Below are 72089 nucleotides of genomic sequence, written 5' to 3' on the forward strand. Positions count from 1 at the left end.
TAACACCCAGAGCTCCGGCCTCAGGATGCACTTAAGTGGGTCAATGCTCTCTTCCATGTGGACCCTTATGGTTGCCACTGTGAAGTCCAAAGACTTCATAGATTGCATGACACAGTGAGAACTATCCTCCAAAGGGGCCTTGCCCATTGAGACAATGACTGTGGGAAGGAGGTCATGGAGGTCAACCCAACAATGAATCATGATATGCAAGAGATGTTCAGGGAAACAACTGTGTTTTATTCTTTGGGCAATGACTTATTTGATTATTTCAACAAGCTAGGAAATATACCTTCAAGTATAAATAATGTATTTGAATCTCTCTAATGTGCCTCATAGGACTGAAGAATTCCATGTGAAGCTGTTGACTTTGCATGTTGGATATCATACCCAGCACATGTAATGTGAATCAGGGGAACCTGGCTGGGTAGAGGGGTAGGTTGTTGCCTACCCTATTGTGGGGCTATAAGCAGTCATTTCTTCACAGAGGGCCATCACTGGTAGTTCTTAAAATGTGGACAGGTTTCACAGGCTTGGGACAATATAAGAGTGGAAAATCACATGAGACATTTGTCTACCCAAGAAAAGTAAGACATGACTGAATAGGATTGACGTTAGACTGTGGGCAGGCCATTTGGAGTGCAAACATAGCCGAAGGAGGGTGAGACAAACTGACTCACTCAGCCTTTCATCCTTCCCTGCAGGAAGACCCAGCATGTAGGACTCAGGGGGAAAAAGGAATCTTTTCTAATGTTCCACGGGCAGTAGGAGGTGTAGCTAGAGAACATAAAAATTGGAATCAGGGACTTGTGATCCTCAGTCCAGAAACAAGTAATGCTCAAAAAGCAGGAAGGAGCCGGGCGGTGGTGGCACACGCCTTTAATCCCAGCACTCAGGAGGCAGAGCCAGGCAGATCTTTGTGAGTTCGAGGCCAGCCTGGGCTACCAAGTGAGTTCCAGGAGAGGCGCAAAGCTACACAGAGAAACCCTGTCTCAAAAAACCAAAAAAAAAAAAAAAAAAAAAAAGCAGGAAGGAAGCTAACCAGAATCTTCTCAGCAGCAGCAGGAGAAAACTTCCATTCTGAGCTTTAAAGCAGGGAGCTGAGTTCTCATAGTGAGCCACCACCCCAAGCAATAATGCCTCTGCACATGGTCACTGTTTAGCTATGCTCACCATTTCCAGGCCTTCTCTGCAGTCTGCTCTTTTGCACACTTGGTCATTATATGTACCAACAGCCCAGCATCCTATCGCCCTCAGGTGTGGCTGAAGTTGCTAGTTGGGGCATCACTGGTGTTCAACACAGTCATGCCATTTTTCATTGTACATTGTTGTAAGTTCCAACCCATGCTACCTGATACTCAGGGTCACTGGATGTTAGGAAGTATGTTAGCAGAAGAGTATACTCCCCTAAAGGTAAAGCAGGAATCTGTTTTTATTAAGGTCAGAGTTCTCACTATATACATGTTTATCTGACAGACTCCTTTCCAGCCTATATTGAAAACCTGAATCCCCTCAATAAACCAATTATCTACTTGCTGCAGACAAAATATCTAGGGGGACTCGATATAACCAGGCTCTGTCATACATGGTAATTTCTTTGCCATTCAATATAGAAACCAAAACATTATTGTATCCCAAATGGCTTTATTACAAGAACCCATGTTTGACCATACAAGATACAAACTCCTGCTTTTTATACAAATCCAATGAATCATGAAATGTGTTCTAGGCACTTATTTTTAAAGACCGTCAAAGACAATTCACGTGAGGTATGAACTTCTGAACTATATTCTCCTATCTGTATCCACAATGGGTTCTAAGAGTTTCTATCAAAAAGCTATTTGTTCTCTAAAACCTAAAAAGTAACCATGTTTTTAGTTTGGAGATAGTCTATGTGATTTTTCCATTTTTTCTGCAGAATTTTCCTTCCAAAGTTTGATTAACACATGGCATTAACTTCGTCTGTTGCACTAAACACAATAAGTAACTTGACTTCCCCCTTACTGACTTGCTGGTTCACCCTCTGCAACACCCCACCCCTGGACTTGAGCTATCTTTCTGAGCCACAGATCCTAGTGGCATGGATCAGAAGACCAATCTTATTCCTTCCTGGGGAGAATTCTTGGATAGAGAAGAAAAAAGGTTAAAGAAACTAAGAAGTGCTGAAAAAGAATTGTCTGTCTCTTAAAGGTGCTGGTGTGGTCCAGTTACAGGCATTTTACACATCAACGTTTCACAGATTGAAATGTAGGTATGAGTGAAGGTCCAGAGCACAAAACTGCATGGACAGAGCCAAGCTGAGGCAGCCTGGGCTGAGGAGGCTTCCAGGAAGCTCTGTAAGGCTGTTTCTCATCTTAGCTGGTTCTAGAAACCACTGGGAAGTTTTTAAGGTACCTTAGTTCCACCCAGGGTATTCTAATTGTTTGAGGTGAGGCCTGGGAAATGGAATTTTTATAGACACTTCGATTAATCATAATTTATTTGGGATGGCAAATCACATTAATAAATCCTTAATATTTGCTGTTTCTAAGAAAATAATTTCTAACTCTGTTGTATAGTAAAGAAGTAGAAATTAAAATTCAGGTATCTCTCTATATATAAAAGGTCAAAAACCAGGTATGCGTAGGGGGCACCTGGATTTGAACCAGGGACCTCTTGATCTGCAGTCAAATGCTCTACCCCTGAGCTATACCCCCTGTTATTAATATACAGCTTAATTAATATCCTTCACTTCCAGAGTTACACCCACATCACTTGTACCCTATGCATCATCATTTGGGAACTTCTAGGCTGAAGACAGAGGAAAAACACATCACTCTCCTGAATAAAAAGCCTCAGGCTTCCTTCCTTAGAAAACCTATAGCCTCTGTTCTCCCGGCCTTCAGTCCCCAGGGTTAGACAGTCCTGGAGAGGGACTGACACTGACTAAAATGACCCTCAGAGTCAAGCTGGAGTCCATCATGGTGTGACCTACCAACAGAAATTCCACAGGACTGGAGTGTCAAATGTGATGACAAAGTCAGGCCCCGGCTTTCCTGGGCTAATGTTAGGTTCAGGGAACTTGCTGCCGAACTACAGGCTGGACTAAAAGATGATCACTTCTCACTCAGTTAATATAGACAGAAGACAATGAAGAATAAACTCCTCCAATAAACAGTTGAAGGTAGACTTTGGAATCCCCAAACCACTAATGGACCAACAGTCACTAGGACAAGGAAATATTACCAGACTAAAACATGTGACCCAGAAGTTGGTGGTGGACAAAGTCCTATTCCATGTAGAGAAAGTGTCTGTACATGGGGGTGTCTGTTGTACATGGCTTTTCTCCTCTGCTGGATCCTTAGCTTGTCCTCGCATGAGCTTATAGCCCCTTACTCACTGTACTTTAGAATAAATAAATCATGGTACATGGTACAGCTGGCTAGAATCTATTTTATAATCACATCATTTTCTTGTTAATCTGGAATATTAGTTTGGATTTCTCTACAAGGAGACCTTGAAACTAGAATTTGAAAGCAAGTAATTTTGCTTTGCAGAAAAGTCTAGGAAACACTGGTAGAGGATGGTTAACTTAGGCTGGGAAAGGAAGAAAGGCAATATAGGTGGGAGATGAAACATTCATCTATCATATGCATCCAGGGCTTTATACCAAGTCTGAACACATACAGGACACCTCAGGTCACCCACCTTCAAAGGGAGCTGGTATGTGTGACCAACACCTCCCAGCAGTATTTGTCGAGGCTGCTCATGGGACAGAGAGCTGCTTCCTTGATGTTTTTAGCACATTGCATGTTCTGCAACCTGAACATACTTCAGGCATAAAGTGCTAAAGTTGGCATTTGGCCTGCATGCCCAGAAACGTGCTGAGGGCCTGGCTGTTTGCATCAAAGTCACTTGCTATATACTATGAGCTAACACAGCATGAAGGCAGAGCATAAGGTGAGGGCAACTTGTACTCCTCAAATAGTTAGCTTGGTTATTACCTGTTACTCTTTTTTTAAAAAAAAATACAATGCTGAATTTGATTTATTAAAATTTTTATTTATGGTTTAGAAAAAAACTATGTTCAATAAGTGAGACTGGCCTGTTGTCATGTTTTTTTCTTATAATCTTTGATAACTGTCACAGCATCCTCTTCCCTACTCCCATGTTCTCTCATTTCTTTGTTAATAACCTGCCGAGTCCCATCAGTGCTGCCTGATGACTGATCTTGCTGACTTGATTTATACAGGTGCCAAAGCTGTAGTGAGTTCATGGTGCAACAGTCCTGTCCGCAGAAGACAGAGTCACAGCACTCCTCCCCATTCTCCAGCTCTTACCTTTCTTTGGCTCATCTTCTGAGGTGTTCCCTGAGCCTAGAAGAGAGGAGTTTATCAGAATCCAGATGTTCCCATGGCTTTGTCAGAGGCCCTATAAAAGGACAAAGGGGAGACTAGTTCTGTGTCCTTGTCTAGGGACAGACTTGGTGAGGTCTACTCTGGGGCTAGGGCCAGAGCCTGGAAGGAGTTAAGGTTTTGGCTCCTAGGAACCCGGATTTCCCCTTTTAAGGTCTGTAGTTATCAGTCCCAAGGCAGCTGTGTCTGAGGTATCCTGTGTTCTCTTTGCCAACATTGTTTATTTAGCTCCCTGCTGACCTTAGCTCAATTTCCCCCTGAAAACAGTATATAAGATGCTTTGCTTCCTAATAAACTTGCTTGGCACAAAACATAGCTTGTGTAAGACCTCCTGACCACACCTTTTCTGTCTTCTTTATCTTCTCATCTCCTGGTCTTCCACTTAGGATTCCATCACTGAAGAATGACCTGTTGGTTCGGGTCAGGAGTTGATGTAAATGTCCAGTTTAAGGTCTGAGTACTCATTACTCACATATACTCAGCACTTTGACCAGTTACGAGTCTCTGCATTAACTTCTGATCACTGCAGAGAGAAGCGTCTCTGGCCAAGGCTGAGGGCAGCATTAATCTAGCAGTATAAACATATTTAAAGGACAGTTTGACATGCCATTTAGCAAAACAACAGTAGTAGGCTCCTCCCTAGGACCTGTGACCTCCCAAGCCATGGGCTTTTGACCAGGTCTGCAGGAGCAGGCCAGAATTCCCTCCTGTGGAGCAGGCCTCAAAACGTATCCAAAAGCAGTTGTATGCAGCCTCAGACTTCATGCCAAGTGGGCATATCTTGCCTGGCAGGTCAGTGCTGTAGCATGCAGGGTTCATTGCAGGGATACCGTTGATGTCTGTTCTCCAGCAGCTTGTCTAGCACCTTCCAGAACTATGAAAACCAGCCAGCAGAGAGGACGTTTTCAGGTAAGTTCCAGCTTGTTTCTCCATGTCCTACCACAAAAGTGTATAGTGTCTTCAGCAATAGCGTCCTTACTCTAGTTCAGCATACTCTCATCTTTAAAACCCCACTAGCCCTCACCATGTCTTCCAGGCTGTGACTAAGTCCATTCCAATCAGCCCGGCTCTGTGCTGCTACTCTCTTTCCTATTACATCTAAGGGAATTTTGTGTTTCACATCATTCTCACTAGACCAAAGACCACTAAAATGGGACAAAGATGAAGTGTCATGACCATATTTCCTTAGTCTCTGTAGCCATCCAATCCCAGCCTAAGATACAGGAGGTTAACTGAGGGAGCTAAGCACTGACTCCTAGTAACTCCACAGCTCTCTAGGTTTTATTTCCGGTTACACTCAGGAGAGATGAGAGAGAGAGAGGTGTCAGGGCTTCAGCATCTGAGGGTATCAGGCAGGGGGGTCTTGAGGGTGAGGTAGAAGAAAGCATGCAACAGAAACAGAGATTGGTATCCAGCAGCCTACCAGGGTGGCTTGCACCCAACAAATCAGCCCTCCTTACTGAGGAAGGTGAAGTTACAGTGTGGTTTTTACACATAAAAGAAACTAATTAAAAAGAAGTACCATTTATTTGATGGCTGTCGTGGTAGGTAATAGCTTGGATCTAAGCATTAGATGTAGACTGAGAGTTCTCTGGTTAAACCCTCCACACCCTGGTACCACCTAGTCTAAAATTTCTTTATTAAAGTATAGTTCAATGTCATAATTTCTGTCCCTGGGGAAAGTGGGCGAATGGGGAGGGAGATTAGAAACTTTTTGGAACAAGTATGGGCTTCTGCCCTGGTTCTTGACTGTCGTGGGAGCCCATAATACCAGGCTGGCTTCTGACGTATCCTAATAATCTCTTTTTCTAGGTCTGGAGAGCTGTTCGAGTCTGGCTTTCCTGCCTTTCCACAGGAAAACACACTAAGGACGCAGGAGCCAGCTGGTTCTGAGCTTATCATTAATATTAAGGCTTCAGACCTTCTTATCAAATAGACTCCCAGATAGAAACTGGGTATTCAAAATGGACCTCATCTCTTAGTGGTCAACTGAAGCATAGAAAAGCTGATCCCTCTACATCAGAGCACAGGACAGAGGTGAGGAGTGGACTGGGGAGAGCAAACAGGGAGATGCATGCAAGGGGGGAAGACACTAACTACAGTGAGCAGCTGGTGTGCTCAGGTGAAGACTTGTAAGCCCTGTGGGCTCTGGGACCTTAGGTGACTGTAAGGGGTTAAGGAGCTCAACAAAACACACTCTGAATTATAAAGCCCAGAATGGAGGATCTGGGATTAGTTGAGATAACTCCCAACTAATAGAGACCTCCTAGCTTCACTGAGTTCCCCTGCAAGGTGAATGTGGCAAATTAACTACCAAAACATTCAAGCAAGGGGGCACCTGGATTTGAACCAGGGACCTCTTGATCTGCAGTCAAATGCTCTACCCCTGAGCTATACCCCCACCTGCTTTTTAATGTCTCACAGGCACTCAGAACCTGCATGGCCACTCCCTGGATGTTAACATCACAGGTACACATGTCAGTGCTCTGCCATCATCTGCTTCCTCCTATGAGAACCAGCCCTGAGCTGCCTCTGCACATGACTGCCATGTCCTCATGAATGACTAGCATCCTCCTGCCTTAGATCCTAGCTGAGGCAGGAGCATTAAATTCAGGAGGCCTGCTTCTACAGACTTCTTCAACTCAACCAAAGGAGCCATATGCAAATACACTGGCTGCTTAGCTGACCTTTGGAGGTGAGTGGGAGTGGGAAAAAGGAAAGTTCTCTGTCCACTGAGAACTTCTTGGTCAGACTCTCCGGGAGGGACCAAGGGTCTGATGTGTCTCAGCAAGCTCTCCAGGCAATTCTCACACACTATTGGGTGTAATTCCATCCCTGAGCTACACCCCCACTGGTACCAGTGTACCCAGTTAATAAATTTCACTATAAAGTTAAATTACAGATCCTGTCAGACCTACTTTCCAGAAGCAGCCAGACCTGACTGGTGAGATGCCTTCCTCAGCTCTGAAGCTTTCCAGGTCCACACTATTTCCTTTTAATTTTTATTTATTTTTTTCTCATACAATACATCCCAATCTCATCCTACCCTCCCTCCACTGTTCCCAGTAACCCACCCACCTTCCCTTTCCCTGAGAACCAGTGCTCCTAAATTTCACTTCAGAAATGAGCAGTGATATCAACTGAACACAGCATAGCAAGATTCAATGAGACTAGGCAAAAACCATCATATCAAGGCTGGATAAATTCCGCAATAGGAGGAAAAGGGTCCCAAGAGCATGGGAAAGAGTCAGAGACACCTGCACTCCCACTGTTAGGAGTCCCACAAAACCCCAACTAAACACCACATCATGTCTGCACAGGACCTAGCACAGTTCCATGCAGATTCCAGGATGCGGCTTCAGACTCTTTGAGCCCCATAAGTGCTGCTTAGATGACTCTGTGGGCCGTGTTCTCCCAGTGTACTCCACCCATCTGGCTCCTACAATCCACCCGACACCCTTCTCCTTCCCTGAAGACAGAATGGCTGCCTCTCAGAGCCTCTCACAGTGCCCTAGCCTGCCCTGTCAGCAGCAACACTACAGGATCCCTCTCTCCTGGTACAGCAGCTGAGCCAGGCTTTAGCCTTTGAGGATGAAGCAAGTGAGCAGTGGGCTCTGGAAGGGGAAGAAGCTCACGTGGGAAAGGTCCACACCACCCAGACAGCCTGCTTCTGGGATTTATCTACTTTGTTCTGACCACATGTTCACCATGCAGCCATGGAGGGAGATATTTTTTGTTCGGCTTTCCTTTCTGGTCCCTGGACACTGGATGTCTATATGGCTGATGTGCCTGGAAAAACCAGAAGAATTCTCCATCATACTCCTTACCTTCTCTTAAAGAACCCAACAGAACCAGAGAAAATAGATATGTACAGGAAGAATATAGACATTGAATAAAAGTAGGAGGGACATGGAGCTAGTAGGAAAAGATGGGAAGCAGCCATCCATCCACATGAATGGCTACCCTGTAGCTTCCAACTCTGCTGAGGACCATAAGTGTAATAAACAGAAGAAGCATAGGACTGAGTGTGTGATGACTCCATGAGTAAAAACATAAAGAAATAAACTTATGGTAGGGGGCACCTGGATTTGAACCAGGGACCTCTTGATCTGCAGTCAAATGCTCTACCCCTGAGCTATACCCCCTCCCTGCCAGACATGTTTAGTAAGTGCCTTTCACCTTCATAGTCACACTTATCATTCCTTCAATGTATACATTTTACTTGGTAAGACTAGCCCTGCTGCTCCCATAAACTCAGCCCATAGAGGTCCCTCTCCAGTCCCCAGTGTCTCCAACTCTGCCCCTTGTTGTCATGTCAGCACACACACACACACACACACACACACACACACACACACACACACACACACACAGGAACATCTCAGCCTGTGGGACAGCATAGCTCGAATCAGACAGACATAAGCTACTATAAAGGACTTCAGATTTACATGTCTGGTTTCTTCAGTTATACACAAGCCCTCAGTGTGAAGAGACTGCCTAACTTCTTTGGGGAACAGTGGGGTACCTGCATGTGAAAACATCTCTCCAGCCCATGGATGATGTGAGTGTTGCCCCTGAGGGTAGTTGCTGGGTAGATGGTGAAGACATCTCTTCAGGCCTGAGTGGGTCATCGAGGAGCTCTGACAGCAGAGCAGGAGGACACAGAGGGTCAGGAATTCTGAAGCTGTGGCCTCTACCCTGGCCTTCAGATCGATCACCACTCCACACACTCATTGTCATATGTTTATATCAACATATATGGCACAATTCAATTATTTGGAAAACTCAATAATATTGTGAAAGATTATTAAGAAAAAAACACAGTACTGCTCCGAATTCTTTTCTTATTGCTCCTGTCACCCAAAGGGGGCCATGCTTCAAGGGTTTCCCTGTCTCTTCTAGTCTTTCCTGTGCACTTATGTAAAAAGCATACAGCATGGCATGTCTGATTTAATCAAGTCTAGACAACAGTAACTAACTGACTTGTAGAAGAGGATTATAATTTTCATGTCTTCTTTCATTCTCACTTTCCCATTACATTCATGTCCCAACCTTTAGTTGGATGACCTTCTATGTTTTTATCATGATGACTTGTCAACACTGTGTATGGTGGATGTGCGTCATTCTAAACAGGACAAAGACATTGGGTAGAACTTCTGATTTTCCTGGAGTAAATGGTAGTCTTATGTTTAAACTGTTTCATTTTCTTTAAATATTTACATTTTCCACAAACCCTGAGTTCTCCATGAAATATTTTTCAGAATAATATTCCATGCATGGAAATATTTCTACTGTCTAATGAACATTTCAACTTTCTGTTTTCCAGGAGTGACCTGGGCTCCTTATCCTTGTGTTCTGGTTGTCCCCAAAGGCCTGCTGCATAATCAAATCCCTGTGACTTCCTTCACCATGACATTCTTCTTTTCTACCATCTCTTCTGTGTGGAAGTGTCTCATTCCCAGATTTTGAGTTCTTGGATGTTTCTTAACAAAATGACACTCCTTCTTTTGGGAGATGAATCCCTTCTGTGAGAGGTGAATGGATGTAAAATTTATAGCTTTTGTATGTCTGATAAGGCATATAATTCTTCCCACACACTATACCAATAATCTGTATATTTAATTTATATATTTTTCATAAAATTATGTGGGGGTTTGAATGAGAACAACCACCAGAAGTTCATATATGTGAATGTTTGGTCCCCATTTGGAAGACTATTTAGGAAGGATTAGGAGGTGTGGCCTTGTTGGAGGAGATGGGTCACTGGGAGGGGACTTTGTGGTTTCAAAATCCCATATCAGGTCAGTTACTCTCTGCCTCCTGCCTGTGGATCAGATGTAAACTGTCAGTTAGGGTTCCAGTGCCATGCCTGCCTACCTGCTACCATGCTTCCCATCATGATGATCTAACCCCATGCTATTGTAAGCAATCCCCCATTAAATGCATTCTTTTATAAGTTGTCTTGATTATTGTGTTCCTTCATAGCACTAGAACAGTGTAATAACTATATATGTAACACTATAGTAACAGAATAGTAAGTGAGAAATTGATATCAGGGCCTGAGATATGCTATGACAGACCTGACCATGCTGCTTGTTGGAGGAATATGGAAGATGTTGGGACTTTGGATTAGAAAAGCAGTTGAATAATGTAAATGGAGCTTAATGGGCCATGCTAATAGGAACTTAGAAAACAGTAGTGCTCAGAGCAATGTGGCTGTAGAGTTCCAACTCAAAAGATTGCAGAGGAGAAGGATATTAGCATTCTTATGATAGATTGACAAATAATGTGCCTGCTTTTTGCTCTTGACTAAAAATCTACCAGAGGATAAAGTGAAGACTTTTGGATGAATGTCATTGTCAGAGGTGATTCCAAGACAGCCTGGTGTTGACTGTGTCACGTGGTTCTTACTGATCCTCTTCTGCAGGTCTACAGTGACAAGGAGCAGGAGGGGTAAACAAAATACAAGTGGATGACACTGGTTCCTTGGGGTCATCCTCCACCTTTGGCTCTTAAAACTATTCCACCTCTTCTTCACTGTAGAATCCTGAGACTTGAATAGAGGGGGTTGATGAAGGCATCCCATTTAGGTCTGAGTGCTCCAATGTCTCTCACTTGCTGTCCATTATCCAGTGTGGGTCTCTGTGTTCATTTCCATCTACTGCAAGGAGAAGCTTCTCTGATGTGGACTGAGCAAAGCACTGATCTATGGGAATAGCAGAATGCCATTAGGAGTCATTTTATTGCTATGTTCCTTTAGCAAAAAAAAAAATAGTAGTGGGTTTTCTCCAAGGGCCCACGCCCCAGATAGTCTCAGGTCCATGGCCATTGTAGAAGTGTCAGATGTGGGTTCCATCTCATGGAGCGGGCCTTGAACCCAATTTTTAAAAAGTTGTGGTTGTCCTGGGTGGTGGTGGCACACACCTTTAGTCACAGCACTCTGGAGCAGAAGCAGGTGGATCTCTGAGTTCAAAGGCAGCCTGATCTAAAGAATGAGTTCCAGGATTGCCAGAACTACACAGAGAAACCCTGTCTCAAAAAACTAATAAAAGATAATAATAAATTCAAACTTGTGGTTACTCCCATAACACTCATTTTCAAAAAGAAGTTTTGAAAATTTCAGGAAAATGGATGGAGCTAGAAATAATCATCCTGAGTGAGGTCCAAATAACACAAAAGACAAATATTGAACGTTTTCTCTTACGTGGAGGTAAGCTTTTAAACATTTGATCTGTGAGTTACAACCCAAATAACCACAGAGGTTAGGTACCTATTAGCAAACCATGTGATGGGAGAGGATCTACCAAAGAAGGGAAATAGAATAAGTACTATGGAGAGATAAGGGTAAATTAGAAGATTTAATAGGGACAGGGATGGAAGAGAAGGGAAAGAGGACTGTGGGGAGGGACATCTAACACCGGTCTTTTGACAACTAACATGGACGTCTACTACAATAGAAGATTCCTAAAGTACATACCTATGTGAAATGAATTTAATGTCACCAAGTAGAACCTCCAGTGCCGGGAACGGGTTGTGTCTTATTGAACTGGTGGCCACACGGGTTCCATGAAGCCCCCAAACATCAACATCTATTCTCAAGTCTATTGGTTGTTCTCCACAACCTGATGGCAAGACACCATTGCTGAGGACAAACTGTATTTCTTTAAAAATATTTTCATTAATTTTGAGATTTTCTTATGATATATTTTGATCATATTCACTCTCAACTCCTTTACTTAATTCCTTGTCCCAGATCCATCCTACATCTACACCCCTAGGTTTATGTCCTCAAATGTGTGCTATCCATATGCTTCTGGGTGTGGGGTCATCCACTGGAATATCAGTGACTTACCAGGAGCCATACATTAGAGAAAACTATTTTCCCTCCCCCAGAAGCTATGAATTACTTAACACCCAACCCATGAGCCTGGCTTCTCCAGATGGGTGTGGAGGATGAGCTGAATGCAGACTTCCGGACATTTGTGCATCTGTCTCAGCTGTGAACTAGGACAGGAGGGTGCTGGTCATGAGGAGGAGGCACACAGGTGTGCAGTTGGCTCAGGACTGGGCCTCACAGGAGAAAGCAGATGACAGCAGAGTACTAGCAAGTACATGTGAGGGAGTGAACATATAGGCTCAGAGATGTATATCAGACATATGTAAAGCAGATGGGGGCATAGCTCAGGGGTAGAGCATTTGACTGCAGATCAAGAGGTCCCTGGTTCAAATCCAGGTGCCCCCTTCCTAGTTTCTCTTTTAGATACAAGAGACCAAATCTGAAGTATTGGTGAACACAGAGCTGAATAATGCACTGTGTTCCCTGTGCTCTGTATTCTACTCAGGCCTGGTCCCTGCTCTCTTCTCTGTGAGAAGCTAGTATAGGACTCAGTGTGAGAACCATCCAGGTCACACTCATGTTGTGACACACTCTGGCCTCCAAGGCTCTGTATGGCTCAGTCAATGCAGGAAGTCAGCATAATGGAGTCCTATGAAGATGAGAGCAGGATTCTCCCTCTGGCAACTTTCCATAGTCAATGCATCAGGAAGTCACTCCTGACCCCCAGAAGGGACACTCCTTACATGCTATTCCCCATATCCTGTGCTTTGACTCCTGCTACTTCTGGGGAAAGACTTGGATCCATGAATTTGTCTCCTATTTAGACTAAGAATCTGAGGAAAAGGAAACGGCTAACCTCACTTTGTGTCCTCAGCATGGCTGATAGTGACTAGAACATAGGAAGCTCCATGGGTGTTGGTTGAGTGAATGAATGATGGAGGGAAGTAAAGGTCACCCTCCTGATATCTTCGAGTACAGATAAAGTTCTCTTGGGCAAAAGGTTTGGACCATTGACAACCCAGAACCATCAGCTCTTGTCTTGGCCACTTAAGGAAAATTGAGTGTAAACTTAAGGAAAACACCACAGTCAAGTGTCCCTTTCAGGTCCAAAGGTGATGTCTTTAGCAAACTGAGAAAGGTGGCATTTAGATTGGGTAAGGTTGGAGAGGAGAAGAGTGGAGGGCAGACTTTAATAGAAAAACCTTACAAGGTCAAGATCATTAGGGGGAGCCAGTAGATGGTGAACATGTAGGAAGCTGGGTGTGGTGACAGGGTAGAGGAGGTGCTTACTCTGGGAATCTGCTGATTCCCATTCAGCAGAAGCTTGTATTGGGAATCATTTCTGGACTTTCACCCTGTGCTTCCCACCTTATAATTTTCTGGTCCTATCCTTTATTTGAAAGAAAATATCAAAATCAGGGATAATTTTGCCCCAAGCTTGTCTCAAACCAGCAGCTCAGCATCAGGAGGGACCAGGTACAGAGATTGGTCAGAGCTCAGCCCTCAGAATGCACTGATAGGGGTCAGGTATCTCTGCCATGTGTCCGCTTCCTCTGGAAGCATCACAATGAGGGTAAAAGACCACACAGATGATCAAGGATGTAAGAGAGGACCACAGCTAAAGGATGTAGTGTATGGAGAGAAAACCGGGCAGGGTATCAGGGAGGCTATAGCACAACTTTCGTGATTGGCATAAGATGATTGGGGCAATCACAGAATGCTTCTCCTCTGGAAAATATTCATTCCGATTTATCTAGTAAATATACTTCCAGTGTATATTTCATCCATAGAACAAGACTTTCCCAAAGGAATAAAATCATTACACCAAACCAGGCTCAGAAGCCTCATGGTGGATTCCTACAAATACATAAGCAAATAACACAGAGATTACCACTGCTCAACTCACTGTGAGTCAGCACAACCTTAGTATCCAGTCTTCTAGAATGTCTGTGTGTGTGTGTGTGTGTGTGTGTGTGTGTGTGTGTGTGTGTGTGTGTGTCCAAATGAGCTAACTATTTCTAAATAAGTGTTTTCACGTTATTATAAATAGAAGCATGCAGTTGGTATTTGGTGATTACTAACCATCAACACATCCCAGGGTTCACAAGAATGCTCCAGAAGATCCCTGATTCAGCATTGGATCTTCCTAAGCACTGTCACTTGTTACAGAAAGAAAAATATCCTAATAAAGGCTCATGTGAGACAAGGACTTGTCTTTCAAGTTTGGGGAGATCAACATCCTCCAAAACTCCACTGGAGTTTGTCACTGATGTGGTAATTCACAGGAGAGACAGAGACACTGTGACCCAGCACTGTGCTGATTTGATTCTGTGTTTGGTCTTATGGAATCCTAGTCTCACTGCAGAAAGTGCTGAGGCCATCAACACAGTGTGTATGAGGAGGCTTCAAGTTTCCCCTGTCTTCAAGAAAACAGCAGACAGAGGAGCTGTCCATGGTATTCACCGGAGATCCAGCCTGGTCAGGCTCTGCTTGGCCCTTCACACTGAGCTGTGCCAACAGCTGCCAAGGAAGATGGGATCTTTGGTGAGAAGTTTATTACAAGGAGTAACACTTAACACACGGACACATGGCTGCCAGAGCACAGATGCTAAGCCTTTAGAACAAATGCCAATCATGAACCACCGCTGGATGCAAACCAGACCCATGAGTACCTTGGGACCCCTGTGATCTATAGTGTAGATGTATCCAACCTTCTTATTAAATAAGAAACACAGAACCAATGCAAAGAAGAAAGCCAAGAGGTCAGAGCTAAGAGCTAAAACCTTACCCTTCCTCCTGCGGTGGTCCTACCTCTCCGAACCAGAGCTACCCCTGTGTTAAAGTCTTTATATAGAGTTCCTGTCCTGCCTTCTCATTGGTTGTAAACCCAACCACATGACCGCCTCCTCACAGCCTGTCTGTATAGGCCTCCAGGTTTTCCATGATTGGTATTGAGATTAAAGGCATGTGTATCCAATAATGGCTGTATCCCTGAACACACAGAGACTTACCCAGCTCTGCCTACCAAGTGCTGGAATTACAAGCGTACGCTACCACTGCCCTGCTTTCCTATGGCTTGCTAATAGCTCTGACCCCCGGGCAACTTTATTTATTAACATACAAATAACATTTTAATACAAATAAAATATCACCATACTATAGAATCCATATGATCTATGTCTCTGATGCATCACATCTGACAGCCTGAGCTTCCACACCCCCAGTCCTGATGAATCAACTGATTGTATCTAACTACAGTGGAATATCAGTCCAGTTTCCCGTACTCCATTTCTTTGGGGTCTTTTGCTTCCTGCCTACTGAATCAGTATGCTGACTTCCATACCCTGAGAACCACCAGTGGTTGAGGTTTAGAGAAGTCACTCTGTATTCTAAAAATGCTGAAAACTGAGCTCCCATCTTGCTCCGGACTTCCCTTTTGGAATACTGGCAGGTTCCCTGCTAGCCCCACCGGGAAGGATCCCCTTCTCCAAGACCCCTGGCAGACCCTGCAGTCTCCACGCCCTGCCCCCACGCCCATCCGCCTGAGCCCCAAGCCTCTTCCTGAGACTTCGAGGCCGGCCCCCAGCTCCCATCTTGCTCCGGACGTCCCTTTTGGAACACTCGTGAGTACCCTTCTTTGCCCCAGACCCCATCCCTGGGCACCAGCCACTCCAGGGAAGACCTGCCCAACTCGGCCCCAGGTTCTGGCCACCAGGCAGGTTCCCTGCTAGCCCCACCGGGAAGGATCCCCTTCTCCAAGACCCCTGGCAGACCCTGCAGTCTCCACGCCCTGCCCCCACGCCCATCCGCCTGATCCCCAAGCCTCTTCCTGAGACTCAGAGGCCGGCCCCCAGCTCCCATCTTGCTCCGGACTTCCCTTTTGGAACACTGACTTCCCTTTTGGAACACTGGTCTGTCTGAACCAAGTGTGCGGATAAGGCCAAGAACGAACCACAAGGAGATGGGCAGACGTCAAGGCAGAAATATATACAACAAAATGAATAGCAATACAGCATCACCTGGCCCTAGCCCTCCTCCAACACCTAGACCTGAACATCAGAAATTGGAAGAAGCAGAAGAAAACAGCCTTATGAATGACATCATGAAGAAGCTAGAGGCTTGCGTAGAGGAAAAGACAAAAAAATGTGAAGAACGCTGTAAACAACTAGAGGAAAGGGCAAACAAATTAGAAGAAATCAATAAAGTCCTGGAAGAAAACAATAAAATACTGAGAGAAAATCAAGAAAAATCAATGAAACAAATGAAGGAAACAGTCCAAGACCTGAAAAGGGAAATAGAAAAAATGAAGAAGACACAAACAGAGGGAATGCTGGAAATAGAAAATCTGAGAAAACGATTGGGAACTTCAGATGCAAGTATAATCAACAGAATGCAAGAGATGGAAGAGAGGATCTCTAGCGTTGAAGATACAGTAGAAGAAATACATTCATCAGTCAAAGAAAACACTAAAGCCAACAAAGTCATGAACCAAAATGTCCAAGAAATTTGGGACACCATGAAAAGACCAAACCTAAGAATAATAGGGGTCGAAGAAGGAGAAGAATACCAACTCAAGGGCACAGAAAATATATTCAACAAGATCATAGAAGAAAACTTTCCCAACTTAAAGAAGGAAATGCCTATGAAGATACAAGAAGCTTATAGAACACCAAACAGACTAGACCCCCAAAAAAAGTCCCCTCGCCACATAATAGTTAAACAACTAAACGTACAGAATAAAGAAAGAATATTAAGAGCAGCAACGGAAAAAGGCCAAGTGACATATAAAGGCAAACCCATCAGAATAACACCCGATTTCTCAATGGAGACTTTGAAAGCCAGAAGAACCTGGACAGATGTAATGCAGACACTAAGAGACCATGGATGTCAACCTAGACTAATATACCCAGCAAAACTTTCAATCACCATAGATGGAGTGAACAAGACATTCCATGACAAAGCCAGATTTAAACAATACTTATCCACAAACCCAGCCCTACAGAAAGCACTAGAAGGAAAATTCCAACCTAAGGAAGTCAGATACACCCTCGAAAACACAGGCAACAGATAAAGCCACAGCAGTAAACCCCAACGTATAGAAGTACAACACATCACCACCAAAAATTAACAGGAATGAACAATCACTGGTCATTAATTTCCCTCAATATCAATGGACTTAATTCACCTATAAAAAGACATAGGCTTACAGAATGGATACGAAAGCAGGACCCATCTTTCTGCTGCATACAAGAAACACATCTCAAATTCAAAGATAGACACTACCTAAAAATAAAAGGCTGGGAAAAGACTTTCCAATCAAACGGTCTTAAGAAATAAGCGGGTGTAGCCATCCTGATATCCAGCAAAATAGACTTCAAACTAAAATCAATCAAAAGAGATCAAGAAGGGCATTACATACTCATCACAGGAAAGATCCACCAAGATGAAGTCTCAATTCTGAATATTTATGCCCCAAACACAAGGGCACCCACATATGTAAAAGAAACATTACTAAAGCTTAAATCACATATAAAACCCCACACATTAATAGTGGGAGACCTCAACACCCCACTTTCACCACTGGACAGATCTCCCAAATTGAAACTTAACAGAGAAATAAAGGACTTAACTGATGTCATGACTCAAATGGACTTAATCGATATCTACAGAACATTCCATCCTAACAAAAAAGAATATACCTTCTTCTCAGCACCCCATGGAACCTTCTCTAAAATTGACCACATACTTGGCCACAAAACAAATCTAAACAGATACAAAACAATTGGAATAACCTCCTGTGTTCTATCAGACCACCATGGTCTAAAGTTGGATTTCAACAACAACAAAAACTACAGAAAACCTGCAATCTCATGGAAACTGAATAATACCCAACTGAATCACCAATGGGTTAAGGAAGAAATAAAGAAAGAAATTAAAGACTTCCTAGAGATCAATGAAAATGAAGACACCACATATCCAAATTTATGGGACACTATGAAAGCAGTACTAAGAGGGAAATTCATAGCACTAAATGCCCACATAAATAAGTTGGAGAAATCTCACACTAGAGACTTAACAGCATACCTGAAAGCTCTAGAACAAGAAGAAGCACAGTCTCCCAGGAAAAATAGACGCCAGGAAATTATCAAAGTGAGAGCTGAAATCAATAAAATAGAAACAAAGAGAACAATACAAAAAATTAATGAAACAAAGAGTTGGTTCTTTGAGAAAATCAACAAGATAGACAAGCCCTTATCCAAACTAACCAAAAGACAGAGAGAGAGCATCCAAATCAACAAAATCAGAAATGAAAAGGGGGACATAACAACAGACATTGAGGAAATCCAGAGAATTATCAGGTCATACTTCAAAAACCTCTATTTGACAAAACTGGAAAACCTAAAAGAAATGGATAACTTTCTGGATAGGTACCACATACCTAAGTTAAATCAAGACCAGATAAACTATTTAAATAGTCCAATAACCCCTAACGAAATAGAAACAGTCATTAAAAGTCTCCCAACCAAAAAAAGCCCAGGACCAGATGGTTTCAGCGCAGAATTCTACCAGATCTTCAAAGAAGAGTTAATACCAATACTCTCTAAATTGTTCCACACAATAGAAACAGAAGGAACATTACCAAACTCCTTCTACGAGGCTACAATTACCCTAATTCCTAAACCAAACAAGGATACAACAAAGAAAGAGAACTACAGACCGATCTCCCTCATGAACATTGATGCAAAAATACTCAATAAAATACTGGCAAACAGACTCCAAGAACACATCAAAACAATTATCCACCATGATCAAGTAGGATTCATTCCAGGGATGCAAGGGTGGTTCAACATACGAAAGTCCGTCAATGTAATACACCATATAAACAAACTCAAAGAAAAAAACCATATGATCATCTCACTGGATGCAGAAAAGGCATTTGACAAAATCCAACACCCCTTCATGATAAAGGTATTGGAGCGATCAGGAATACAGGGAACATACCTAAACATAATAAAGGCAATTTACAGCAAGCCAACAGCCAACATCAAATTAAATGGAGAGAAACTCAAAGCAATTCCACTAAAATCAGGAACGAGGCAAGGCTGTCCACTCTCCCCATACTTATTCAATATAGTACTTGAAGTTCTAGCCAGAGCAATAAGACAACATAAGGAGATTAAGGGGATACAAATTGGAAAGGAAGAAGTCAAGCTTTCCCTATTTGCAGATGACATGATAGTATACTTGAGCGACCCCAAAGATTCCACTAAGGAACTGATACAGCTTATAAACACCTTCAGCAACATAGCAGGATACAAGATCAACTCAAAAAAATCAGTAGCCCTCCTATATACAATGGACAAAGAAGCGGAGAAGGAAATCAGAGATACATCACCCTTTACTATAGCCACAAATGACATAAAATACCTTGGGGTAACACTAACCAAGCAAGTGAAGGACCTATATGACAAGAACTTTAAGTCTCTGAAAAAAGAAATTGAAGAAGATGTCAGAAAATGGAAAGATCTCCCATGCTCATGGATAGGCAGGACTAACATAGTAAAAATGGCAATCCTACCAAAAGCTATCTACAGATTCAATGCAATCCCCATCAAAATACCAACACAATTCTTCACAGACCTGGAAAAAATAATACTCAACTTCATATGGAAAAACAAAAAACCCAGGATAGCCAAAGGAATCCTGTACAATAACACAACTTCTGGAGGCATCACGATCCCTGACTTCAAGCTCTACTATAGAGCTACAGTAATAAAAACAGCTTGGTACTGGCATAAAAACCGACATGTGGACAAATGGAATCGAATTGAAGACCCTGACATTAATCCACACACCTATGAACATATAATTTTTGACAAAGAAGCCAAAAGTGCACAATGGAAAAAAGAAAGCATCTTCAACAAATGGTGCTGGCAAAACTGGATATCAACATGTAGAAGGCTGCAAATAGATCCATATCTATCACCGTGCACAAAACTTAAGTCCAAGTGGATCAAGGACCTCAACATAAATCCAGCTACTCTGAACCTGCTAGAAGAGAAAGTAGGAAGTAGTCTTGAACGCATTGGCATAGGAGACTACTTCCTAAATAGAACACCAGTAGCACAGACTCTGAGACAAACAATCAATCAATGGGACCTCTTGAAACTGAGAAGCTTTTGTAGAGCAAAGGATACGGTCAACAAGGCAAAGTGACAGCCTACAGAACTGGAAAAGATCTTCACCAACCCCACATCTGACAGAGGACTGATATCCAGAATATATAAGGAATTCAAGAAATTAGACATCAAAATGCCCAACAGTCCAATTAAGAAATGGGCTATAGAGCTAAACAGAGAATTCTCAACAGAGGAAACTCAAATGGCCGAAAGACATTTAAGGAACTGCTCAACATCCCTAATCATCAGGGAAATGCAAATCAAAACAACTCTGAGATACCACCTTACGCCTGTCAGAATGGCTAAGATCAAAAACACTGAAGACACCTTATGCTGGAGAGGATGTGGAGCTAGGGGAACTCTCCTCCACTGCTGGTGGGAATGCAAGCTTGTACAACCACTTTGGAAATCAATATGGCGCTTTCTTAGAAAATTGGGAATCAATCTCCCCCAAGATCCAGCTATACCACTCTTGGGCATATACCCAAGAAATGCTCAACCACACCATAAGAGCACTTGTTCAGTTATGTTCATATCAGCATTGTTTGTAATAGCCAGAACATGGAAACAACCCAGATGCCCTTCAACTGAAGAATGGATAAACAAAATGTGGTACATATACACAATGGAATACTACTCAGCAGAGAAAAACAATGGCATCATGAGGTTTACAGACAAATGGATGGATCTAGAAAAAATCATCCTGAGTGAGGTAACCCAGACTCAGAAAGACAAACATGGTATGTACTCACTCATAGCAAGATACTAGACATGAAACAAGGATGACTTGTCTGCTACTCACATCACCAGGGAGGCTACCTGGAAAACAGGACCCCAAGAAAGACACAGGGATCACCCAATGACAGAGAAATGGAATGAGATCTACATGAACAGCCTGGACATGAGTGGGGGTAATGAAAGGCGAGGGTTGAGGGAAAGAGAGCTTGGGGGAGCGGGAGATCCCAGCTGGATCAACAACAGAGAGGGAGAACAAGGAATAGGAGACCATGGTAAATAAAGACCACATGAGAATAGGAAGAAGCAAAGTGCTAGAGAGGCCCACAGAAATCCACAACGATACCCACACAACAGACTGCTGGCAGTGGTCGAGAGACAGCCCGAACTGACCTACTCTGGTGATGGGATGGCCAAACACCCTAATTGTCATGCTAGAAACCTCATCCAACTACTGAGGGATCTGGATGCAGAGATCCATGACTAGGCCCCGGGTGGATCTCTGGGAGTCCAATTAGCGAGAATGAGGAGGGTTTATATGAGCGAGAATTGTTGAGACCAAGGTTGGAGAAAGCACAGGGACAAATAGCCAAACGAATGGAAACACATGAACTATGAACCAATGGCTGAGGGGTCACCAACTGGATCAGGCCCTCTGAATGGGTGAGACAGTTGATTGACTTGATCTGTTTGGGAGGCATCCAGGCAGTGGGACCAGATCTTGTGCTCATTGCATGAGTTGGCTGTTTGAAACCTGGGGCCTATGCAGGATTGTTTGGCTCGGCCTGGGAGGAGGGGACTAGACCTACCTGGACTGAGTCTACCAGGTTGACCTCAGTCTGTGGGGAAGGCTTTGCCCTGGAGGAGATGGGAATGGGGGGGGGGGGGGTTGGGGGGAAGGTGAGGGGGACGGGAGGGGGGAGAACAAGGGAATCCGTGGCTGATATGTAGAACTGAATTGTATTGCAAAATAAATTAATAAAAAAAAAAAGAAAAAGAAAAAAAAATGCTGAAAACTTGATCACCTGAAAGACTTGACATCCAATGAATATACTTACACAGCGAGCTGTCACATTTTTACACAGGAGAGGGATCTGATTGGTGATGGCAGAGCTCTGCCCTCACTGGGTGAGGCCCAAGACATATGAGACAAAGAGAAAGTAGGTCTATACTGTGAATGTGGTCACTTAGTTTCCAAAAATCACATGGAAAGGGGGCACCTGGATTTGAACCAGGGACCTCTTGATCTGCAGTCAAATGCTCTACCCCTGAGCTATACCCCCACTGGTACCAATGTACCCAGTTAATTAATTTCATCTGTGTGGTGATAAAGTCTGACTATAAAGTTAAATTACAGATCCTCTCAGACCTACTTTCCAGAAGCAGCCAGACCTGACTGGTGAGATGCCTTCCTCAGCTCTGCAGCTTTCCAGGCCCATTCTTGATCAGCACCATCAGCCAAGGAAATGGAGAGGAGCGGGAGGAAATGCAGACCTGAGCCCATTTCACACTGCTGTCCTGGGTTAGCTCCTGAGCTGGCCAAGTGCCTTCCACCTGGGCCCCCAGACACTCCTCTCCTCCTACCCTGAAGACAGAATGGCTGCCTCTCAGAGCTTCTCACAGTGCCCTAACCTGCCCTGTCAGCAGCAACACTGCAGGATCCCTCTGTCCTGGTACAGCAGCTGAGCCAGGCTTTAGCCTTTGAGGATGAAGCAAGTGAGCAGTGGGCCCTGGAGGGGGAAGAAGCTCACGTGGGAAATGTTCACCCCACACAGACAGCCCAGTTCTGGGATTTGTCTACTTAGTTCTGACCACATGTTCACCATGCAGCCATGGAGGGAGATAATTTATTCCTTTCTGGTTCCTGGACACTGGTTGTCTTTAAGGCTGATGTGCCTGGAAACTTTTGAAGAACAGTCCTTGCCTTCTCTTTAAGAACCCAACAGAACCAGAGGTATTGATATATGTAGAAAGTGAGGAGACATAAGAATGTGCGGGACATGGAGCATATAGGAAGAGATGGGAGGTAGCCATCCATCCACATGATAGGCTGCTCTGTAGCTCCCAGCTCGGCTGAGGACCATAAGTGTAATAAACAGAAAAGACATAGAACTGAGTATGTGTGATAACTCCATAGGTAAAAACATAAAGAAATAAACTTATGGTAGGGGGCACCTGGATTTGAACCAGGGACCTCTTGATCTGCAGTCAAATGCTCTACCCCTGAGCTATACCCCCTCCCTGCCAGACATGTTTAATAAGTGCCTTTCACCTTCATAGTCACACTCATCATTCCTTCAATGTATACATTTTACTTGGTAAGACTAGCCCTGCTGCTCCCATAAACTCAGCCCATAGAGGTCCCTCTCCAGTCCCCAGTGTCTCCAACTCTGCCCCTTGTTGTCATGTCAGCACACACACACACACACACACACACACACACACACACACACACACACACACGAACATCTCAGCCTGTGGGAACAGCATAGCTGGAATCAGAGAGGCATAAGCTACTATAAAGGACTCAGATTTACATGTCTGGTTTCTTAAGTTATACACAAGTCCTCAGTGTGAAGAGACTCTGCCTAACTTCTTTGGGGAACAGTGGGGTACCTGCATGTGAAAACATCTCTCCAGCCCATGGATGATGTGAGTGTTGCCCCTGAGGGTAGCTGCTGGGTAGATGGTGAAGACATCTCTTCAGGACTGAGTGGGTCATCGAGGAGCTCTGACAGCAGAGCAGGAGGACACAGAGGGTCAGGAATTCTGAAGCTGTGGCCTCTACCCTGGCCTTCAGATCGATCACCACTCCACACACTCATTGTCATATGTTTATATCAACATGTATGGCACAATTCAATTATTTGGAAAACTCATTATTATTGGAAAAGATTATTAAGGAAAAAAAAACAGAGCACTGCTCCGAATTCTTTTCTTATTGCTCCTGTCACTCAAAGGGAGCCACTCTCCAAAGGTTTCCCTGTCTCTTCTAGTCTTTCCTGTGCACTTATGTAAAATGCATACAGCATGGCATGTCTGATTTAATCAGGTCTAGACAACAGTAACTAACTGACTTGTAGAAGAGGATTATAATTTTCATGCATCTTCCATTCTCACTTTCCCATTACATTCATGTCCCAACCTTTAGTTGGATGACCTTCTATGTTTTTATCATGATGACTTGTCAACACTGTGTATGGTGGATGTGCGTCATTCTAAACAGGACAAAGACATTGGGTAGAACTTCTGATTTTCCTGAAGTTAATGTTAGTCTTATGTTTAAACTGTGTCATATCCTTTAAATATTTACATTTTCCACAAACCTTGAGTTCTCCATGAAATATTTTTCAGAATAATATTCCATGCATGGAAATATTTCTACTGTCTAATGAACATTTCAACTTTCTGTTTTCCAGGAGTGACCTGGGCTCCTGATCCTTGTGTTCTGGTTGTCCCCAAAGGCCTGCTGCATGATCAAGTCTCTGTGACTTCCTTCACCATGACATTCTTCTTTTCTACCATCTCTTCTGTGTGGAAGTGTCTTTTTCCAAGATTTTGAGTTCTTGGATGTTTCTTAACAAAATGACACTCCTTCTTTTGGGAGATGAACCCCTCCTGTAAGAGCAGAATTTAAGTAAAATTTCTAGCCTTTGTATCCTTGATAAGGCATACCATTCTTCCCATTATACTGATAATCAGGACACTTAGAGATTTTTCATAAAATAAAGTGGTGGTTTGAATGAGAACAGCCCCCATAGTTTAACATATTTGAATGTAATCACCAGTTGGTGGACTGTTTAGGAAGGATTAGGAGGTGTGGCCTTGTTGGAGGAGATGTGTCACTGGGAGGGGACGTTGTAGTTTCAAAATCCCCTTATCAGGTCAGTCTTATTCTCTGCGTCCTGCTTGTGGATCAGATGTAAACTGTCAATTAGGGCTCTAGTGCCATGCTTGTCTTCCTGCACCATGCTTCCCACCACGGACTAACTCTGCAATACTGTAAGTAAGCTCCTAAATCAATGCTTTCTTTATAAGTTGCCTTGATCATAGTGTGTCTTCATGGCACAAGAATAGTATATTAACTATATATGTAACACTATAGTAACATAGTAACAGATACTAAATGAGAAGTTGATACCAGGGCCTGGATTATTGCTATGACCAACCTGACCATTCTGCTTGTTGGGGGAATATGGAAGATGTTGAGACTTTGGATTAGAAAGACAGTTGAATGCTGTAAGTATGACTTACTGGGTCTTACTAATAGGAGCTTGGAAAACAGTAATGTTCACAGCAATGTGGTTGTGTAGTTTCAGCTCAAATGAGGCAGTGTGGGAGATTTGTCCCCAACAGCATGGGCATGGGTGATCCGGCCCTAGCCCTTGCCTGAACAGAGCAGGAGAGCTGGCCCTTATCATGTGAGCACGAGAGAGCTGTCCCAGCTCCTCACTGATGCCACTTTTGGGAGAACTGGCCCTACCCCCTCAACAAACACTAGGTGGTATAGATTCAGGATAGCTGGTCCTGCTCTCACTTGGCGATAGTGAGAAAACTGGCCTAGGTGGTGAGGTGCAGGTGAGGCAGGGACATGGGAGAGCTGGCCCAGATGGCATTTGAGTAGGAGAGCTTGCCCTACCCCTTGTCTGGGGCAGCATGGGAGAACTGGCCCCACCCCTTGCCAGCTGATACATGCATGCAGGAGAGCTGGCTCCTCCACTCCCCTGGGCAGAGCGGAGGAGCCAGCCCAAAGGTATTGGAGCAAGAGGGCTGGCCCCAGCCTTCACCTGAGTAGAGTGGAAGAGCTGGCTCTGGTGGCATGGGAGTGGGAGAACCAGTCCCACCCCTCACCTGGAGCATGGCTGGTGTGGGAGAGCTGGCCGCACCCCTTGACCGGGCAGAGGAGGAGAGCTGACACTGGTGGCTTGGGTGCAGGGTGCAGGAGAGCTGACCCATGTAGGCAGAGTTATTCTGTCCTGACTGTATGCTCCCAAATAACTGCAGCCACTTCCCAAAATACTGACTCAGAGACTTAATATAAATTATAAATGCTTGCCCGATAGCTCAGGCTTGTTACTAGCTAACTCTTACATTTAAATTAACCCATATTTCTTATCTATGTTTTGCCACATGGCTCTTGGCTTGTTACCTCATTTTCTACATGTCCTGCTTCCTTGGTGGCTGGCTGGCATCTCCTCAGACTCTGACCGTCCTTTTCCCATTATTTTCCTAGTTTGATTGTCCAACCTATAATTCCTGCCTGGCTACTAGCCAATCAGCATTTCATACAACCAATTCCAGTGACAAATCTTTACACTGTACAGAAGGATTATTCTACAGCAGAGCCAGATTACATTGGTATGGGAAAGATGGTCCTATCTCTTGCCCAAGTGGTACAGGGGTGCTGGCCCCAGAGTCATGGGTTTGGGAGAGTGGGAGTGCTGGCAGGCTGACCAACTCAATTACCATCCAGGCCCAGATTCAAGGCTTTGAGTTGGCTGACAACAACATCTTCCCCATCTAGGAGCTGCCAGAGCACAGGAAGGAGCTGGCCCTGCAGATCCATAGCTTCAGGATCCCTACAACTCAGAGAAACAGCAGGTTATGTAAGAGTCTCTACAAGGGTCCAGTATTGACATTGTAGCAGAAGCCAGAGGGCTTGAACTAGCCTCATGACTTATTGCAATGAACTTTGCAAGTAAAGTGTTTAGGCTGTTTGGACAAAAGGGTAGACTGTGCAACATATTGCAACTTCCAATACCACTATGAAAAACGAATATGGAGATTCCAGAAAGACAGGGGAGCAGAATGGTACGCCCACAGAATGCTGTGCTTGATCAAGGAGCAGGTTGTTGACCAGAGGGATCCACTATATGGTTTGTTTGGTTTTTTGTTTTGGTTTCTCTTCCGTTTCTTTCATTTCTAATTTTTATTTATCTTTTACTTACTTTTGGGGTGGAGTCTACAAGGTTGGAAGGTGATTATGGAAGGAATGGAAAATGAGTGGGATTGGGGTACTTGGTGTGAAATACCAAAGATATATTTAAAATTGGTATAAAAATATTTTTATTAATTCTTTGGGAATTTCATACAATGTATTATGATCTAATTCACTTTCAACTCATTCTTTTAACTCCTACTCACAGATCTATCCCACCTTCACACCCCCAGCTTTGTGTTCTCCTATTTGTGCTATCCACAAACTTCTGGGTGTGGGGCCATCCACTGGAATATCACTGACATACCACGAGTCACACCTTTAGAGAAAACTATTTTCCCTCCCCAAAAGCTATGAATTGCTTAACATTCAACCCTTGAGTTTGGCTCTTATAGGAGGGTGTGGAGGATGAGCTGAATGCAGACTTCCAACATCAGTGCTTCTGTCTCAGCTGTGAACAAGGACAGGAGGGTGCTGGTCATGAGGAGGAGGCACACAGGTGTGCAGTTGGCTCAGGACTGGGCCTCACAGGAGAAAGCAGATGACAGCAGAGTACTAGCAAGTACATGTGAGGAAGTGAACATACAGGTTCAGAGCTGTATATCAGACATATGTAAAGCAGAAGGGGGCATAGCTCAGGGGTAGAGCATTTGACTGCAGATCAAGAGGTCCCTGGTTCAAATCCGGGTGCCCCCTTCCTAGTTTCTCTTTTAGATACAAGAGACCAAATCTGAAGTATTGGTGAACACAGAGCTGAATAATGCACTGTGTTCCCTGTGCTCTGTATTCTGCTCAGGCCTGGTCCCTGCTCTCTTCTCTGAGAGAAGCTAGTACAGGACTCAGTGTGAGAACCATCCAGGTCACACTCATGTTGTGACACACTCTGGCCTCCAAGGCTCTGTATGGCTCAGTCAGTGCAGGAAGTCAGCATAATGGAGTCCTATGAAGATGAGAGCAGGATTCTCCCTCTGGCACCTTTCCATAGACAATGCATCAGGAAGTCACTCCTGACCCCCAGAAGGGACACTCCTTACATGCGGTTTCCTATGCTTTGGCTCCTGCTACTTCTGAGGAAAGACTTGAATCCATGAATTTGTCTCCTATTTAGACTAAGACTCTGAGGAAAAGGGGAATGGCTGACCTCACTTTGTGTCCTCAGCATGGCTGATTGTGACCAGAACATAGGCAGCTCCGTGAGTGTTTGTTGAGTGAATGATGGAGGGAAGTAAAGGGCACCCTCCTGATATCTTTGAGTACAGATAAAGTTCTCTTGGGCAAAAGGTTTGGGCCACTGAAAACTCAGAATCATCAGAGAATTTACTAGGTAGCACCTTAACTAAATCAGTCTTAACAGGGGAATCCAAGCCACACAGGCAAGGGTGTATGAAACTAGAAGATAGAGTCTACAAGGTTGGAAGGTGAATATGGAAGGAATAGAAAATGAGTGGGATTGGGGTGCATGGTGTGAAATAGTTAAATACTCTTCCCTCTGAGAACTGATTTTCTCCTGAGTAGTCAAGCCCTTCTTATAGAATCAGTGGCAAAAGCAGCCTGTCACAAATCGCGCACACAGTCATCACTTTACTCTGAAATATCCTCCAGCTCTGTAAGTTCAACTATATGTTTTTATGCCTCTTGGGTCATCATGACAGCCATTCCACCCATGCTCAAGCATTCCCTCACCATCTTTCCAGCAGCGAGCACACTGCAGGGCCTGTGCTTTCGAATCAAACAAGAAAACCCAGTGGACATTTGGGTGACATCCTAATGCTGCCAGACTTACAAAAGGAAAAATTCACCTTCTTAATCAGACAGCACTCCTCTGCTGGCATCTCTTCAACACCTGACAGTAGTGAGTTAGTGACTAAAAAGTTCAGAAACCTCTGCTGATGTCCTGCACCTCCTAGAGTCTTTGCCCACAGGTAGTGTTTGTGCATGCTAGCACAGCCTCAGATTCTGACCCTCCCCCACCCCATCTCAGCCTGCCAGTAGAGTCTTGGAATGCAGAATGCAGTCCATCACTCAATGGGCAGCTTTGGACCACACTGAGACCAATACTCATTAGGAGGGGACACTGGAGGAAGGTATGTTCTAGCCTCATTTCTGCTGTTGTGATAAAATGCCCAGGCAAGAGGCAAGTGAGGGAAAGGGTTGGTGTTAGCTCTCAATTTCAGGACACAGTCCCTTATTTCAGGGAAGTCAAGGCAGCAGGGACTTAAAGCTGTTAGTCACATCACATCTACCATTAACAGCAGAGAAAAATAGGTGCACGCATGCTTGTTAGTGCTGAGCACACTTTCTACACTCACACAATCCAGGATCCCTGCCTAGGGAACAGTGCTGTGTCTTCATATGAATCCCATGACTTAATCATCAAGACAATCCCCAACATCAAGGAACACAGGCCAACCTGATCTTGACACTGTGTTCTTCATTGAGACTTTATTTCCATGTGATTATACATAGTGTCAAATTGACTATTAAAACTTACTGTCCCAGTGAGGTTGAAGGAAAGAATACAGATGGGGGAAAACAAGAAGGTAGAGAGGACTCAGCAAAGGTCAGAGGTCAGCTGTGTGCATAATACTAATGCAATTTGTGGGTTCCAGCATTTGGGCCAGTGGGTGATTATAGTGTCACTGAGAATGGAACCCACAGAAGTAAATGAGGATAGAAACATTGCTTCTAGAAACTTCAGCTAATGAAGACTTTCTACCTTCGTGAGTGGCCTCCCTAAGATGAACCTGGTAAGTCAGTAACCAGAATCCAGCATAAATAAGGGGGCACCTGGATTTGAACCAGGGACCTCTTGATCTGCAGTCAAATGCTCTACCCCTGAGCTATACCCCCACTGGTACCAATGTACCCAGTTAATTAATTTCATCTGTGTGGCAATATAGTTTGACTATAAAGGTAAATTACAGATCCTCTCTCAGACCTACTCTCCAGAAGCAGCCAGACCTGACTGGTGAGATGCCTTCCTCAGCTCTGCAGCTTTCCAGGCCCATCCTTGATCAGCACCATCAGTCAAAGAAAAGAGAAGAAAAGGAGGAAATGCAGACCCTGAGACCATTTCACATTGCTGTCCTGAGTTAGCTCCTGAGCTGGCCAAGTGCCTTCCACCTGGGCCCCCAGACACTCCTCTCCTCCTTCCCTAAAGACAGAATGGCTGCCTCTAAGAGCCTCTCACAGTGCCCTAGCCTGCCCTATCAGCAGCAACACTGCAGGATCCCTCTCTCCTGGTACAGCAGCTGAGCCAGGCTTTAGCCTTTGAGGATGAAGCAAGTGAGCAGTGGGCTCTGGAAGGGCAAGAAGATCATGTTGGAAATGTCCACCCTCCACAGACAGCCTGGTTCTGTGGTTTGTCTGTTAGGGGAGATTAGTTTGTGTTATATGATCTGAGACTGCCAATAGAATTAGAATTTGGTTGGAGGGCAGAGTCCACACTAAGTTGGCCAGAGTGGATCCTAGAGTTTTCTGGCTACAGTGAAGACACTCCTCCAACCAGACCACACCTTCTCCAACAAGGCCATACCTACTCATAGTGCCATTCCTTTTGGTGGCATTTTCTTTCAAACCACCACATTCCACTCTCTGCCCCCCCCCACAGACTTGTAGCAATATATTAATGCAAAAAATGCATTTAGTCCAATTTCCAAAGTCTCCACAGTCTATCACAGTTTCAACAATGTTTAAAAGTCCAAAGTTCAAAGTCTCTTCTGAGATTTATGCATTCTCCCAACTGTAATCCCTTATAAAATCAGAATAAAAAAAATCATGTACTTTCACAATGGCACAGGATATACATTACTGTTCCAAAACATAGGCAAAGGAAAATACCAAGGAAATACTGGACCAAAGCAAGACCCAAAACCAACTGGGTTAACTTCAAACTCTGTATCTCCATGTCTGATATCAAAATGCTCTTCAGATCTCCAACTCCTTTCAGCTTTGTTGACTGTAATACACTTCTTTTTCTTGGGCTGGTTCCACTCCCTGTTAGCAGCTTTCCTCAGAAGTAATGCCACAGCTCTGGCATCTCCAACTTCACAGGGTCTACAAGACAATCTAGGCTTCAACTTCACAGCTTCATGCAATGGCCTTTCTAGACTTGATTCAGGGACACCTCTGACACATGCCTGGCTTCAGTGGCTATGCTTAGTCATGGAGGAAGTTCCCATAAGGCTTTTCTTCTTTTTAAAAAATTTATTTATCTAATTAACATTCTTTTCATTTATTTTAGACACCGACCAGTTTTCCCTTCTTTGTCTCCTCCTGTTCCCTCTCCCCCACTCCCTTCTACCCTGCTCCCCATGCACTCCTCCTCCATCTCCATTCAGGAAGGTGCAGGGCTCCTATGGGCTTGAACAAAGCCTGACAAGTCAAGCTGAGGTAGGACTGAGCTCCTCCCCCTGCATAAAGACTGGGCGAGGTAATCCAGCATGGGGAACTGGTTCCCAAAGCCTGTTCCTAAAGCCAGAACCATGTGGAGGAAGCTGCCAAGTTCTGCTGCTTGCTGTGGATAGAACATGGCCCCCTCAGTCAGTTACCAGCTTTCTGTTTTCCATGGTTTCCTTCACTGCTTAAGTTTGGTTGTCCTTGAACTTGCTCTGTAGACCAGGCTGGCCTCAGACTCAGAGATCTGCCTGCTACTGTCTTGAGAGTGCTGGAATTAAAGGCATGCACCACCATACCCAGCTCTAAGCTTTTCTTTAATTCCTTTTCACAGGTTTTAAACTTAGCTAGGTGGGACCTTGCACTGAGGTCACCATACCCTTTATTCCATCTCTAATTATGTTTATCTCCTTGAACACAGGATTTAGCTCTATTCCACTTCCTGGTGCCCCTTTTCTCAATCTGTACTTTTTTATTTTTATTTGCTCAGCTTACTCTTTTTCATTATAAATCTTCATCAGAGTTAACATTAATAACCACACAACAAAGTCTATACTAGGCTGTTTTGAGATTTCCTCTGCTAACAGAATTAATCCAAAACTCTTCACTTTAGCCTCAGGCAGACTCTTTGGACAAGGGCAAAAAAGCAGCCACATTCATCACCAAAATATGACAAGACCAGTCTCTAGGCCACATATTAATATTCTTCTCTTCTGAAACCTCTTGAGTCAGGCCCCCACAGTTCAAATAAATCTTAGGATCACTGTCTTTCTCCTACTAGTCTGGCAGTGCTTAAAGCATTCCACTGCTTTCCAAACACAAATGCCCAAAGTCCATAATACTCCAAACAAAAACATTGTCTAGCCTATCACAGCAATACCCCACTCCTGATACCAACTTCTGTTTTAGTTAGGGTTTCTACTGTTGCGAAGAGACACCATGACCACAGAAACTCTTATAAAGGGAAACATTTAATTGGAGTAGCTCAGTTAGAGTTCAGAGGTTCAGTCCATTATCATCATGCTGTGACACAGTGGTGTGCAGGCAAACATGGTGCTAGAGAGGTAGCTGAAAGTTCTTACGTCTTGACTCACAGGCAACAGGAAGTGGTCTGTCTCACTGGGTATGGGCTGAACACATATGAGACCTCAAAGTCCAACTCTACAGTGAGAGACTTCCTCCAACAAGACCACACCTACTCCAACAAGGCTACACCTCCTAATAGTGGCATTCCCTTTAGGGGCAATTTTCTTTCAAACCACTACAGGTATCTTCCCAAAGGATTCTCCATCTGAGAAGAGATATACTTGCTCATCCATTTTCATTGCTGCTCTGTTCATACTAGTCAGAAGTTTGGAACAGCCTCTTTAGATGTCTATCAACTGATAAATGGATAATGAAAATGTGGTACTTTAATGCAATGGAATATTATTCAGTATTTAAGAAAAATATAGTTTTGAAAAATCTCAGGAAAGTGGATGGAAATAGAAACAATTATCCTGAGTGAGGTTCAAAGAACTGAAAAGGCAAATATAGCATGTCTTCACTTATATGTGGATGTAAGCTTTCAATAATTTGATCAGTAGATTACAACCCAAATAACCACAGGGCTAGGTACCAGTTAAGAGACCAAAAGGGAGGAAAGGATCTTTAAAAGAATGGAAAATAGAATACAGTCTTAAAGAGATAAAAGGGAAATTGGAATAACAAGATGTAGACAGGGAGGAGGATGAGAGATAAGGGAAGGAAGGAACATGGGGAGGGACACTAACACTGGTCCGAGAAACTATAGAGAGACCAGCTACTTTAGAAGCTTCCTAAAATATATACCTTTATGAAAGGAATTTAAATACAAGGAAGTAAAACCTCCAGAGCCAGGAATGGGTTATATCTTGTTCAATTAGTGGCCAAAGGGGTCCCATGGAACCCCCTGCAAAAAACATTACCAGATATTCCCAAGACTATTATTGGTTGCTTTCTACAACCTGATGGTACAGACCTCTTGCTGAGGACAAATCATATTTCTTTACATCATTTTCATTAATTTTTGAGAATTTCATATAATCTAATTGATCATATTCACCTTCAAATCCTGCTTTAAAGCTTCTAATAGATCCTTTCAACATTTATACCCCCAATTGGTCTCCTCCAATTTGTGCTACGCACATGTGTCTGGGCATGGGGCCATTTACAGGAACATCAGCGATTTACCAGGAGCAATACTCTTAGAGGAAACTATTATCCCTCCCCAGAAACTACAAATTCCAGAAACTACAAATTGCTAAACACCCAAGCCTTGAGCTTGGCTTCTCCAGGTGGGTGTGGAGGATGAGCTGAATGCAGGTTTCCAGGCATCAGTGCTTCTTCTCAGCTGTGAACTAGGACAGGAGGGTGCTGGTCATGAGGAGGAGGCACACAGGTGTGCAGTTGGCTCACGACTGGGCCTCACAGGAGAAAGCAGATGATAGCAGAGTACTAACACGTCAGGGAGTGAACACACAGGTTCAGAGATGTATATCAGATATATGTAAAGCAGAAGGGGGCATAGCTCAGGGGTAGAGCATTTGACTGCAGATCAAGAGGTCCCTGGTTCAAATCCAGGTGCCCCCTTCCTAGTGTCTCTTTTAGATACAAGAGACTAAATATGAAGTATTGGTGAACACAGAGCCGACTAATATACTGTGTTCCCTGTGCTCTGTATTCTACTCAGGCCTGGTCCCTGCTCTCTTCTCTGTGAGAAGCTAGTACAGGACTCAGTGTGAGACCCATCCAGGTCACACTTACATTGTGACACATGCTGGCCTCCAAGGTTCTGTATGGCTCAGTCAGTGCAGGAAGTCAGCATAATGGAGTCCTATGAAAATGAGAGCAGATTCTCCCTCTGGCAACTTTCCATAGTCAATGAATCAGGAAGTCACTCCTGACCCCCAGAAGGGACACTCCTTACATGCTGTTTCCCCATAGCCTGTGCTTTGGCTCCTGCTACTTCTGAGGAAAGACTTGGATCCATGAATTTGTCTCCTATTTAGACTAAGACTCTGAGGAAAAGGGGAATGGCTGACCTCACTTTGTGTCCTCAGCATGGCTGATAGTGACCAGAACATAGGAAGCTCCATGGGTGTTTATTGAGTGAATAAATAATGGAGGGAAGTAAAGGGCACCCTCCTGATACCTTTGAGTACAGATAAAGTTCTCTTGTGCAAAAGGTTTGAACCACTGAAAATCCAGAACCATCAGCTCTTGTCTTGGCCACTTAAGGAAAATTGAGTGTAAACTTAAGGAAAACACCACAGTCAAGTGTCCTTTTCAGGACCAAAGCTGATGTCTTTAGCACACATGAGAGAAAGGACATTGAGATGGCCTGACTAAGGTTGGAGAGAAGAGTGGAGGGCAGACTTTAATAGAAAAATATTGCCAGGTCAAGATCATTAGGAGGAATCAGTTGATCGTGAACACGTAGGAAGCCTGGGTGTGGTGCCAAGGTTGAAGAGATGCTAATGAGAGGTTACCTTACCTATAAGTGGGGGTATAGCTCAGGGGTAGAGCATTTGACTGCAGATCAAGAGGTCCCTGGTTCAAATCCAGGTGCCCCCTTGCTTAAATTTGATTTTGGTTATTAATTCACCATATGCACCTTGAGGAGGACCTCAGTGAAGCTAAGAGGTCTCCATTAGTTGAGGTTTATTGAATAAACTCCAGAGCCTCCCACTCTGGGTAGCATAATACAGAATAATTTGGTGCCCTATGAGAAGATGACTTAGCCTCTTAACAGAACTCTCACCCAAGGGCTCAAACACTCATGACTCTGAATCCACACTCTACCCCCCATTACCACGATGACCAGAAACAGAAAATGATGGAAGGACAAATACAAGAAAATTTACCATCAAGGGAGATATGGACTTCTATCAGATTTGGTAAGTACTCAGCACAATGGATGAAAAGTGAACTCACTAGCAAATGTCAAAGAAATCTAAGACCAAAGGGAAGATCTTAAAAACCTGGGCTACAAGGAGCAGGTGGGGCTTACAGGACAAGAAATCACCATGGCAGTAACCTCTCAACGGCACTCCTTGACACTAGGAGACAATAAGAAACATGGTTGGCAGAGCTCCAGCACACCTCTGACCAACAACTCAAAGGGAGGTATCCATGCCTGGAACTGGATGTTTTATTTGGTCATCTATAGCTTCTCAGATGAGCATAATCCCCTGTGTGGGGCAATTCCAATTAAACTCTGGTGTCCCAGAGGCCCCAGGACAATACAGGCTATTACCATTGCTCTGAGTCACTCACCAGAACTTAGTGACAAAACCCTATTGCTGAAGACACCACACAAACTAGTCACAGCACATGGGGGACCAAGTGGTACTGACCAGGAAGCTTCCTCTCTGTTGGCTAGCTTTGGTCCAGCTGGAAAATGCTTTGCAAAGTCATCAACAGTCTTACCCAGCTGTGGGCTCTGTGAACTGCAATAGTGACCTGCAAGGCAATTTATTGGGGTAACCACTCCCTCTCTGTGTGATTCAAGGCCTGCTCCACAGAAGGAAATAGATGTTTACTATGGCAAATCTAAGAACACGTGGCAGGTAGGGAAAGGTAGGCCAGATGCAAATGTCCTTGATCCTCACTTGAGAACCCCTAAATCAGATTCTCTAGAAACAGGACCTGAGGATGACCTTGGTGTCAAAGACATTATGGGGATGATTCAGACTCCTAAGTTGTTTATAGCTATTAATTCTATATAACTACTTCAATTCTATAGATCGAAAATATTGGATAAATCATGCCCAAACACAATAAACCGCATAATGACCAAGCCGTATCAGAGTTCACATTTGTGATGCAGGGCCTATTGTGTCAGCCTTCTGGAGCAGGGATGGAGCAGCCTCCATTGTCTCTCTTCTTCCTCCCTCTTGGTCTCCATTTGCTGAATCCCTTGATGTATTAGAAGAATATAAACCCTGAAGAACTGATTGAGTCCTCAGAACTGTGGTGAAGTGAGAACCAGAGAGTCTATAGTCTCAGGAGCAGACATGGACACTGGTGTGCTGAGCAGAGGACAGCGCTGAGTGGGGGTTGCCTGACATGTAGGCAATGGCTCTGCCAGTGATTTTTGCCCTTGTACCTGTGTAGACTCTCCTCATTACTATATCCCTGCACTGCCTCAGCCAAGGACGTAATATGCTCTTCTCATCTCTAGTGCCCTAGGGAACCAGACTCACCACTAATGAAAAGTATTGAAGAGAGATGGGGGCACTGTAGACTCCCAACACTGGTGATGGTGATGGTGATGGTGATGGTGATGGTGATGGTGATGGTGATGGTGATGGTGATGGTGATGATGATGATGATGTGTGTGTCTGTCTGTCTGTCTGTCTGCTGTGTACGTTTCTACATGAGGGCACGTGTGTTATGGAGCATGTGACGAGGTCAGAGGAAAGCCTGAGGTGTCACACCTCACCTTCAGTTTTATTTGAAGCAGAGTCCCTCTAGTGTTGAAATTGGGATGCACAATTCAGGCTAATAGACCATGACCTTCAAGAAAGAATCTCCTGCCCCAGGCTCCCATCTTTCCTTAGGAGTGCTTAGATTTCATACATGTGCCTCCACATCAGGCTTTTTCATATGGGTTATATGATTATGGCATATATCCAAACTGAGATTCTCATGCTTGTCCAGCAAGTGATAAAGCCTCCTGGGCCATCTCACTAGACAGCATTGTGATAATCTGATTATTGTTTTATGCAATCTTAGTCACTTGTCAGAAATAACTGAGGCCGCTGCACAGTGCTGGTGTCTCCTGTGTCTTCAGCAAAGACTGGAAGCTGTGGAGCTGTCCGTGGTAAGCCTTGGCATACCAGAGCTCTCAAGCTCTGCTGCCCATACACATGGCACTGTAGCAAATGCTGTCTCTAAACAATTCAAATCTTTGGTGAGAACTCTCTTTTGTGGAGTGAAACTTAAATGCTGAAGTATGGCTGTCACAGCAGAGATCCTGACCAGTTAGAAGAGGTGCCAGTCAACAGCCACCACTGGATGCCCACACCAGGCCAACATGCAGCCTAGAATCCAGGAGACTGTGTGCTTCACCCCACAGCCTGGGATCCCCAATCCCCAGCTCTGAAGAATCAACTGGAGTTCTCCAGTGTAGGCAGAAGACAGCACACTCCTGACCCCCTATGTTTAGAGTCATTTCCCACTGCCCACTTGCTGTGCCGGCTTCCACAGATGGTTCGAGAACCAGATACTGGTTTTCTACTGAAACCACCATGGACTAGGATTAGAGAGCTCATTCTGTTTTGTAAATATAAATGAAGACTTGGGGACTTGAAAATGTGGGACCCAAGGTACACACTCAGCCAGCTGGCAGACACCTTACACTGCTCAGCAAGCAGATGGGTGGTGACACATCCCTGCCCTCTGTGGGGTGAATCCTAAACATCTGAGTCTTCTCCCTACACTCTGTGAGAAGTAGAGGGGACCCTGGTAGGCTACAGTGACCAGGATGAGGGAGAAGGTCGTCTTTGTTCTGGTTTCTGAGGCTACAAGTAGAGTCACTTTGTCACATATCCCTGGGGACTTCTAATCCTTGGATAGAGGATTTGTAGGCTGAGAAGAAAACAGAAACTATCCCCCTGCAACACCAGTGAAAACTAGAGACACAAGCCTACCCTGCACCGATTGGGAACAGGTAAGTCCCCATTTCTGGACTGGGCAGACCAGGTCCCTAGTCCCTAGGCCCCCGGAGGGCACTTTCTGTGCTCCTCCCCCAAGCCATTGGAGTCCCAGGGACCAGCCAGCTGCCTCTTCCTCCAAGCTTCCCCAGCTGTTTCTTGCCAAGAAAACAGCCCCTGTGACACCAGTGAAAACCAGAGACATAAGCCCAAACTGCACTGATTGGGAAAAGAAAACAGATCCCACCCTGCACTAATTGGGAATAGCTGCTCCCTCAGGCAGAGCCCACTGGTGCCCATTGGACTAAGATCTGCTCCCTGAGACACAAATCTATCAGCACTGATTGGACCAAGGACCCAGATTAGGCCAAGAGCTCCCATTAGTATCAATCAGACCAAAAGAGGCTCCCTCAGACACAGACATCACTTGCACAAAGTGGAGGAAGAGATGGGTAGACACCAGTGCAAAAATACAGTCAACAATATAAAGACCAACATGGTACCATCAGAACCTAGTGGTGCTACAGCAGCAAGACCTGAACATCCCAAAGCAGAAGAAGCAGAAGAAATAGACCTTAAAATTGACTTTAACAAGATGATAAAGGCCTTTAAAGAGGAAATGAAAACCACCCTTAAAGAATCGAAAAGACAAAAAAAATTGAAAGAAATCAATAAATCCCTTAAAGAAAGTCAAGAAAAAGCAATTGAACAGGTGAATGAAACAGTCCAAGATATGAAAACTGAAATACAGGCAATAAAGAAGACACAAATGTAGCTGAAGTTTTCCTGTGTCCCGGCATGCCGGCAGTTGGGACAAATCTCTCCCACTTTCATTCCCCCAAGTAATCACTCAGAGACTTATTTATAAACTGTATGGCTGTGGCAGGCTTCTTGCTATCTGTTCTTATATCTTAAATTAACCCATTTCTATAAATCCATACCTTGCCATGTGGCTCGTGGCTTACTGGTATCTTACATCATGCTTCTCCTCATGGCATCTGGCAGCATCTTGCTGCCTCAGCCTTTCACCTCCCAGAATTCTCCTCTCTCTTTATCCCACCTACACTATACTTCCTGCCTGGCTACTGACCAATCAGCGTTTTACTTATCAATCAATCAGAGCAATACATTCACAGCATCTGCAGCACAGAAACTGAGGGAAGACTGGAAATGGAAAATCTGAGTAAATGAATAGCAACTACAGATGCAAGCATAACCAACAGAATGCAAGAGATGGAAGGAGAATCTCTGGCGTTGAAGATACAGTAGAGGAAATAGATTCATCAGTCAAAGAAAACACTAAAGTCAAAAAAGTCATAACACAAAATGTCCAGGAAATCTGGGACACCATGAAAAGACCAAACCTAAGAATAATAGGGATAGAAGAAGGAGGAGAATGCCAACTCAAAGGCACAGAAAATATATTCAACAAAATCATAAAAGAAAACTTTCCCAACTTAAAGAAGGAAATGCCTATGAAGGTACAAGAAGCTTACAGAACACCAAATAGACTGGACTTTTTTAAAAAAAAAAGGCCCCTTGACACATAATAATCAAACTACAAAACATAAAGAATAAAGAAAAAATATTAAGAGCTGCAAAGGAAAAAGGCCAAGAAACATATAAAGGCAGACCCATCAGAATAACACCTGACTTCTCAATGGAGCCTATGAAAGCCAGAAGGTCCTGGACAGACATTATGCAGACACTAAGAGACCAAGGATGCCAACCCAGACTATTATATCCAGAAAAACTCTCAATCACCACAGATGGAGTAATCAAAATATTTCATGATAAAACCAGATTTAAACAATACCTATCCACAAATCCAGCCCTACAGGAAGCACTAGAAGGAAAAAATCCAACCTAAGGAAGTTAGGTACACCCATGAAAATATAGGCAATAGATAATCCCACACCAACAAATACCAAAGAAGAGAAACACACAACACTACTAACAAAAAATAACAAGAATTAACAATCACTGGTCATTAATATCCATTAATATCCATGATCTCAATTGGACTATAAAAAGACACAGGCTGACAGAATGGATTAAAAAAAAAACCAGGATCCATTCTTCTGCTGCATACAAGAAACACACCTCAACTTTGAAGACAAATACTACCTCAGAATAAAAGGCTGGGAAAAAGACTTTCCAATCAAATGGACTTAAGAAGCAAGCTGGTGACTTCAAACTAAAATAAATAAAAAGAGATTGGGAAGGACATTACATACTTATCACAGGGAAAATCCACCAAGATGAAGTCTCAATTCTGAACATTTATGCCCCAAATACAAGGACACCCACATTTGTAAAAGAAACATTACTAAAGCTTAAATCGTACATCAAACCCCACACACTATAGTGGGAGATTTCAACACACCACTCTCCCCACTGGATAGATCTCCCAGAGTGAAACTTAACAAAGAAATAAGGGACCAAACAGAAGTTATGACTCAAATGGACTTAATAGATATTCCACCTACAGAACATTCCACCCTAACACAAAAGAATATACCTCCTTCTCAGCACACCAATGGAACCTTATCTAAAATCAATCACATGCTCAGTCACAAAGTAAATCTCAACAGATACAATGAAATTGGAATAACCTCCTGTATTTTATTGGACCACCATGGCTTAGCTAGATTTCAACAACAACAAAATTTACAGAAAGCCTACAATCTCATGGAACTGAACAATGACCAAATGAATCACCAATGGGTCAAGGAAGAAATAAAGAAAGAAATTAAAGATTTCCTAGAATTCAATGAAAATGAAAGTACAACATACCCAAACTTATCAGACACTATGAAAGCAGTGCTAAGAAGAAAATTCATAGCACTAAATACCCACATAAAGAAGTCTCACACTAGTGACTTAACAGCACACCTGAAAGCTCTAGAACAAAAAGAAGCAAACTCACCCAGGAGGAATCAATGCCAGGAAATAATCAAATTGAGGGCTGAAATCAATGAAATAAAAACAAAGAGAACAATACAAAGAATCAATAAAACAAAGAGTTGGTTCTTTGAAGAAAAATCAACAAGAGAGACAAACCCTTTTCCAAATTAACCAAAAGGCAGAGAGAAAGCATCCAAATCAACAAAATCAGAAATGAAAAGTGAGACATAACGACAGATAACGAGGAAATCCAGAGAATTATCAGGTCATACTTCAAAAACCTGTACTCCACAAAATTGGAAAATCTGAAAGAAATGGACAGTTTTCTGGATAGGTACCACATACCAAAGTTAAATCAAGTCCAGATAAACAATTTAAATAGATCAATAACCCCTAAGGAAATAGAAATAGTCATTAAAAGTCTCCCAACCAAAAAAGCCCAGGATCAGATCGTTTCAGCGCAGAATTCTACCAGGTTTTCAAAGAAGAGCTTATTCCAATACTCTTCAAATTGTTCCACACAATAGAAACAGAAGAAACATTACCAAACTCTTTTTATGAGGCTACAGTTACCCTGATACCCAAACCACACAAAGATGCAACAAAGAAAGAGAATTACAGACCAATCTCCCTCATGAACATTGATGCAAAAATACTCAATAAAATATTGGCAAACTGAATCCAAGAACAAATCAAAAAATTATCCACCATGATCAAGTAGGCTTAATCCCACGGATGCAAGGGTGGTTCAACATATGAAAGTCTGTCAATGTAATACACCATATAAACAAACTGAAAGAAAAAAAAACAAATGATCATCTCATTAGATGCTGAAAAGGCATTTGAAAAAATTCAACATCCCTTCATGATAAAGGTCCTAGAGAGATCAGGAATACAAGGAACATACCTAAACATAATAAAGGCAATTTACAGCAAGCCAAAAGCCAACATCAAATTAAATGGAGAGAAACTCAAAGCGATTCCACTAAAATAAGGAACAAGACAAGGCTGTCCGCTCTCACCATATTTATTCAATATAGTACTTGAAGTTCTAGCTAGAGCAATAAGACAACAAAAGGAGATCAAAGGGATACAAATTGGAAAGGAAGAAGTCAAACTTTCACTATTTGCAGGTGATATGATAGTGTACATAAGTGACCCCAAAAATCCTACCAGGGAACTCCTACAGCTGATAAACTCCTTCAGTAATGTGGCAGAATACAAGATTAACTCAAAAAAAATCAGTAGCCTTCCTATATACAAATGATAAACGGGCTGAGAAAGAAATCAGAGAAACATCACCCTTTACAATAGCCACAAATAATATAAAATACCTTGGGTTAACTCTAACTAAGTAAGTAAAGGACCTGTATTACAAGAACTTTAAGTCTCTGAAGAAAGAGATTGAAGAAGATATCAGAAAATGGAAAGATCTCCCATGCTCATGGATAGGTAAGATTAGCATAATAAAAATGGTAATCTTACCAAAAGCAATCTACAGATTCAATGCAATCCCCATCAAAATCCCAACACAGACCTGGAAAGAACAATACTCTCCTTCATATGGAAAAAACAAACAAACAGGATATCTAAAAGAATCCTATACAATAAAGCAACCTCTGGAGGCACCATGATCCCTGACTTAAAGCTCTACTATAGAGCTACAGTAATAAAAATAGCTTGATACTGGCATAAAATCCGACATGTGGACCAATGGAATTCAATTGAAGACCTTGACATTAATCCACACACATATGAACACCTAATTTTTGAAAAGAAGCCAAAATTGTACAATGGAATAAAGAAAGCATCTTCAACAAATGGTGCTGGTATAACTGGATGTTAAGACATAGAAGATTGCAAATAGACCTATATCTGTCACCATGCACAAAACAAGTCCAAGTGGATCAAAGACCTCAACATAAATCTAGTTACTCTAAACCCGATAGAAGAGAAAGTAGGAAGTAGTCTTGAACACATTGGCACTGGAGATCACTTCCTAAATATAACACCAGTAGCACAGACACTGAGAGCAACAATTAATCAATGGGACCTCTTGAAACTGAATAGCTTTTGTAGGGCAAAGGACATGGTCAATAAGACAAAACAACAGCCTACAGAATGGGAAAAGATCTTCACCAACCCCACATCTGACAGAGGGCTGATCTCCAGAATATATAAAGAACTCAAGAAACTAGACACCAAAATACCTACCAGTTCAATTAAAAAAAAATGGGCTAGAGCTAAACAGAGAATTCTCAAAGGAAGAATCTCAAATGTTTGAAAATCATTTAAGAAATTGCTCAACATCCTTAGTCATCAGGGAAATGCAAATCAAAATGACTCTGAGATACCATCTTACACCTGTTAGAATGGCTAAGATCAAAAACACTGAAGACAGCTTATGTTGGAGGGTATGTGGAGCAAGGGGAACACTCCTCCACTGTTGGTGGGAATGCAAACTTGTACAGCCACTTTGGAAATCAGTATGGTGGTTTCTCAGAAAATTGGGAATCAATCTTCCTCAAGACCCAGCTATACCACTCTTGGGCCTATACCCAAGGAATGCTCAATAATCATACCACAAGGATACATGCTCAATTATGTTCATAGCAGCATTACTTGTAATAGCCAGAACCTGGAAACAACCTAGATGCCCCTCAACTGAAGAACAGATAAAAAAAAAATGTGGCACATATACACAACAGAGTACTACTCAGCAAAGAAAAACAATGACATCATGAAATCTGCAGGTAAATGGATGGAACTAGAAAATATCATCCTGAGTGAGGTAACCCAGACTCAGAAGGACAAACTTGGTATGTACTCACTCACAAGTGGACTCTAGATATAAAGCAAAGGATAAAGAGACTGCAACCCACAGCTCCAGGGAAGCTAGCTAGTAAGGAGGACCCTAGAAAGGACACATGGATCACCCAAAGATAGAGAAATGGATGAGATCTACATGAGCAAACTGGGGGTGGGAGGGTAATGGAGGGCAAGGGATAGGGGATGACAGCTTAGGGGAACAGGAGGTTCAAGCTGGGAACAGAGTGGAAAAGCTAAGAAAGAGATACCATGATAAATGAAGACACCATGGGAATAGGGAGAAGCAGAGTGCTAGGGAGGTTCCCAGGAACCCACAAGAATGACTCCACCATAGACTACTGGCAATAGTTGAGAGGGTGCCTCAGCAGGCATACTCTGGTGATCGGATGGCTGAATACCCTAACTGTCATAATAGAACCCTCATCCAGTGACTGATGGAAGCAGATGCAGTGATCCATGGCCGAGTCCCAGGCCGAGCTCCAGGAGTCCAATCCATGAGAGAGAAGAGGGATTCTATCAGAAAGGGATATGGAGACCATGACTGGAAAAAGTACAGAGACAACTAGCCAAACTAGTGGAAACACATGAACTGTGAACCAATAGCTGAGGAGCCCCCAGGGTACTGAACTAGGTCCTCTGGATAAGTGAGACAGTTGTTTAGCTTGAACTGTTTAGGGGTCCCCCAGGCAGTGGGATCAGGACCTGTCCCTAGTGTATGAGCTGGCTTTTTGGAGCCTAGTGCCTATGGTGAGACACTTTGTGCAGCCTTGGTGCAGGGAGGAGGGGATTGGACCTGGCTCAACTGAATATACCAGGCTCTTCTGACTCCCCATGGGAGACCTTGCCTTGGAGGAGGTGGGAATGGGGGGTGGGTTGGGAGGGAACAATGGTGTGAGAGGAGGGAGGAAAGGGGAATCTGTGGTTTGTATGTAAAATGAATAGAAAATCTTTTATTAAAAAAAGAAAGAGCCGGGCGGTGGTGGCGCACGCCTTTAATCCCAGCACTCGGGAGGCAGAGGCAGGCGGATCTTTGTGAGTTTGAGGCCAGCCTGGTCTCCAAAGCGAGTTCCAGGAAAGGCGCAAAGCTACACAGAGAAACCCTGTCTCAAAAAACCAAAAAAAAAAAAAAAAAAAAAAAAAAAGAAAGGAAAAAAGAAATGAATGTAGGAGAAATGTCCACCAAGAAGAGAGAAAAACTGAAGGAAGGAAAAGGGAGACAGGACTCAAGGCCTGGTTACTGGAGCCAGGGCTCAATGCTTACAAAGACATGCTGCTCTTGCAGAGGACCCAGCTGTGATTCCTGGCACCCAACTTGACAGCTCACAACAGTGTCTAACTCCAGCTCCAGGAGGTCTGACATGCTCTCTGTGCTGCTTGGGCACCAGGCAGCCATGTGTAGTACAGACACACATGCAGGAAAAACAGCCATATACACAAAATTAAGAAAAAACTGAAGGACATGTTGGTGCTGCACAGTGTGGAGAATGGGACACACTGACCCGCTGACTCTGCATCAGAACTCCTGGACAGCCTCTGATTCAGGACATCCCTCCACAATGCAAGGTTATGGAGCCACTAATGAAGAACTTTTGAAAAAGGCACAGGTCATTAACCATCAATGGGACCTCACTTATGATTGATATCTGATGTCCCCAAAGACACCGACAATGTCCTAGGAGGGGCAATGTTGGAGGTGACCAGTGAGCAGAACACTGATGACAGATGCCAATTTTAGGCTTTCAAATGAAGGGAAGCAGCAGTTGGAAGGACCTGGATTTGAACTCAGAACCTTAGCCTGCAGTCAAACATTCTATTATGGGTTGTACTGCTGTGGCTTGAGAGAGTTTTCTTGGTATTTCACCTTGTTGCCATGCCTGTGCATCCCATAATATAGGTACATTTATTAAAGCACACTCCGTCCCCCAGAGGCCCCACATTGATCTCAAAGGTTCTTTTCCACCAGGAATCATAATGTGAATTCCTATAATAAGCCAGAGACTCTGCCTTCTCCTCGGTCAGTACCTGATGGGTGTGGGAATCATGCTTGTCAACAGAACTCCTACAGGAAAACATTTCCCACAGGAAAATCATAAAGGTCCAAATAATTTCATCCCATTTTTTAAAAGCCACGGTCACAATGCAACTCAGTCATTGGTGCATTTCTGGACACACGGGGCTTTTGTGGGACAATTTTCATTTTTGTGGATGCTCTTTCTCATCTAAGAGAATTTCCTATGTATCACTTTAACCAAATCATTCCTCACAAAGGGAATCCAAGCCACACAGCCAAGGATTCTGTAACTGGAAGATTCTGGGTTCTCTTCCTACCTTGCACTGATTTAGTCAAGGCCTCCTGCCATGGAGAGATATCAGCTTCACTTTCCCAACTATCTGCCATTGCCTCTGAATTCTCTTCATAACCAGTCAGTTCTCATGGGCACTCAAGCCCTTCTCATAGAATCAGTGACAAAAGCAGCCTGTCACAAATCGCTCACACAGATATTTACTCTGAAAAACCCTCCAGCTCTGTAAGCTCAAACATATATATTTGGTTTTTTGAGACAGGGTTTCTCTGTGTAGCTTTGGTGCCTGTCCTGGATCTCCTTCTGTAGACCAGGCTGACCTTGAAATCACAGAGATCTGCCTGGCCCTGCCTCCTAAGTGCTGGGATCAAAGAGGTGCACCACCACCGCCAAGCTCAACTATATGTTTTTATGCCTTATTGGTCATCACGACAGCCATTCCACCCATGCTCAAGTATTCCCTCACCATCTTTCCAGCAGCGAGCACACTGCAGGGCCTGTGCTTTCAAATCAAACAAGACAACCCAGTGGACGTTTGGGTGACACCCTAATGCTGCCAGACTTACAAAAGGAAAAATTCACCTTCTTAATCAGAGAGCACTCCTCTGCTGGCATCTCTTCAACACCTGACAGTAGTGAGTTAGTGACTAAAAAGTTCAGAAACCTCTGCTGATGTCCTGCACCTCCTAGAGTCTTTGCCCACAGGTAGTGTTTGTGCATGCTGGCACAGCCTCAGATTCTGACCCTCCCCCACCCCATCTCAGCCTGCCAGTAGAGTCTTGGAATGCAGAATGCAGTCCATCACTCGATGGGCAGCTCTGGACCACACTGAGACCAATACTCATTAGGAGGGGACACTGGAGGAAGGTATGTTCTAGCCTCATTTCTGCTGCTGTGATAAAATGCCCAGGCAAGAGGCAAGTGAGGGAAAGGGTTGGTGTTAGCTCTCAATTTCAGGACACAGTCCCTTATTTCAGGGAAGTCAAGGCAGCAGGGACTTAAAGCTGTTAGTTACATTGCATCTACCATTAACAGCAGAGAAAAATAAGTGCCCGCATGCTTGTTAGTGCAGAGCACACTTTCTATACTCACACAATCCAGGATCCCTGCTATGGATATAGCTCTATATAAATAAAACACTGATTGGCGAGTATAGGCAGGACAAGGAGAGAGGAGAATTCTGGGAAGTGGAAGGCTGAGGGAGAGAGACCTGCCAGGCACTGCCATGACAAGCAAGATGTAAGGTACCAGTAAGCCACGAGCCATGTGGCAACTTATAGATTTATAGAAATGGGTTAATTCAAGATAGAAAAAGTAGATAACAAGAAGCCTGCCACGGCCATACAGTTTATAAGTAATATAAGCGTCTGAGTGATTATTTTATATGTGGGTTGTGGAACTGTGGGGCTTGGTGGGACCTGGAGAGAAGCTCTCCAGCTACAGACAGATCCCCGCCTAGGGAACAGTGCTGTGTCTTCATCCATCAATTGACTTAATCATCCAGACAACCCCCAACTGACAGGAACACAGGCCAACCTGATCTAGACACTGTGTTCTTCATTGAGACTTTATTTCCATGTGATTATACACTGCATCACATTGACTATTGAAACTTACTGTCCTTGTGAGGTTGAAGGAAAGAATACAGATGGGGAAAAACAAGAAGGTAGAGAGGACTCAGCAAAGGTCAGAGGTAGTCATGTGCATTGTACTAAGGCACTTTGTGGGTTTCAGCCTTTGGGTCAATGGGTGATTATAGTGTCACTGAGAATGGAACCCACAGAAGTAAATGGGGATAGAAGCATTGCTTCTAGAAACTTCAGCTAATGAAGACTTTCTAACTCCATGGGTGGCCTCCCTAAGATGAACCTGGTAAGTCATTAACCAGAATTTAACATAAATAAGGGGGCACCTGGATTTGAACCAGGGACCTCTTGATCTGCAGTCAAATGCTCTACCCCTGAGCTATACCCCCACTGGTACCAGTGTGCCCAGTTAATAAATTTCATCTGTGTGGTGATAAAGTCTGACTATAAAGTTAAATTACAGATCCTCTCAGACCTACTTTCCAGAAGCAGCCAGACCTGACTGGTGAGATGCCTTCCTCAGCTCTGCAGCTTTCCAGGCCCATTCTTGATCAGCACCATCAGCCAAGGAAATGGAGAGGAGCGGGAGGAAATGCAGACCTGAGCCCATTTCACATTGCTGTCCTGGGTTAGCTCCTGAGCTGGCCAAGTGCCTTCCACCTGGGCCCCCAGACACTCCTCTCCTCCTTCCCTGAAGACAGAATGGTGCCTCTCAGAGCTTCCATGACGGGTAAGGTGACCTTCTGATGTCCCACGCAAGCTAAGTCAGAGCAAATCAAAATGACTCTGAGATACCACCTTACACCTGTCAGAATGGCTATGATCAAAAACACTAATGACAGTCAATGTTGGAGAGGATGTGGAGCAAAGGGAACACTCCTCCACTGTTGGTGGGAATGTAAGCTTGTACAACCACTGGTGAAATCAGTATGGCAGTTTCTCAGAAAATTAGGAATCGAACTACCTCAAGACCCAGCCATGCCACTCTTGGGTATATACCCAAGAAACGCTGATTCATACAACAAAGATACATGCTCAACTATGTTCATAACAGCACTATTTGTAATAACCAGAACCTGGAAACAACCTAGATGCCCATCAACTGAAGAATGGATTAAGAAAATTTGGTACATATACACAATGGAGTACTACTCAGCAGAGAAAAGCAATGAAAGCATGAAATTTGCAGGCAAATGGATGGAACTAGAAAAAATCATCCTGAGTGAGGTAACCCAAACTCAGAAGAACAAACATGGTATATACTCACTCATAAGTGGATTCTAGATATAAAATAAAAAACAATCAGACTGTAGAAGTTTTAGACTTGAAGAGATTTAAAGAAGCAGGCATTTCATATGGTATACATTCACCCTATGTGAAGCAGATGTTAAATTCATGGCAACTCAGAACAGGATTATTCCATAAGACTGAAAAGATTTAGCTACAGCAACATTGGAAGCTGGCCATCAGTTACAATGGAAAACATGGTGGAAAGAGGAAGCTAGGGTCATAGAACAATGAGGTAGGCATAGCACAATGCTACATGTAGGGCTAGAGGTATGGAAACTTCCCAAGACCAGCTTCTCAACAAGGGTCAGTATGCTGATTTGCAAAGACAGTCAAGATTTGATGATCACACCTTGACACTATGTTGTATATCAGCTTGAGACAGGGTTTAAGAATCAGAAAAGAGGACTGAATCATTTACTAAAATTATACAAGGCCCCAAAGAACCTTCACTGATTTTTTTTACAAAGATTGACATCAGCTGTAAATAGAATGACATCAGATCCAGAAGTTAGACAAATATTAATTCAATATAAAATGCTAATTCAGAATGCAAAAGGATGATTAAGCATTTAAAGGTAGGATCAGCACCAATAGATGAACGGATTAAAATATGGCTAATATTGGATCTCATACTTATGATGCTGCTTTGATAGAAATAATTTCTAGAAATTTTAAGAAAAATCAAAATTTCAGATATTTTAGTTGTGGCAAACGAGATCATTTGAAAAGAGACTGTAGGTAAGATGTTCCTAGAAACAGTGATTTTTCTAGAGATAATCCAACAGAGGGCCCCAGCCTTCTGGAATATGCAGAAGGTGTGCCAAAGGCCAGCATTGGACTAATGAATGCAGATATGCAAGAGTCAGGCAGCGTAAACATTTGCCACAGGGAAATCCCTGAGGGGGCTCCCACAGGCCCCCATATCAAATTAGCCTCAATCATTCCATGTCAGCATCGGAGAAACCCATCTACACAGCAATTAAAAGACTTAAAAACCACACTGCTCTCTGGATGTGACCAAAGACAGAAAAACTTCTATAGATACAACAAAAAGTTCAGGAGAGACCAGAAAACAAGTATTTTGGTGAACTGCTGTAATGATCAGAGACCAAAGCTAAAAATACATATAAGTGGCATTAACATTGAGGATTTACTAGACACAGTTTTTTCCATATTATATATAATATAAATGTTATTACAGGTATACTACACAATCCTACAGGACAGGCAATTTTAGAAAGATCTAATTGCACTTTAAAAGATATGCTTAATAAACAGAAAGGGGTAATAAAGATCTCCAGAGATAGACTATACAATACTTTATTAACCTTAATTTTTTAAATGCTAATGAGAAAGGAACTACAGCTGTGGAGAGACTGGATAATGGAAAAAAAACTTCTAATTAAATTGGTCTGTACACTTCAAAGATGTGTTGATCTCAGAATGGAAACCAGGGTATGTGTTATGTTGGGGAAGAGGTTTGCTTTTGTTTCCACAGGAAAAGACAAGCTATGGATACCATCAAGATTGATAAAGATTAGATTCAAACAGGAGAGACCTAATGATTAGGAGAGGTGATAGTTCATCAACCACATGGCCATTCCATCTAAATTAACTGGTAAAAGTGACAGATGCCTTTCATTTGGGTCAATCATAACCTGCCCAAAAAAAGGGGAAATTCATGAAAGTCAGGGTTAGGGCAGGGTTTTGTTTTTGTCTTTCCGGGAGAATAAAAGCATTCAACTAAAGAATCTGAAGACCACTGAACAAATAGATATCTGAAGAAGAAGGAAAAATAATCCAGAGAACATGTCCCAAGGAAAATAATAAATGGGCTTAATGGTACAACACATTTCCAACAGGAAAAAATTCATAAATCTTCCCAAATGTTTGTTTCTACTGTTTTCTACAAACGTATAAGGCAAATGGCCTTTTTATAGACCCAACTCAATTAGAATTTAAAGCTACTTTGGAGTTGGAGCATGGTTCTCTCCTTCTTTGAACCCAATCATGTTTGCTAGAGGAAAATCCAAGGTCTCTGTCTCATGTCAGAAGAGCCACCTGATATGGGACAGAAGAAAACCAAAATTAAGGCACTATTCTATTGCCACTAATCTCAAAACTTTTCTTAAGGTATAAATATTATCTCAAAATTTATAAGATATACATATATATTATGTCATGATATTAATGGTCATATAGAATACTAGCTAATTCTGGAAATAGTCTTCATCTAGCTTCCTGTACCTAATTTTAGCCTTGAGTCTGAAGATGGTAACTAGGAACTAAGTTTGTGTACCCCGAATGTAATTAATAGATTGTGATCCTTTAACCTCTCTGAGATCTGCTGCATATGACATTTAAAATGTTTAAGTTATTTACAGTGAATCGTGATCATTCCCAACAGCGACCTTTGAAGTCTCCAAAAAGTCCCACAAAGACAATTCTACCTTGATTGTAGTAACATCACTAAGCTAACAGACACCACTTAAAATTTGCCTTTGGACAATAAACTGCTCAGTACAATTTCAAGGCAGTTAGCTAAGATAGTCTGGCATCATAGAGTACTCCAGCCAGAGCTTCAGATAAGCCTTGCACTCTCCCATCGCACAGAGACTGGACAACAGCTAGTTCTCTTAGGACATGATCATTATCTCAATTTTTCAGAGCACCCTACAACTGCCATCACCCCCAAACAGAAGAAGTAAATTTAAGAACAGGATGCCCACATTCTCAAGAGGTGGGGTGGGTAGTTTTGGTCATTCAGTGGCTGTTAGTCATCATTTGGGGGGGTTGGTTACAAGTTGTTATTGGTCATAGTCAGGGAGGAAACTAAGCAAAGGGAATTAGATTCAGGGAACTTGTTCTGAAAAGAAAAAGGGGGGATATAGAAATGATAGAATAAAAGGGTAGATTATTGAATCTACTTTCAAACTAAAACAACAACTACTACTCTCAAATATTTTATATTGGTATGGATTTTTATATACTGATACAAATTTAAGGTTAGTTTTGTTATACTGTATATATGTTCCTACTCTTGTTAAAGATATTCATAAACTGATACAAGTTTAAGGTTATTTTTGTTATACCGTATTTTATGTTCCTATTTCTTGTATAAGGTATTGTACATATATATCTCATTTTAAAATGTAAAGTTCTAATCCTTGAAAGCTATATAAGATAATAAGAAAATACATGTTAGTAGTTAGTCATTTATAACAATCAAACTTACAATCATGTCAGGTATGTTTTCAAGGTCAAAGAGACATATTTAAATAGATAAATGGTCTGCAAAAACTTAAGAGAACTACAGAATACGGCACTTAAAATGTTTTAATAGCATAAGGCTTTTCATGTTGGTGATACACGTCTGCCCTGGCAGCCCCAAATTAATTCAAAAGAGGCTGGCAGGCATAGAAGAACCTCCATATGGAGTTTGCTTTCATTTGCAGCCAAGTTAGCCACTGGGCAAAGAAACTGGCCTTGCTTCGACTCCTGACAATATGCTGTCCAAATTAGAAAATCAGGACACAAAAGAAAACCACTGTTATACTTTGCCAAGACAAGGCAGGACAGTCCTTCAATATTCCTGCTTCACAAAAAAGTTTATCAGATATTCTAGGCCTGTAGGCTAAAGATGGAAGCCCCAAAATTGCAGAGGAAACTTGGGGTGACTGTCCAGGTACCCAGATGTCTTTGTCATTTCTTAGATTTGGAATTTGCTTCCTCTGCATTTCCTGTTTAATCAGATAATAGTATATCCTTCTCAGGTCTCTGATGAGGTTAAAGATTAGATAGTTATAGTTGTAATTTTCCATAGTTATGATAGAAAGGATATCAGGTACAAAACTTAGGACTCCCCAAGAAAGGATAGATAATGAACTATTTTCTTTAAATGTGCCAAATAGTAATGGACCGGACATTGTGAAGGTATTTCTTAGTTGATAATTATTCTTATTTTATATAGTTTTACTATGTTAGAGTCAAAACCCTTCCTCTTTATTTAGACAAAGAGGGGGAAATGTTGCAGATTTGTTTCTGTTGCCTTTCTGAGGCCACCAATGGAGTGAGACCTTGGTTTGAGGCCAGAGTAAACACTAAGCAGGCAAGAATGGACCATAGAGTTTTCTGGTACACTGAGAGAAAGCTAGAGAGACACACAGAGGAGGAAGAAGGAGGGGCTGGTGGAGACATGAGGTCTTTTTTCAAGCCTGGAAGGCAGAGAAGAGAGTGGATGACCGTTTCTCCATCTTTCATGGATCTCTCCACTTTATTTCCCTATTATTTAACTCTCAAATCTTATTTTTTTAATAAAACAATAAAAAGAAATCTCAGTAATTCTCTCCTTAGTTCTGACATGTACACCAGACAGTAATGAAGGGAGAGAATTTATGGTTCAGCTTTCCTTTCTGGTCCCTGGACACTGGCTGTCTGTATGGCTGCTGTGCCTGGATAAACCAGAAGAATTCTCTACCATAGTCCATGCCTTCTCTTTAAGTTCCCAACAGAACCAGAGAAACTAGATATGTTCAGTTAGAGTAGAGAAATTTATAAGAGTGGGATGGACCTGGAGCTTGTAGGAAAAGATGGGAGGCATCCATCCACCCAAATGTCAGGCTGGCCTCTGCTGAGGACCATACGTGTAAAAATTGGAAGAAAAATGGTACTGAGTGTGTGTGATAAAAACATGTAAAAAAACATAGAGAACTATGGATTTGCACCAGGGACCTCTTGATCTGCAGTCAAATGCTCCAGCCCTGAGCTATGCTGCCTCCCTGTCAGATGTTTAGGAACTGCCTTTCACCTTCACACTCAACAGTCTTACAATTTACAGTTTTTACTTGTCTCACAAGATTTGGTAAGATCAGCACTGCTGCCTCCACAAACTCAGCTCAGACAGGTCCCACTCCAGTCCCCAGTGTCTCCAACTCTGCCCCATGTTGTCATGTTGGCACCCCCACACCTCAGCCTGTGGAACAGCATAGCTGGAGACAGAGAGACATAAGCTACTATAAAGGACTCAGATTTACATGTCTGGTTTCTTCAGTTATACACAAGCCCTCAGTGTGAAGACACTCTGCCTAACTTCTTTGGGGAACAGTAGGGTACCTGCATGTGAAGACATCAAAATCCCAGATTAGGTCAGTCTTACTCTCTGCTTGTGGATCAGGTGTAAACTCTTAGGGCTCTAGTGCCATGCCTGCCTACCTTCACCATGCTTCCCACCATGATGATCATGGACTAACTCTCCAAATCTGTAAGTAAGCTCCCATAAATGCTTTCTTTATAAGTTGCCTTCATCATGGTGTCTCTTCACAACAAAGGAACAGTATATTGACTATATATGTTACACTATAGTAACACAGAATAGTAACTAGGACAAAAGTTGATACCAGGGCTTGTGTTATTGCTATGACAGGCCTGACATTGCTGGTTGTGGGTGGAATATGGAAGACATTGGGACTTTGGATTAGAAAGACACTTGAATGTTGTGTGACTTACCGGGTCATACTAATAGGAGCTTGGAAAACAGTACTGCTTATCTTATGATATGTTCACAAAGTGTGTGTTTATACAAAAAAAAGTGACAAAAGGTCGTGTCTAAAAATCTGCCTGAGGATAAATTCAAGAGTTTTGGACCTATGTTGTTGGCAGAGATTCCAAGACAGCCCAGTATTGACTGTGTCACATGGTTACTACTAATCACCCTTCTGCAGATCTACAATGAAAAGGAGCAAGAAGGGCAAAGTAAAATACAAAATGGATGACACTGGTTCCTTGGAGTCATCCATCACCTTTGGTTCTTATATCCTTTCCGCCTCCTCTTCACCGTAGAATCCTGAGACTTGAATAGAGGGCGTTGATGAAGTCATCCCATTTAGGACTTAGTGCTCCAAAGTCTCTCATTCTCTGTCCATTGTCCAGTATGGGTCTCTGTGTTCATTTCCATCTACTGCAAGGAGAAGCTTCTCTGATGTGGATTGAGCAATATAGCAGTATGTCATTAGGAATTGTTTTATTGCTATGTTCCTTAGCAGAAAATTAGTAGTGGGGTTTTCTCCAAGGGCCCATGACCTAGATGGCTATTGTAGCAATGTAACATATGGGTTCTGTCTCATGGATTGTTCCTTAAACACAATTTTGTAAAAGTAGTAGTTACTTCTATAACATTTGTGTCAGTATTGAACTAGTATGTCTTGTAGTCAGTTATGTCTTGTAGTCAGTTGACTGTTGTAGGTCAAGGATTTGTATCTGGGTGATATTGATGATTGCCTTTCTCCTCTGATAGTGCACAGAGTAACTACTAGCACCATGAATGCTTGTCAGTTTGTATGAAGAACTTGAGCACCACCTTAACTTCTCTGTTTTATGAAATAAGGGCTGTCTTCAGACAATCAATCTACTTCAAGATGCAGCAATACCACTCTTAAAAATCTACCCAAAGGACTCTCCATCTTATTGAAAAATACTCATACATTTTCATTGCTGCTCAATTCATAATAATCAGAAATTGGAAACACCCTAGATGTCCATCAACTCATGAATGGATAATGAAAATGTGGTACATTTACACAATGGAATATTATTCAGATTTTAAGAAAAAAGGAGTTTTGAAAATTTCAGGACAATGGATGGAGCTAGAGACAATCATCCTGAGTGAGGTTCAAATAACCAAAAAGGCAACTATTTCATGTCTTCTCTTATACATGGATGTAAGCTTATAAAAATTTGATCTGCCGGGCGGTGGTGGTGCACACCTTTAATCCCAGGACTCGGGAGGCAGAGGCAGGCGGACCTCTGTGAGTTCGAGGCCAGCCTGGGCTACCAAGTGAGTCCCAGGAAAGGTGCAAAGCTACACAGAGAAACCCTGTCTTGAAAGAAAAAAGAAAAAATATAACCAAAAAGGCAAATATTTCATGTCTTCTCTTATACACGGATGTAAGCTTATAAAAATTTGATCTGTGGGTTACAACCCAACTAACCACAGCATTTAGGCACCTGTTAAGGGACAATGGGGAGGAAAGGATCTTCCAAAGAAGGGGAAATAGAAAATAGTCATATAGAAAGATAAAGGGGAAATCAAAATAGCATCATTTAACTAGGGAGGAAGATGAGAGACAAGGACAAGAAAAGGGCTATGGGAAGGGACACTAAGAATGGTGTCTTTTAAAAACTGTACAGAAACCAGCTATTTTAGGAGCCTCCTGAAATATGTGCCTATAGGAAAGGAAATTAAATGCCAGTAAGTAAAACCTCCAGAGCCAGAAATCAGTTATATCATGTAGAACTGCTGGTCAAAGGGGTTCCATGGAACCCTCCACAAAAAAAAAAAATTATTACCAGCTATTCCCAAGACTATTATTGGTTATTCTCCACAACGAGAAGGTAAGGCCCTATTGCTGAGGACAAAATATGTTTCTTTAAAATATTTTCATTAGTTCTTGGAGAATTTCATACAATGTATTTTGATATATTCACTCTCAACTCCTTTACTTAACTCCTTGTCCCAGATCCATCCTACATCTACACCCCTAGGTTTATGTCCTCAAATGTGTGCTATCCATATGCTTCTGGGTGTGGGGTCATCCACTGGAATATCAGTGACTTACCAGGAGCCATACCTTAGAGAAAACTATTTTCTCTCCCCCAGAAGCTATGAATCGTTTAAGATCCAACCCTTTGAGCCTGGCTTCTCCAGGTGGGTGTGGAGGATGAGCTGAATGCAGACTTCTGGACATTTGTGCGTCTGTCTCAGCTGCGAACTAGGACAGGAGGGTGCTGGTCATGAGGAGGAAGCACACAGGTGTGCAGTTGGCTCAGGACTGGGCCTCACGGGAGAAAGCAGATGATAGCAGAGTACTAGCAAGTACATGTGAGAGAGTGAACACACAGGTTCAGAGATGTATATCAGATATATGTAAAGCAGATGGGGCATAGCTCAGGGGTAGAGCATTTGACTGCAGATCAAGAGGTCCCTGGTTCAAATCTGGGTGCCCCCTTCCTAGTGTCTCTTTTAGATACAAGAGACCAAATCTGAAGTATTGGTGAACACAGAGCCGACTAATACACTGTGTTCCCTGTGCTCTGTATTCTACTCAGGCCTGGTCCCTGCTCTCTTCTCTGAGAGAAGCTAGTACAGGACTCAGTGTGAGAACCATCCAGGTCACACTCATGTTGTGACACACTCTGGCCTCCAAGGCTCTGTATGGCTCAGTCAGTGCAGGAAGTCAGCATAATGGAGTCCTATGAAGATGAGAGCAGATTCTCCCTCTGGCAACGTTCCATAGTCAATGAATCAGGAAGTCACTCCTGACCCCCAGAAGGGACACTCCTTACATGCTGTTTCCCCCTAGCCTGTGCTTTGGCTCCTGCTACTTCTGAGGAAAGACTTGGATCCATGAATTTGTCTCCTATTTAGATTACGACTCTGAGGAATGGATGAAAAGTGAACTCACTAGCAAATGTCAAAGAAATCTAAGACCAAAGGGAAGATCTTAAAAACCTGGGCTACAAGGAGCAGGTGATACTTACAGTACAAGAAATCACCATGGCAGTAACCTCTCAACAGAACTCCTTGACACTAGGAGACAATAAGAAACATGGTTGGGCAGAGCTCCAGCACACCTCTGACCAACAACTCGAAGGGAGGTATCCCTGACCGGAACTGGATGTTTTATTTGGCAATCTATAGCTTCTGTGATGAGCATAATCCCCTGTGTGGGGCAATTCCAATTAAACTCTGGTGTCCCAGAGGCCCCCAGGACAATACAGCCTATTGCCATTGCTTTCAGACACTCACCAGAACTTGCTGACAGAACCCTATTGCTGAAGATACCACACAAACTAGTCACAGCACATGGGGGACCAAGTTGGAAGCTTCCTCCCTGTTGGCTAGCTTTGTTCCAGCTGGAAAGTGTTTGCCAGTGACTTATGACCTTGTACCTGTGCACACTCACCTCATGAGCACCATATCTATGCACTGCCTCACTCAAGGATACTCTGTGACTTCTCACCTCCAGTGCCCAAGGCAGCCTGTCTCACCACTAATGAAAATCAGTCTTTGAGAGAGATGGGGACATTGTAAACTTCCTACATCAGTGATTGTGTGTGTGTGTGTGTGTGTGTGTGTGTGTGTGTGTGTGTGTGTGTGTATATGTCTGTGCGTGTGCATGTATGGTGTATTTGTACATGAGAGCATTGTGTATGCCATGGAGTATGTGAGGAGGTCAGAGGAAAGCCTGAGGTGTCACACTTCACCTTCGGTTTTATTTGAAGCTGAGTACATCTTATTACTAAAAACTAGGCTGCACACTCCAGGTTAACAGGCTGTGAGCTTCAGGAAGAAATCTGCTGCCTCCGGCTCGCATCTTTCCTTAGGAGTCCGTGGAGTACATACATGTGACCCCACATCTTTTTTCATATAGGATATACATATATGGGCATGTATCCAAACTCAGATTCTCAGGCTTGTGCAGCAAGAGTTAATGCCTGCTGAGCCATCTCACTAGACAGCATTGTGGGAATTTGATTTTTATTTTCATTTTTTTTTGTTTTTTGTTTTTTACAATCTTAGTCACTTGGCAGAATTAGCTGAGAGCTCTGCACAGTGCTGGGTAGTCATCTCCCTTCTCTGTCTTCAGCAGAGTGGAGGCTGTGGAGCTGTCCGTGGTACCTCCTGATGCTCCAGAGCTGTCAGGTCTGCTGCAGCTACACATGGCGCTGCAGCAAATGCTGTATGTAAAAAATTCGAATATTTGAGGGCAACTCTGCTTTGTGGAGTGAAACTTAAAATGCTGAAGCATTGTTGCCACAGTGAAGATCCTGACCAGTTAGAAGAGGTGCCAGTCAACAGCCACCACTGGATGCCCACACCAGACCAACAAGCAGCCTAGAATGCAGGAGACTGTGTGGTTCACCCCCACAGCCTGGGATCCCCATTCCCCAGCTCTGGAGAATCAACTGGAGTTCTCCAGTGTAGGCAGAAGACAGCACACTCCTGACCCCCTATGTTTAGCCATTGCCCACTGCCCACTTGCTGTGCCGGCTTCCACAGATGGTTCGAGAACCAGATACTGGTTTTCTACTGAAACCACCATGGACTAGGATTAGAGAGCTCATTCTGTTTTGTAAATATAAATGAAGACTTGGGGACCTGAAAATGTGGGACCCAAGGTACACACTCAGCCAGCTGGCAGACACCTTACACTGCTCAGCAAGCAGATGGGTGGTGACACATCCCTGCCCTCTGTGGGGTGAATCCCAAACATCTGAGTCTTCTCCCCACACTCTGTGAGAAGTAGAGGGAAGGCTGGTAGGCTACAGTGACCAGGATGAGGGAGAAGGCCACCTTTGTTCTGGTTTCTGAGGCTACAAGTAGAGTCACTTTGTCACACATCACTGGGAACTTTTAGTCCTTGGACAGAGGATTTGTAGGCTGAGCAGGACAGTAAGAAAAAAGAAACGAATGTAGGAGAAATGTCCACCAAGAAGAGAGAAAAACTGAAGGAAGGAAAAGGGAGACAGGACTGAAGGCCTGGATGCTGGAGCCAGGGCTCAATGCTTACAAAGACATGCTGCTCTTGCAGAGGACCCAGGTGTGATTCCTGGCACCCACTTGACAGCTCACAACAGTGTCTAACTCCAGCTCCAGGAGGTCTGACATGCTCTCTGTGCTGCTTGGGCACCAGGCAGCCATGTGTAGTACAGACACACATGCAGGGAAAACAGCCATATACACAAAATTAAGAAAAAACTGAAGGACATGTTGGTGCTGCACAGTGTGGAGAGTGGGACACACTGACCCGCTGACTCTGCATCAGAACTCCTGGACAGCCTCTGATTCAGGACATCCCTCCACAATGCAAGGTTATGGAGCCACTAATGAAGAACTTCTGAAACAGACACAGGTCATTAACCATCGATGGGACCTCACTTATGATTGATATCTGATGTCCCCAAAGACACCGACAATGTCCTAGGAGGGGCAATGTTGGAGGTGACCAGTGAGCAGAACACTGATGACAGATGCCAATTTTAGGCTTTCAAATGAAGGGAAGCAGCAGTTGGAAGGACCTGGGTTTGAACTCAGAACCTTAGCCTGCTGTCAAACATTCTATTATGGGCTGTACTCCCGTGGCCTGAGAGAGTTTTCTTGGTATTTCACCTTGTTGCCATGCCTGTGCATCCCATAATATAGGTACATTTATTAAAGCACACTCCGTCCCCCAGAGGCCCCTCATTTATCTCAAAGGTTCTTTTCCATCAGGAATCATAATGTGAATTCCTATAATAAGCCAGAGACTCTGCCTTCTCCTTGGTCAGTACCTGATGGGTATGGGGAGCAGGTGTGGGAATCAGAGCTTGTCAACAGAGCTACCACAAGAAACGTGTTGTGTCCTAATAATTTTATCCCATTTTTCAAAAGCCACGGTCACAATACAACTCAGTCAGTGGTACACTTTTGGATGGCAGGGCTTCCGTGGGCCACTCTTTTCCCATCTAAGAGAATTTCCTATGTATCACTTTAGCCAAATCATTCTTCACAAGGGGTAAACAAGCCACACAGCCAAGGATTATGTAACTGGAAGGCTCAGGGTTTTCTTCCTACTGTGAACTTATTTAGTGAAGGGCTCCTATCATGGAAAGACATCAGCTTCACTTTTTCCAACAGCAAAGTCTATCTGCCATTGCCTCTGAACTCTCTTCATAACCAGTCAGTTCTCATGGGAAGTCAAGCCCTTCTCATAGAATCTGTGACAAAAGCAGCCTGTCACAAATCACTCACAGAGTCATCACTTTACTCTGAAATATCCTCCAGCTCTGTAAGTTCAACTATATGTTTTTATGCCTCTTGGGTCATCACGACAGCCATTCCACCCATGCTCAAGTATTCCCTCACCATCTTTCCAGCAGTGAACACCCTGCAGGGCCTGTGCTTTCAAATCAAACAAGACAACCCAGTGGACGTTTGGGTGACATCCTAATGCTGCCAGACTTACAAAAGGAACAATTCACCTTCTTAATCAGAGAGCACTCCTCTGCTGGCATCTCTTCAACACCTGACAGTAGTGAGTTAGAGACTAAAAAGTTCAGAAACCTCTGCTGATGTCCTGTACCTCCCAGAGTCTTTCCCCACAGGTAGTGTTTGTGCATGCTGGCACAGCCTCAGATTCTGACCCTCCCCCACCTCATCTCAGCCTGCCAATAGAGTCTTGGAATGCAGAATGCAGTCCATCACTCGATGGGCAACTCTGGACCACACTGAGACCAATACTCATTAAGAGGGGACACTGGAGGAAGGTATATTCTAGCCTCATTTCTGCTGCTGTGATAAAATGCCCAGGCAAGAGGCAAGTGAGGGAATGGGATGTGTTAGCTCTCAATTTCAGGACACAGTCCCTTATTTCAGGGAAGTCAAGGCAGCAGGGACTTAAAGCTGTTAGTCACATCACATCTACCATTAACAGAAGAGAAAAATAAGTGCACACATGCTTGTTAGTGCTGAGCACACTTTCTATACTCACACAATCCAGGATCCCTGCCTAAGGAACAGTGCTGTGTCTTCATATAAATCCCATGACTTAATCATCAAGACAACCCTCAACTGACAGGAACACAGGCCAACCTGATCTAGACACTGTGTTCTTCATTGAGACTTTATTTCCATGTGATTATACACTGCATCACATTGACTATTGAAACTTACTGTCCTTGTGAGGTTGAAGGAAAGAATACAGATGGGGAAAAACAAGAAGGTAGAGAGGACTCAGCAAAGGTCAGAGGTGAGTTATGTGCATTGTACTAAGGCACTTTGCGGGTTCCAGCCTTTGGGCCAGTGGGTGATTATAGTGTCACTGAGAATGGAACCCACATAAGTAAATAGGGGATAGAAGCATTGCTTCTAGAAACTTCAGCTAATGAAGACTTTCTACCTTCCTGGGTGGCCTCCCTAAGATGAACCTGGTAAGTCATTAACCAGAATTTAACATAAATAAGGGGGTACCTGGATTTGAACCAGGGACCTCTTGATCTGCAGTCAAATGCTCTACCCCTGAGCTATACCCCCACTGGTACCAATGTACCCAGTTAATAAATTTCATCTGTGTGGTGATAAAGTCTGACTATAAAGTTAAATTACAGATGCTCTCAGACCTGCTTTCCGGAAGCAGCCAGACCTGACTGGTGAGATGCCTTCCTCAGCTCTGCAGCTTTCCAGGCCCATTCTTGATCAGCACCATCAGCCAAGGAAATGGAGAGGAGCGGGAGGAAATGCAGACCTGAGCCCATTTCACATTGCTGTCCTGGGTTAGCTCCTGAGCTGGCCAAGTGCCTTCCACTTGGGCCCCCAGACACTCCTCTCCTCCTACCCTGAAGACAGAATGGTGCCTCTCAGAGCCTCTCACAGTGCCCTAGCCTGACCTGTCAGCAGCAACACTGCAGGATCCCTCTCTCCTGGTACAGCAGCTGAGCCAGGCTTTAGCCTTTGAGGATGAAGCAAGTGAGCAGTGGGCCCTGGAGGGGGAAGAAGCTCACATGGGAAAGGTCCACTCCACACAGACAGCCTGGTTCTGGGATTTGTCTCCTTAGTTCTGACTACATGTTCACCATGCAGCCATGGAGGGAGATAATTTATGGTTCGGCTTTCCTTTCTGGTCCCTGGACACTGGCTATCTGTATGGCTCCTGTGCCTGGAAAAACCAGAAGAATTCTCCACCATAGTCCCTGCCTTCTTTTTAAGAACCCATCCAAACCAGAGAAACTAGATATGTGCAGGAAGAATAGAGACACTTAATAAGAGTAGGAGGGACATGGAGCTTATAGGAAGAGGTGGGAGGTAGCCATCTATCCACATGATAGGCTGGACTATAGCTCCCAGCTCTGCTTAGGACCATAAGTAGAATAAACAGAAGAAACATAGGACTGAGTTATGTGATAACTCCATAGATAAAATCATAAAGAAATAAACATATGGCAGGGGGCACCTGGATTTGAACCAGGGACCTCTTGATCTGCAGTCAAATGCTCTACCCCTGAGCTATACCCCCTTCCCCATGTTAGAAATGTTTAGAAAGTGCCTTTCTTCTTCACACCCAACATTCCTATCACTTCTAGTTTTTACTTGTCTCAAAATATTTTTTTTTTTGCACTAGCACTGCTGTCTGCTTCCATAAACTCAGCCCAGACGGGTCCCTCTCCAGTCCCCAGTGTCTCCAATTCCTCCCCTGTGGTTGTGTCTCCATCCTCCCCTCCACACACACATGCATCTCAGCCTGTGGACACAGCCCAGATGGAGACAGGAGAACACAGGCTCCTACCAGGGTCTTTACATTTACATGTATGACTTCTTCAGCAGTACAAGCCCTTGGTGTGAAGAGACCCTCTCTAATGTGTTTTAAGACATATGTGGTACCTGCATGTAAAGACATCTTGCCAGACCATGGATGATTTGTGTGTTAGCCTCTGAGGCTTGTTGCTGCTTAGATGGTGAAGATGTGTCTTCAGGCCTGAGTGGGTCATCGAGGAGCTCTGAGAAGTATAAGGAAGACAGCAGAGCAGGAAGACAGAGAGGGCCTCTGTTTTAGAACTAGGTAATGCTGAAGCTATGGGCTCTATCTTGCCTTTTAAATCTATCCCCAAGTCATAGACGGTTTTAATCTGACTTTTGTGGTTATTTCAGTAAAAACAGCTCCTGTAGGTTCAAATATTTGAATGTTTGGTCTCCAGTTATTGAAACTGTTTGGGAAGGATTAGGAGGTGTTGGACGAAGTGTGTTACTGGGGGGTGGCTTTGAGGCTTCAAGATCCTGAGGCAGGCCCAGTATCAGTCTCTCTGCTTTCAACTTAGGGACCACATGGGCTCTCAGCACCATGCCTTCCTGCCAGCTGCCACACTCCTTACAGTGGTCATCATGGAGTAATCCTCTGAAACATGAGCAAGCACCGAATGAAATGCTTCCTTTTATACACAATCTTGATTGTGGTGTCTCCTCCCAGCAACAGAACAGTATCTAAGATAACGTGGTGTTGTTTTATCAAGGGATCTTGCACAAGTATATTTAGAGGTCAAATGTTATTTGTAAAGCCTGTCAAGAAAAAAAAAACCCTTTTTTTGTATATGTTTCCTGCTTCTGAGATGGATCCATTCTGACTGTATCCTCCTGTCTGTCTCTGTGCCATTAAATCAAATCACCATTCTGTGATCTGTCTCATTTAATACAGTCTTGAAATCAGTAACTGACTCACTTTTGTACATAAGGATTGTAAGTCATGTGCCTCCTGCTATACTCGTTTTTTCAAATGTATTTCTATCTCAACTTTTGTTTGAATTGTCTTCTATATTTCTATCATGATAATTAGGTAATAATATCATGGATTATATAGACGGTGTTAAGTAGGGCTAAGATTGTGGGTAGAGCCTTTTGCTTTCCTGGAAGCTAGTGACAACCTTATATTTTAAACACCCTCATAGATACACTTAGAGTTGTGTTTCGATGGTGATTCCACATCTAGCCAAACTGACAATCAAGATTAAGTACCACACTGCACCCTCTATGAACCTTACACTACACCCTGGTTCCTAAAGTCTCATGCTTCTGTCATAATGCACAGCAGCGTTAGTCAGTCTCCAAAGCCTTAACCATCTCAACATTGCACAAAAATCCAAAGTTTCTTCTGAGAAGCAAGGTATTTTCTTTATGAGGTTATATACTTCCAATATGCGATGTTACTGTTCTATTGCTGTGAAGACACACCATGACCAAGGCAATTTATAAAAGAAAACATTTAATTGGGAGCTCATGGTATCAGAGGGTTGGATAGTCCATGATCATCATGGTGAAAAGCATGGCAGCAGGCAAGCAGGTATGGTACTGGAGTGGTAGCTGAGAGCTTATGTTTCAATCCACAACCATGGGACAGAGACAGAGAGCTAACTGGGAATGGTGTGGGCTTTTGAAGCCTCCATGCCCACACTCAGTGACACACCTCCTCCAACAAGACCACAACTCCTAATCTTTTCCAAACTGTTTTACCAACTGTGGGCCAAACATTCAAATATACAAGACCATTCTCACTCACACCACCACATACAACAGACAGCATGAGCATTCCTGTTCCAAAAGGGAGGAATGGGGGTGCAGCAAAGAAAGACTGGACCCAAGTAAGACTGCAGCTCAACAGGGAAACACCTTCAGCTCCATTTCTGGTACCAGGCTCATGATGGTCACCTATACTCCAACACTCTTGGGCAGCATTACATTCCCAACTCTGCTCCCTGAAGCATATATAAACTATGTCTTGGTTGGCTCAAGTCTCTGCCTGCAGCTTTCCTGAGTGGTCATTCCATAAATCTGACTTCTCTATACCCCAGGGTCTTCATTGCAATTTAAACTTTAATTTCCCAGTGTTAATTTTTTAAAGGCTTATTTTATTTTAAATGTATGAATGTTTACCTACATGTATGTCTGTGTGCCATATATATACAGTGCCCACAGAAGCCAGAAGATGGCATTGGATCCCCTGAAACTAGAGTTACAGGCAGTTGTGAGCTGCCATGTGGGTGCTATAAATCAAACCTGGGGCCTCACCAAGAGCAGCCAGTATTTTTAACTGCTGAGCCATCTCCAGCCCCAGCTTCCCAGCTTTACATAATGATGTCTAGGGGCCTCTTTACAGAGAATCCAACCCTACCACACATTGACTGCCTCAACAGCTTTCTGGAACTTGGTGCAAGCTTAAATGACCACCTAATTTTTGCATCCTTCATGCCTGCAAAACCAGTACCACATGAGCCCTGCTTCCAAGTTCTGCTGACAGCCTCAGGTGTAGTCTGTCTGTTTGGACCACAAGTTTCTCCAGTCTCTGTGTGCCTCCCGGGATACATGTGAGAAAATACTTGCCTACGCAGTTGCTTCTAGGTAAGAAACCACAGATATCATTTTCAGTTCAGGCTCTTTTTTTGAAATGAGTTTGCATTTGCCCAATCTAAGCCTGTGCAGTGGGGTCTGGCACTCAGAGCACCTGTCCCGTTGTCCCTGTGCAGAACACTCTGCTCTTCTCAGTGGTGCTAATGTCTCTCCACTGCTTTTTCACTCTATCCATCTGTAATTTTAAACTCCATCACACTTTTTTCCTCACAAACTGCACGTTTTGTTTCTCTGTCCCACTTGCCGCTCTCTTACTATTCATCTGGATGAGAGCAATGAACAGTGACATGACCCAACTTGAATCCCATTCACCTTAAAATTTCTTCCACCAGGTAAGTTCATTGCTTTTTGATTCAGCCTCACTCAAGTTCTCAGGACACAGGGTGACACAGAGCAAAACCAGATTATTTGCCAGAATGAATAGCCATTAGCCGTGTTTCTGATAGAACTCCCGCTCTCCTGCTCTCCCCGGAACCTCGTGAACTGGGCTCCCCTCTTCGCATTATTCTCAGGAATCAGACCTTCTCAACTCCCACTGAAACGCTCCACCGATCCCTGCCTACAGCATCGTAGGGCTTCTCTAGACCGCATCTCCAAACTCTTCGACATTCCTCCTGCAAACCAGTTCCAAAGGCCCAAGAAGCTCATGGTCCACAGCCCCATGCCTCGGTACCAGTTGCCTAGATACTTACTTGTTGCTAGAGTTTTCCTGCCTGGCCCACAGTCAGGGCAAATCTCTCTCACCTGCCAGTCCCACAGCCGTCAGACCAGACCAAGTAAACACAGAGACTTGTATTGGTTTCAAACTGTATGGCCATGGCAGGCTTCTTGCTAACTGTTCTTTCAGCTTAAATTAATCCATTTTTATAAATCTATACCTTGCCACATGGCTCGTGGCTTACCGGCATCTTCACATGCTGTTTCTCATCGTGGCGGCTGGCAGTGTCTCTCTGACTCAGCCTTCCACTTCCCAGCTTTATTCTCCTCCTTGTCCCGCCTACACTTCCTGCCTAGCCAATGGCCAATCAGTATTTTAATTATTGACTAATCAGCAACACATTTGACATACAGAACATCCCACAGCACTTCCCCTTTTTTTTTTCAAAAAGGAAGGTTTTAACCTTAACAAAGTAAAATTACATATAATTTGGGAATTTGGGCGTAGCTTCTCTTACTACTTCCTGCTGGAGGGGGGCGCTGTATCTTATGGGGAAACAAAGAAAATTTTAGGATTATGGAATAGTCCATGAGGCTGTATTGTCTGAGCCAGTTGCCTTCAAACAGTTCTAGATGTTGGATCATTTGGGCCATGGTGTCATCGGAGACCTTTCAGGTGGTCTTGGCTGGTCAAACCTGATGTGTCTTAATCTGGAACAAATCCATAGCCTCTGGCTTTCTGTGGAAACAAAAGCAGAGTCTCCTTTCCAAAGTAACATATCCTTATATTCAAATTTTGAAGTCAAGATACCTTTAAAATATACATTTTGGCGTAACTCAACAGCTTTTACAATGAAATGTTTTTCTGCAGTTAAAAGTCCCAAAGACAAGACAATGCAGATTCTCTGTGTAATATCCATTTTTACGTGGCTTATTTTTTATACTACCTTTACTGTCTCTTTAAAGACTTTATTTTTTAAAACTATGTATTTGTTTCTATAACTCTATATATCATCTTTTTTGTCTCTTTCAAGCCTACGTATCTTTTACACACATTGTAAACTATTACATCTGAATCTGTCTTATTGTAAATCTATTGCCTTAAACTGCAGCAGCTGTGGCTGCTGAGGAAGCACCTCAGCTTCCCAACATGGCCATGGTTTACCGCCAGCTCTGGGAGCTATCGGGGGTCTATGCTTTTAGCCAAGCAGCGTGTAGCCCAGAAACCTCCCCTTTTGCTCTGCACCAGCAAAGGCTAAATCCACCATGCAGCTCAAAGTGCCACTTGCAAAGGCCTCATTCCCGCCACAGGCAGGTCGAGCACGCACGCTAGGAACCCACCAGTAACTCAAACCAGCAGCTGCCGCTCATTTGAGAGAGACAATTAGGAACTGTTTTTAGCTCCATTTTAGAATCTTTTCTCAGGTTTTAGGTGGAAACTCTTGCCACCACGTTGGACGCCATTTGTTGCTAGAGTTTTCCTGCCTGGCCCACAGTCAGGGCAAATCTCTCTCACCTGCCAGTCCCACAGCCGTCAGACCAGACCAAGTAAACACAGAGACTTGTATTGGTTTCAAACTGTATGGCCATGGCAGGCTTCTTGCTAACTGTTCTTTCAGCTTAAATTAATCCATTTTTATAAATCTATACCTTGCCACATGGCTCGTGGCTTACCGGCATCTTCACATGCTGTTTCTCATCGTGGCGGCTGGCAGTGTCTCTCTGACTCAGCCTTCCACTTCCCAGCTTTATTCTCCTCCTTGTCCCGCCTACACTTCCTGCCTAGCCAATGGCCAATCAGTATTTTAATTATTGACTAATCAGCAACACATTTGACATACAGAACATCCCACAGCACTTACTTTCCTTGGTGTTGTGACCAAATACCTGACCAGGAGCAAATCAATGGAGGGAGAATTCATTTTAGCCCACAACACAAGGATATAAAGTGCATTCACGAGGAGGGGCAGACGCGGCAGTAGGAATGTGAGCCACATTGTATCCAGTCAGGAAGCACAAACAGCTGAATAGTGGTGCTCGCCTCATTTTCTACTGCTTAGTCAGTCTTCACTGTTTAGTCAGCCTTGGGCCCAAGCCCTCGGGATGAGCCGGCATACATGCCTCTTCAGTTAAACCTTTCAGGAAACATTCCTACAGACACACCCAAAAGTGTGTTTTCATGCAATTCCACATCCGGGCAAACTGATGAGGAAGCGTAACCATCGCACATATTACAGAGTCTGTTCATGAACATAGGGCCAACTGCAGTAGCAGAGGGCAGTTACAAGCCTTCTGCCTCAAAGTGCCTTGCAGGCTCCCTAGGTGACAGCAACTTCCCAGAACTCATGGTGCTACTTCAAATACCCTCGCCTTTTTTGTTCTTTAGTTCTCTATGAAAAGCTCAGGATGTAGAAACCTGCCACAGCCTAAGATGTCCTTGTGAATGGAAATTCAGAGTTAATGTTCCTATTAATCCAAAGATGGTGCCTATATGTGTTGAGAAAAGACTACCCACAGGGAGGGGGGGAGGGAGGGAGGGAGGGAGGGAGGGAGGGAGGGAGGGAGGGAGGGAGAGAGAGAGAGAGAGAGAGAGAGAGAGAGAGAGAGAGAGAGAGAGAGAATGTAAGAATCAGCACTGGGGAGGGGACAGATCCATCCCCAGTGGAGCTCACCCGCAGCTACTAGAAGCTGGGAAGCTTTCTAACAAGCTTATGAACGATCTGCTTCCTCCTCTTCCCTTGCAGAAGAACACCAACATCTTGGAATTCAAAGGCAAATGGAATTTCCACAAGTAAAATACTGAAGGGGTTGAAGGCACATAGATTTGAATCACTGATTACTTTATCTGCACCTGGGCACATGTTCAGTTGTTTCTACTAAGCATCATTGTAGCAACAATGTGTGGGTTTCTTTTGTCCCTCTGTAGGAACGGCTCCATTATAGATTGAACCCGCCCCTACTCTTCTACTTCACCAAACCCCAATGTCCTTCTACCCAGCAACCTACCATGACAAAGACATTCACTTGAAGAGGCAGTAACGCTATTCTGAACAGTAATGCATTCAGAATGAGTCAGAGATGCAGGACAAGTGCCCTGACAGCCTTAGATGACACAATCTTTCCTTTTTCCTTGCTTATAGTTCTGACTAATTGTACAGTCAGCTGCAGATGTATCACCCTCAGATGACAAGGAACTATCTGGAACATCTTGGACTTCACTTCCATTCTTCCTAGAACAGTATATCCTGCAGTGCTCAGTGATCCCAAACCCCACAGGGACAGCCCTAAAGTAGAGGGCTGATGGGCTACTGCCTCTGTGATATAATGTGGGGCACACCTAAGTGAGAGTCTATCTGCTCTGGGCAAGTTTCCTGAACCCTAGGATACCTGCTCACCATGAATCACAGAGTTCTGTTATTCATTGCTGCTTGTATGGGAAAATGATATTGCTTTGCTTTAACTTGTGTGAACATTTACTTATCAAATCCATGCAGTAGGTAGAAATCTCAGACTGATAATGCATGGTGGGTGACTCTACTTCAAAAGTGGATCCTAAATTTGTTATCCCAGGAGATCATGTGGTGTCTCAGCAATGCGAGAGAACGAAATAGAAGTTAAACTTCTCAGGTCCCAGTTCAGACCTAACAAACCAGAAAGTCTGGAGATGGGATCCGGGAATCTACACAAGTCACTCAGATCATTCTGAAACTCAGACGCATCTGGAAACATTATTTTAGTCTGCACTTCTATGTTGTATTACTGAAAGAAAAGACCACGACAGCAAGCTTGCCTAAGTTCACATGATGCTTAGTAACATGACCATGTTCTAGAGCCACATTACTGATTCTGGAACATTCCACTGCTCCAGCTCAACGGATGATTAGACTGACCTCCTTTCTGCCTAGTCTGCCTCTATTTCTCCCCTATCACCTTCTATTAGTGCCCATTGACCTGGACAATGACATGAGGCAACCTGAAGAAGCACTGTCTGTATGTAGGGCACTAAAAGCAAACTTCACTGTAGGTACCTACACTTGAACTAGGGACCTCCTAATCTGCAGTCAGGTTCTCAACCCCTAAGCTACACCATCAGTCCTCCTGAGGATATCTAATAAACACCATCTTATCTGCATTGTAACACCATCTTTCCTGTGAACAGAATTTACATGAATCCTAAGAAAGTTTTGAATATAAATAAATTTGATCTCACAGCAAATTATCACCTTTTGGTCCTTTTCTTCCATACAGCCCTCATCCTCATACTGGTTCCCAGAAAGTGTCTCTGCACAATCTTTGCATCTTGTTTTTCTTATGCCCATTCTGAGGCATCTGATTGAAACACCTTTGCTAAGATCTGGGATACCTCTTTCCTCCACTCTCCCTCTTTCCCTCCCTTCCTCCCTCCCTCCCTCCACATCTTCAGTAAGCTTCACTGGCAGTGAACTTGTCACAACATTCTTTTCCCTCCCAACCCCTATCTCCACCATGATTTGGGAGCTTTGTTGCCCATGTTCTCACCTCTGCTCCTTCTCATTCTTCCCCAAATTGTGTCTTAGTTTGGGGCAGGATCTTTTTTTTTTTTTTCATTTTTCTTTATTAAGAATTTTTCTACTCACTTCACATACCACCCACAGATCCCCCTCCTCCCTCCTCCCACCCCCTCCAGCCCTCTCTCCCAAGCCACCCCCAATGCCCACATCCCCCAAATCAAGGTCTCCCATGGGGAGTCAGCAGAGCCCAGCACACTGAGCCTAGGCAGGTCCAAGGCCCTTCCCACTGCACCAAAGCTGTGCAAGGCATCACACCACAGGCACTGGATTCCCAGAAGCCTGCCCATGCACCAGGGACAGATCCAGATCCTGGGGCAGGGTCTTAACTAAACTCAGGGAAGCCTAGATAAGTCATTCTCTAATAATTATTTGACTTAGAAGCATAACACCCATACTGAAGCACATCATGGGCACACCAGAAGGTCAGCCCAGGTGGAGCAGCAAATCTCAGAAGTTTCCCTTCTGCTGGACAAGTCCTGACTCAAGAGAAAAGAATATGTACCTGGTTTATGTGGGCATACACACAGCAGACATGCTAGCATCTAGTAATCATGGGTTCCAGGGTCAAGATGGAGTGTTAGCCTTCTTGACCTTCTTACACCATAGCATGGAAGACAATGGCAAGTTCTAAGTATGAGATCCTTCTGAGGAACATCCTCAGAATATCCAAGACCATGATGTCCAGATAGAGCCTCAAGATGCCTCAGCCACAAACAGCCATCCCAAACGCTAAGAAGTCAAGACCTCTGCACACATATTCTCTTGGGTGTAAGAAAGGCATTGTAGTGTAAGTAATAGTCCATCCCATCATCACTGTTCCTGTCCACTCAAGTTCCTATTTCCTCTTTATCCACTCAGTGCCTATCATCATAATCCAATTCCCATGC

At 43.5% G+C, this 72089-nt stretch overlaps 14 non-coding genes across 14 annotated transcripts; 5 read left to right on the plus strand and 9 right to left on the minus strand.

The window, feature by feature from the left end:
• Nucleotides 1-2621: 2621 nt before the first annotated feature.
• Nucleotides 2622-2693, minus strand: Trnac-gca (transfer RNA cysteine (anticodon GCA)). The gene has a single exon. It is a non-coding gene; the product is annotated as a tRNA-Cys (tRNA).
• Nucleotides 2694-6720: 4027 nt separating this feature from the next.
• On the minus strand, nt 6721-6792 carry Trnac-gca (transfer RNA cysteine (anticodon GCA)). Its single transcript has one exon. It is a non-coding gene; the product is annotated as a tRNA-Cys (tRNA).
• A 1672-nt stretch (nt 6793-8464) lies between these two features.
• Nucleotides 8465-8536, minus strand: Trnac-gca (transfer RNA cysteine (anticodon GCA)). The gene has a single exon. It is a non-coding gene; the product is annotated as a tRNA-Cys (tRNA).
• A 4025-nt stretch (nt 8537-12561) lies between these two features.
• On the plus strand, nt 12562-12633 carry Trnac-gca (transfer RNA cysteine (anticodon GCA)). The gene has a single exon. It is a non-coding gene; the product is annotated as a tRNA-Cys (tRNA).
• Nucleotides 12634-22354: 9721 nt separating this feature from the next.
• Nucleotides 22355-22426, minus strand: Trnac-gca (transfer RNA cysteine (anticodon GCA)). The gene has a single exon. It is a non-coding gene; the product is annotated as a tRNA-Cys (tRNA).
• An 883-nt stretch (nt 22427-23309) lies between these two features.
• Trnac-gca (transfer RNA cysteine (anticodon GCA)) lies at nt 23310-23381 on the minus strand. Its single transcript has one exon. It is a non-coding gene; the product is annotated as a tRNA-Cys (tRNA).
• A 4324-nt stretch (nt 23382-27705) lies between these two features.
• Trnac-gca (transfer RNA cysteine (anticodon GCA)) lies at nt 27706-27777 on the plus strand. Its single transcript has one exon. It is a non-coding gene; the product is annotated as a tRNA-Cys (tRNA).
• A 2082-nt stretch (nt 27778-29859) lies between these two features.
• Nucleotides 29860-29931, minus strand: Trnac-gca (transfer RNA cysteine (anticodon GCA)). The gene has a single exon. It is a non-coding gene; the product is annotated as a tRNA-Cys (tRNA).
• Nucleotides 29932-34014: 4083 nt separating this feature from the next.
• Nucleotides 34015-34086, plus strand: Trnac-gca (transfer RNA cysteine (anticodon GCA)). Its single transcript has one exon. It is a non-coding gene; the product is annotated as a tRNA-Cys (tRNA).
• A 912-nt stretch (nt 34087-34998) lies between these two features.
• On the plus strand, nt 34999-35070 carry Trnac-gca (transfer RNA cysteine (anticodon GCA)). The gene has a single exon. It is a non-coding gene; the product is annotated as a tRNA-Cys (tRNA).
• Nucleotides 35071-48095: 13025 nt separating this feature from the next.
• Nucleotides 48096-48167, minus strand: Trnac-gca (transfer RNA cysteine (anticodon GCA)). Its single transcript has one exon. It is a non-coding gene; the product is annotated as a tRNA-Cys (tRNA).
• Nucleotides 48168-56999: 8832 nt separating this feature from the next.
• On the plus strand, nt 57000-57071 carry Trnac-gca (transfer RNA cysteine (anticodon GCA)). Its single transcript has one exon. It is a non-coding gene; the product is annotated as a tRNA-Cys (tRNA).
• A 4994-nt stretch (nt 57072-62065) lies between these two features.
• On the minus strand, nt 62066-62137 carry Trnac-gca (transfer RNA cysteine (anticodon GCA)). The gene has a single exon. It is a non-coding gene; the product is annotated as a tRNA-Cys (tRNA).
• Nucleotides 62138-63044: 907 nt separating this feature from the next.
• On the minus strand, nt 63045-63116 carry Trnac-gca (transfer RNA cysteine (anticodon GCA)). The gene has a single exon. It is a non-coding gene; the product is annotated as a tRNA-Cys (tRNA).
• Between the last annotated feature and the right edge of the window lie 8973 nt (nt 63117-72089).

This window comes from Peromyscus californicus, unplaced genomic scaffold, assembly GCF_007827085.1.
Source record: "Peromyscus californicus insignis strain IS unplaced genomic scaffold, ASM782708v3 Scaffold_6__1_contigs__length_162567912, whole genome shotgun sequence".
In the NCBI taxonomy this organism is placed as follows: domain Eukaryota; kingdom Metazoa; phylum Chordata; class Mammalia; order Rodentia; family Cricetidae; genus Peromyscus; species Peromyscus californicus.